Raw genomic sequence first — 72,089 nt, 5'->3', positions numbered from 1 at the left:
AATAGGGCCCTGAAGGCCTATAAATATTAATCAATGTGAATGTATTTTTATTTGTGGCTGGATTTGATATATTAATGTAGAGAATCTCAAAAGAAGTGAAGGTGTTACAGTATTTTTGAATAATCTCTAGTGTATTCTGGTAGATTATACATACTCCACCTCCTCTGCCTGATAATCTAGGGCTATGTACATATTTATAACCTGTGGGGGTGGCTTCATTTAGTGCTATATATTGATCAGGTCTAATCCAGGTTTCAGTGAGACAAAAAAAGCGTCTAGTTTCTAATCACATATAATTTCATTTATGATCACTGCTTTCGAGATTAGTGATCTAATGTTAAGTAGATCGAGCTTTAGGTCTGAGGAGCTGTTGTTTTCGTTTGATTGAGAGGATTTAACACTGATTAAATTATTAACACGAGCTGATTTAGATGTTCTATGTTTAGGTTTAATTCGGGGCACAGACACAGTCTCAATATTGTAAAACTTGGGTGACGTCTCAAAGCAGCTCGCAGACGGTCGGTTTAGCCTGTCTGTCTGTGGCCTGGTCCATATAGTACAATGAGCTCATGTAGAAAAGATGATGACAAATAATTACTTTACTTTAACCACCCAACACACACACACACACACACACACACACACACACACACACACACACACAGTATATTTTGCCTCACATTAATTTGTGCCCCAATCTCCCTCTACACTAATAATCTGATCATTATCTAATTTCAGCAGTGGCCATGTAAAAAGCATATTTGCAGTCAAACATGTTTAAATATGTAAATAGTCAATAAATATAAATAAATTAAATATAAAAAATATTAGCAACAAAATCTGATTGAGGTTGAGCAGTAGAAACACATTTTGAAGATAACCTTGACCATTTGGAGAGAATGAAAGTCTGTCAGAAGTAGTGATGGACCGATTAATCTGTTGATTTTTGACATTTTTAGATAATCGTATCAGCCTGTAAATGAACGCACAAGGCCGATATTTAAACAATTCCTACAGGCAACACTGTGGGCAGCTCTGTCAGTCTGGCTCAACGACTGTATACAGTCATTGGTCTGTTTGTTGTTGAGAGACAATGCCAATAATCTTATTTGGAAATGTTAACAAGCCTTTGACCAGCTAAACTGGCAACTAACGCTACTTACCAATTGCTAACGCTAACTTACAGGGCTCAAAAAAGTGTTATGATACTGTTGATATAACTATCAAGTAAGTTGATAGTTATAACCTACAATACCCAACGTTATTGATATATCTAGTGGCTTTTTAGACCCCTCTAGCAAAGGGACTAGCAATAAATATAGCAACTTTTTCTGGTGTTATTGGAGACTTTTGGAGACTCTAAGGTGAACACACAGGTTCTTCAGTTACTGTCCTCATCAGCGGGTGCTGCCGTGAGCCCAGTCCCACAACACTCACAGTGCTCAGTCTCACGGTCAGAGCAGACCCACACCGCTCCACGTCCACACCACAATGTACTGCACATGCCCAAACCCGTCGCTGACCCTGCCCCTTATTTTTGGAGCGGGATGTAAATATAAATGCGTCTTGTAAGACACGAAAAATATAGTTCAGCACTATTAAACAATGAACAGTGCATAACTCTGTAAAACAAACTCTCAAATAATCCAATTCAACAATACAAGAAAAAGCAATTATTTGATCAGGATAATTACTGAACAATTCAGTAAACAGTTTTTGAGGCAACAGGATATCAAATCTCAATATCACAATTTAACCATTAAAGCCAAGTTTCCTGATTAGAAATGAGAAGTAATAAGACTAATAAACAGTTATGAACCGATCTTACCTCATCTGACAGGATTTCTCTCTTAAACACTTTTTTCTCAGACTTCTCATTAATTATGCAAAAAAGACAACACAAACCACAACATCATCTTTTGGACTGGGCTGCCAGCTGCCTGTAGCAGTGTTCAGATTTACAGTCAGTGATTGGACAGAGGAGATATAAGGCTTTAAACCATCATTCAGAAAGGGGAATGGGCCGGCTTGTCTCTTTGCTGGACGGATAAATGAGGAGGGATGAATGTAGAGTAGCAGCTCCACCTCAATGACATTTCATATGCTAACATTTAACAACACAGGACAAAATGTTTCGTTTGTCATTTCAACTAGCTCATCTAGTTGAAAGGTATTGCTGGAAGCTTCAGTCTGTAATTTAGGGCTGTGGCCGGGTTCATCCACAGAGGTGTGGGAGATACTCTGGGTTGAGGAGGGTTCAGTGTTTAGTTGAACATCAGCAGTGTTTTCCAAAAACTCTGTCCTGTCTGTCAGAGTCTGCTTGGATAGACTGAAGAACTTCTTCACTTTCTTGTAAATTCGGGCCCTAGAGCGAGAGTGTTTAGCCATAGTGCTGCATCTCGTCTTCTTTTTTCTAGTCAATTTGGTTTTACAGGAGGAAACTCTATGGATTGCCTTTCGCACAGTCATTTTCACCTCGCTGACTATATCATCCACGGCATTGCCCATTAAATCAGCTGTGTCCATTGGGGATCTTGATGTAATCCAAAAAGACAAAGCAGAAAAAGAAAATTGTCAGTAGAGATATAGAGATTAAAATGGTTAGGATTAAGTCATCCTATATCAGCAAAGAATCGTGTCGATATTAGGACAGTGAGGCTTGTGAAAGCTGATGAAAAGAGTCCAGAATTACTACAAAACTGTGATGGTCAGTAACCCCAACTGGATGAGAGGAAATGAGAAGACTCTAAAGGTAAAGACAAGTCTCTCTTAGGCTTGTTAGGGTTACCTTTGAGCTGAGCATTCAGGTGAAGGTGGAGGGTTCATGGCAAAATTAGAGGTGCTGGGTAGACACTTTGACTCATCTTCAGCTGTGTCCTTAAGCATTTCTTCCTCTGACAGAACTGATTCTACTTCCACCAGGTGAATAAGAGTTGGCTGGTAACTTATTATCACTGATGTTGTGATGGATTTCACGATATTTGTGCCCAGTGACGCATACTCCACTCCTGTTCTCTGCTTAATAAATTCATAAATAAAGGAATGGTCAATATTCCAGGATTATACACTACATACGGTAGGGGTCATCAGTCTTATCCACAAAAGGCTGATGTGGCTGCAGGTTTTCATTCCAACCAAGCGAATCACACACAGTTCACTGCTTAAAGGCTGAGATCTGCAGACAAGTGGAATCAGGTGTCCTCATGCTTGACTGAGGAAAAAAACTTGCAGCCCTCTGCAGATGGGTGACACCTTATATACAGTTTCAGTTTAAAAACGTATCATCTGCTGTATATTTGATACTCACTGCTTCTGGCACATTGTTTGCCCTCCATTCCCTAAAAAACAAAATAAAGTTTTTAAAAGGAGTTTAATAAAGAGTTTAATATTGTTCTCCTCATCAGAACAGAAAATGAAACTGAAACCCAGAGGAGAAACATACTCATCACTCAGGCTGAAGACAATGTCCGTAACGTCTTCAAAGAATTGGACCTTCGGTTGAGGGGACTCTTGTCGGGACACCCCCGCTGTTTCCTCCCTGCTGTCTGTCATTCCTGGATGATTCTGAATGCCGTTCTACTTTTTGTCCTTTTCTACGGGTGAAATTCAAGAGACACTGCTTTCAGTTACCAGTGATCATACGTTGTGTCATAATCTAGACTACATTACAACCAGTGTCTGCATGTGAACACACATATTGAGCTATTTTGAAAAATAGTTATGCAGCTTGATTGAACGTCTGGTGGTCTAGAACACGTGTATGATGGATGAATGTGGGTCAGCACCTGCTTTCTCAGAAGTGACTGCACTGCATTTCTTTTCCTGTAGTTACTGTTGGGTCTTTTACTGTTGAAGATGTTGAGGCATTTTTTTAAAGCTTGTCATAATTTCTATTTAATTTAACACATGTATGATTAGTTACACATATTCCACTATATAACAAACAAATTGTTTAAATCATTGTTTCTAAAATAAACTCCTTTTAGACTACAGGTCTGTAAACATCCACACAGAGTTACATTGATCTATTAAATGAACATTGCATTTTCATGATTTTACGTATGTGAACATTATTTTAAATATTGAATATATAACACCCCATATAATAGCTAATACCATTTGATTACAGATGATTCAATAATAACTGCTACTGTCTGGTCCACTAAGTGTCACTTGGGCCTGCTTTTCACTCTGACCAATCAGAAGCTCGAGATCAGTGGTTCAAAACTGAGAATAAATTAAAGAAGTGTAACCGTGTTGTGTTTGAGCTTCAGACTGCATTTAGCTGAACTAATAATAAATAATAATATTATTAATAATAATACACACAATTTCACAATTAAAATGAATTAATAAAGAGTGGGAACGAGAGTAAGAGTCAGCCCCAACTAGAGGGAATGTCATTTTTAGGAACTGTCATCATATGTTAATAATATATCATTTAATCAAAGTGCAGCAGTTTATTATTATTATTATTATTATTATTATTATTATTATATTGAAGACTGTCAACTTCTGAGATTCTCTGAACTGAATTCACTTACTAATAAAGCAGAATGTAGCTCTCTACCCAGGTATTTTTCAGAAAATATGATCATGTGACTTTTGAAAGCTCACAACTTGTTGTGGTGTTCATGTATTAGGCTGTTTATGTTCATTATTTATTAGTATTAATTGAATTAATTATCAATCATCATTCTCTACTTAATTATTCATTCAGGATTAATATTAGCACTAATAAACAGAATAAAGAGAGAGGAGGAGGAGGATAATAGTGGGATGGTCCTACCTGCAAGACGGTCAATGTCCAAATGAACAGCTCTTTCAATGGTCACGGTCACATGGAATGTTAGAAACGCAGTAGCCCGGAGACGGACATTGTGATGTCATCGACTACACTGACTACAGTGAAATTCCAAACTACGTCATTAAGCAGCAAATTAAACCCAGAAACCCTAAAATGTTTAATAGTTTTATACAATTTTTATTAAGTAGCTGATATCAAATGATTTAGTGACAGTAAAAAATAAAAGTAGTGTACTGAATTTATCTTTCACTTCATCATGTCCCACAATTTACCTGACCCACAGTACCAGAAGTAAACAGTTCTGGGGAAATAATGTATACTTTCTAATCAGGTAAAATCATTGGTGGGTTAAATGTAATAATTGTACAGAAATGATTATGCTACAATACATTATCCTCATGAGAGAACATATGATAATATGTTGATTAATAAAGAGAGAACCTGGCTGTTGTCTTATGATGTTCACTGAGTTCCCATCTAGACAGGAAAAAGTGCTTCCTCAAAAAGCAGCGTAAATGTATAGATGGTAGCATCGTAGGAGGGCACCTGTCCCTCCTCATAGTCCACATAGACTCCAACCACCTCAGGCTGTAGACACTGTTGCTGCTTGGTTTGACAGTCTCTGCAAGCCCACAGGCTTTTGGGCCTATTTCAAATAATCCAGTAACCCGTTTCAGGAGTCATCAGCAGAAGGGGAGGAAGTGGTCTCAAAGTTTGTTAGGACAGAGATAGACAGTGGGGTGTGGGTATATAAAAGGTAAAAAGACCTAGAGAAGGTGGGGTTAAGGCCGTGGTCCTCCAAAAAATGAAAAAAGTTAAATTCCTAACTTACACATACATGATGAATCATGATGTATGCATGCGTCAGTATTACTATCATGTTATAATTCTTCATTACCTGAATTTCTGCATGAAATCAATGCCAGAGATATAAGACATTTAGACATTTAGCTACCAGTTTATTATGTATAGTTACCTTGTGCATGCATTAATTGCGTAGGTAGACCTACTATATTGGGCCACACGTAGTTTACAGTTGCTGATCTGTTGCTGCACAGTTCGTCACCCTCCATGTCCAACACGTGACCAGATGACCAGATATCTGAATGGTGGACCATTTTCACATCAACATGGTACAAATGTACTGGGTTATATGGTGGTACCTTTCCTTTGATAGATGCTGATATGTTGTTCAGTAGCAAATGGACTGTAGTCAGTAATTTCAAACCTATAATGTGAACCTGTTTAGCAGGTGTATCTAAAAATGGCAAATCAGTCCAGGTAGCATCTTTAATCAAGTATAGCCATCATTTGAGCTCTAAATAGGCTGATCATACCATATGGGCTCCCATCTGTCCTGCGTTGTCTCTGCTTGACCAACAACCATAAATTTGAAAAATCCTTCAGAATACAAAAAAATCATGCTCATTCATTTTTTTTTAATAATTTTAATCAAGAATATAATAGAATTTCTACAGTTTCACACAACTAGTCCTGATCGGACGTGTGTTGAGTATGGTAAGACAGAGACTCTAGACTCTAGATTTAGACTCTCCAGTCTAAGACTGTAGTAGCACTTCTTACCTCTAGGCACTCATTTCTGGAAAGGAAGAACTCCATTTAGCTTCAACTGTATTTTGCTGTGATTAGAGTTGCAATATTCTGGGTATATTCAAAGTTGGTTAACAATATTCAAAGTTAATTAACAGGTAATTATGGGAATTAATATGAATTAATGGGAATATTAAAGATAAAGATCAGAAACGTACATATAGTACAATGAGCTCATGTAGAAAAGATGATGACAAATAAACACTTTACTTTAACCACCCAACACACACACACACACAGTATATTTTACCCCACATTAATTTGTGCCCCAATCTCCCTCTACACTAATAATCTGATCATTATCTAATTTCAGCTGTGGCCATGTAAAAAGCATTACTAACTGTCCAATTTATAACACAATCAGTCAGCGAAATATTCTGACTTTAGTGATGCTTGGACAATTGCAGTCAAATATGTTTAAATATGTAAATAGTCAATAAATATAAATAAATTAAATATAAAAAAAATATCAGCAACAAAATCTGATTGAGGTTGAGCAGTAGAAACACATTTTGAAGATAACCTTGACCTTTTAGAGAGAATGAAAGTCTTTTTTGACATTTTTAGATAATCGCATCGGCCGATAAATGAGCGCACACGGCCGATATTTAAACAATTCCTACAGGCAACGCTGTGAGCAGCTCTGTCAGTCTGGCTCAACGACTGTATACAGTCATTGATCTGTTTGTTGTTGAGAGAAAATGCCAATAATCTTATTTGGAAATGTTAACAAGCCTTTGACCAGCTAAACTGGCAACTAACACTACTTACCGATTGCTAACGCTAACTTACAGGGCTCAAAAAAGTGTTATGATACTGTTGATATAACTATCAAGTAAGTTGATAGTTATAACCCACAATACCCAACATTATTTAGTATTTGTTGATATATCTAGTGACTTTTCAGACCCCTCTAGTAATGTGACTAGCAACAAATCTAGCAACTTTTTCTGGTGTTATTGGAGACTTTTGGAGACTCTAAGGTGAACACACAGGTTCTTCAGTTACTGTCCTCATCAGCGGGTGCTGCCGTGAGCCCAGTCCCACAACACTCACAGTACTCAGTCTCATGGTCAGAGCAGACCCACACCGCTCCACGTCCACACCACAATGTACTGCACATGCTCAAACCCGACGCTGACCCTGCCCCTTATTTTCAGAGGGGGATGTAAATATAAATGCGTCTTGTGAGACACGAAAAATAAAGTTCAGCACTATTGAACAATGAACAGTGCATCACTCTGTAAAACAAACTCTCAAATAATCCAATTCATCAATACAAGAAAAAGCAATTATTTCATCAGGATAATCATTGAACAATTCAGTAAACAGTTTTTGAGGCAAAAGGATATCAAATCTCAATATCACAATTTAACCATTAAAGCCAAGTTTCCTGATTAGAAATGAGAAGTAATAAGACTAATAAACAGTTATGAACAGATCTTACCTCATCTGACAGGATTTCTCTCTTAAATACTTTTTTTCTTAGACTTCATATTAATTATGCGTAAAAGACAACACAAACCACGACATCATCTTTTGGTCTGGGCTGCCAGCTGCCTGTAGCAGTGTTCAGATTTTCAGTCAGTGATTGGACAGCGGAAATATAAGGCTTTAAACCATCATTCAGAAAGGGGAATGGGCCGGCTTGTCTCTTTGCTGGTCGGATAAATGAGGAGGGATGAATGTAGAGTAGCAGCTCCACCTCACACAACATCTTTTCAATGACATTTCATATGCTAACATTTAACAACACAGGACAACATGTATTTCTGTCATTTATGTAAAAATATTTATGAAACGTGGGTCTAGACAAAGCATTAAAGTCAAGAAGTTACTTTGAGAAGTGACGGCCTATTTCAAAGACAAAAAATCAATCAACAGAAGCAAACTATTTGAAGAAACCATGACTCAGTTCACCTTCTCGCTGTCTCCACTGAATGCCTTCCTGCTAAAATGAGGTGACATCATGGTGTTGGGAACCAGTGAGTGTAGAGAGCTGTTCACTTCAATCTCTGCTGCTGTGCTGGCGTTTTAAAAGAGGAGATGCCTTCATTTGTTTATTTGGGTACATTTGAAAGACATTAAAATTAATGTTAATAAATCATTTAAATGTTTTGTATTATCTTTGTAAATTCACAAACTATATTTAATTATATTCAATATTTAAATAAAAGCTCTAATTATTTATATGGAAAACATAATGTCACATTAGTTAAATATTCCATGTTAGATGTTCCAGTGCTTTATCAGTGATGTTTTAATGTTTGTTTTGGAAATTTAACGTTTCCGTAACGTTAGTGGTTGTCTAACTGGGAACGTTGTGTGAGAAACGTTCTAATAATATTCAAACCATTATTGAGGCACATGTTTTTGGAACGTTCCGGGAACACTTTTTCTGTAACGCTATAAGCTAACTTTCCTAAAAGTTATAATCTTCTCTGTTAGCTGGCCACTATCAATTGTAAATGGAAGAGGTTGAGAGCCACCAGAATCTTCCTAAACCTGACTGCTCAGCCAAACTGAGCGATTGGGGAAGACAGGTCTTGGTCAAGGAGGTAAGCAGGAACCCCGGGGTCACTCTGACAGAGCTCCAGCGTATCCTTGGGGAGGTTAAGGAACCTTTCAGAAGATCAACCGTCCAGACTGCAGTGTACAAATCACGCCTTTATGGTAGAGTGGCCAGACAGAAGCCACTCCTTAGAAACTAAGCACCGCTCATTAAATAGCAAATGCTATCCCTACAGTGAAGCATGGTGGTAGTGGCAGCAATATGATGTGAGGATGTTTTTCAGCAGTGGGACTGGGGAGACTTGTCCTGATAGAGAGAAAGATGAATGCAGTACACCAGGATCCTTGAAGAAAACCTGCTCCAGAGCACTCTGGACCTCAGACTGGGGCAAAGGTTTACTTTCCAACATGACAAAGACCCAAAGCACACAGCCATGAGAACAAAGGAGTGGCTTCCAAGAATGTCTGTGAACGTCCTTGAGTGGTCCAACCAGAGCCCAGACCTGAATCCAATTGAACATTTGTGGAAGAAGCTGAAAATGGCTGTGTACCGACGCTTCCCATCAACCTGACGGAGCTTACATCGATATACCAAGAGGAATGGACAAAAATGTCCAGGAAACCTGTGCCAAGCTCGTAGCTTCTTTCCCTATATGGCTTGAAGCTGTACTTGCTGTAAGTATTAGGCTATGTGTGTGTACAGATCTATAACCCCTAAATAATGTCAGAAAAATAAAATTGCATTTTTTCTAAAAACCCTGTGAAACGTCACCATCTGAAAGCAGGAAACAGGGAAGTGACTTCACTGTTGAACCTTCTGAAGGTATCGTGGGCTTAATTCAGCAAAACACTGACAAAAGTAGGTGCCTATCTGATGACTCCTGTGAAGAGCTTGCAACGCAGTAGCTGGTTACCATATGGATGAAGGGGGTGGTCCTGGTTAGGTGTGGGTGTTGAATTGATTGAATTGTAGCAAATGAAATAAGCACATACACACAGGACTATGCTGCAGAGCTCTTTTATTAAGATACAGTGCCCTAAAAAGTCTCGGCTCTGGTTTCCTCTGTTTTATTGCATATTTGTCACAAGAATCTCAATTTAAATGTATTTGTTTAGACTTTTCTCTTTTTAAAAAAAAAAAAAAAAAAACTTTAAAATGATTATTTAAAAGCTGTACTTTGGGTTTACTCAGATTGTCTTATACTCATTGAATATTTCTGCTACATAACTGTGCCATAAACATGTCATGGATGAGGTCATAGCTTGTTATTGACTATCATTCCTTGTCACTCAAGTCAGGGATGTCTGTTAGAGCTTTTTATAAACAACTGCAGATTTAAATATAATCAGGTATTGCAATTATACACAAGAGACAGATGTGTTGGATCTTTGCCCGACTTTCCTTTTGTAGCGTGTGTTGATTCTGCGGGAGCCTGCATGGGATCCCTCAGTAGACTGTTCCTTAATCATGACCTTCAGTTAAAAAGACCTTCACAAAACAAATGCCATCATCTTGATTACGATGATGTTTACTTAGCATCCTCAGCTAAGGAGAAATTGTTTTAGATGGTGAGGAAAACCGGTGACGTCCTGCTATTCAGATGTGCCTTCTGAAAGCCATCATTCACACCCACAAAACATCTGGAGTCTGCAGCTTCTGAATCAGAGTTCTGTTTCTGGTTGCACATCTCTGAAAAGGTACAGAGGGGCAGAGGAATGCACATAATCTGAAGTGGCTGATTCAGACTTCTGTACAGTCCCTCAACACCTTTAAAAAAAAGATGTGCAAACAGAACCAGAACTCAGTTGCAGAAGCTGCAGACTCCAGATGTTCTGTGGGTATGAATGATGGCTTTCAGAAGACACATCTGAATAGCAGGACGTCACCAGTGTTCCTTAACATCTGAAACAATTTCTCCTCAGCTGAGGATGACAGTTTGGGTCTCTTTCTAGGCGAGAGCAAAGTGGCTACACCTCCCAAAAATCTGCATACACTTGTTTAAACTGATGATCTTGCTTTTAAATGACTCCAGGAGACATTCCTGACTTATCCTTCTCATGTATGAACTGAGTTTCATGGACTTTCCCATTGTGGAGCGTCCGATTAGTGCTGAAAGTGTCTGGATGGAACATTTGACTCTCAGATATGAGATGCTGCACTTGGTCTGAGACAGAGTCTGGCCCTGGAAAGAGTCTTCTTATCTGGCTTATGATGAAATTCACAGAGCAAAATGAAACTGAGTTCTGGTTGCACATCTCTGAAAAGGTGCAGAGGGGCAGAGGAATGCACAAAATCTGAAGTGGCTGATTCAGACTTCTGTACAGTCCCTCAACACCTTTGTAAAGATGTGCAAACAGAACCTGCAGTTTCAGAAGCTAGCAGAGGTTGTTTTCTGTGTATAAATGATGGCTAAAAGACATTTTTGAAGGTGCAGCACCATTGAATGAACAGTCTAAATGGATGTATATAGGACTTTACTCTTGTGTTGGTTTCAGAAACCCCTCCCAAATAAGAACTGCAGATTTAAATATAATCAGGTATTACAATTATACACAGGAGACAGATGTTTTGGATCTTTGCCCGACTTTCCTTTTGTAGCGTATGTTGATTTTGTGGGAGCCTGCATGGGATCCCTCAGTAGACTGTTCCTTACCCATGACCTTCGGTTAAAAACACCTTCACAAAACAAATGCCAACATCTTGATCAGAATGATGTTTACTGAGCATCCTCAGCTGAGGAGAAATTGTTTTAGATGGTGAGGAAAACCGGTGACGTCCTGCTATTCAGATGTGCCTTCTGAAAGCCATCATTCACACCCATAAAACATCTGGAGTCTGCAGCTTCTGAATCAGAGTTCTGGTTCTGGTTGGACATCTCTGAAAAGGTGCAGAGGGCCAGAGGAATGCACATAATCTGAAGTGGCTGATTCAGACTTCTATACAGTCCCTCAACACCTTTAAAAAAAAGATGTGCAAACAGAACCAGAACTCAGTTGCAGAAGCTGCAGACTCCAGATGTTCTGTGGGTATGAATGATGGCTTTCAGAAGACACATCTGAATAGCAGGACGTCACCAGTGTTCCTTAACATCTGAAACAATTTCTCCTCAGCTGAGGATGAAAGTTTGGGTCTCTTTCTAGGCGAGAGCAAAGTGGCTACACCTCCCAAAAATCTGCATACACTTGTTTAAACTGATGATCTTGCTTTTAAATGACTCCAGGAGACATTCCTGACTTATCCTTCTCATGTATGAACTGAGTTTCATGGACTTTCGTGTCCGATTAGTGCTGAAAGAGCCTGGATGGAACATTTGACTCTCAGATATGAGATGCTGCACTTGGTCTAAGAAAGAGTCTGGCCCTGGAAAGAGTCTTCTTATCTGGCTTATGATGAAATTCACAAAATGAAACTGAGTTCTGGTTGCACATTTCTGACTGCAGTTTCAGAAGCTAGCAGAGGTTGTTTTGTGTGTATAAATGATGGCTAAAAGACATTTTTGAAGGTGCAGCACCATTGAATGAACAGTCTAAATGGATGTATATCTGACTTTACTCTTGTGTTGGTTTCAGAAACCCCTCCCAAATAAGAATTACATTTGTGAACCAAATTATTATTATTTTTTAAGATTAAATATGCGTGTGTTTAACCATGTTATCATTACCGATAACATGGCATGTCATGACACATAATACAATGTTTAAAAATGTGACGTTTTGTGTCACTGGCTAATTTAAAGTTATGATATCTATCATTATAATATTTGTCATGATATATTACTATTAGTAATGTCAGTATAAAAAATGTTGTGTTACAAGACTTAATCTGTCTTGACAACTTATGAAATCATATAATATTTCTATAGACATGCTTATAGTATGGTTATGTCAGTGCTATGTAGCAGAGTTCAGGTAAATTGTTAGAATGTTTAGTTAAATAATTTGAATTAATGAAAGGTGACAAATATGCAAAAGTTGAGGAAAACAGCAAATACTTGTTCCGAGTCTCGAAAGCAGTGCTTACGACGGCTGACTGCCATGTCTAAAAGGGTTGGGCAAGGCTTTGCGGAGTGCTGAGAACATCCTTGCCAGGCGTTTACGAGCTTTCTTAAATGGCGTCTTCAAAGCAGATTTTTTCTGTGAAGCTGCAAAAGACAAGATGAATCAGAAACTCAGCAACTCTATGAATTGTATGAATGATATTATGAACAATAAGCTGATGAAACACTGGCATGGGTGTGTCAAGCACTGTGATTTTCTGTGTGTTTTGTTTCAGGTACTCACCTTCCTGAGGATTTCCAGAGCAGTTAGGCTGATGGTCATCAAAGGCCACTTCAGATGGACCAACTTTGTTTGATTTCTTGATGAGCAAACATTAAATTAAGAAAATGAAGAAAAACAGACAATAGCATTATTACTTTAGTCTTATTACTAACATGATTAATTCAGAACAGAGTTAATCAGACAATGTGTGTCCATACCTTAAACCTAAATCTGATGTGAGGAGCCTTCATGCCCACAATAGATGGAAAGCCAAAGCTCCTCTTCTTTTGAATCACATCACTAAGGTCATCACCCAAATGTTCAGATTTGGTCATGTTGGACATTTTCTCTTCACCAGAGACAATATTGTCCTCTGAAGTCTCCATTGCTACAGCACTAGCAACTGTGATGAAGCGTGTGCGCGGTGCACCAGAAGGCTTAATTTCGAAACCACAGATCTCGTTCACGTTTGAAGCTACATTCGTTAACCCAGGTGAATGGCGCTCAATGGTCTCAACAGGTATGAGATGCTGCACTAGTGGAGCATCTTGTGGTTGTGGAGGTTTGGCAGGTCTTTCGTTTGTCATTTCAACTAGCTCATCTAGTTGAAAGGTATTGCTGGAAGCTTCAGTCTGTGATTTAGGGCTGTGGCCGGGTTCATCCACAGAGGTGTGGGAGATACTCTGGCTTGAGGAGGGTTCAGTGTTTAGTTGAACATCAGCAATGTTTTCCAAAAACTCTGTCCTGTCTGTCAGAGTCTGCTTGGATAGACTGAAGAACTTCTTCACTTTCTTGTAAATTCGGGCCCTAGAGAGAGAGTGTTTAGCCATAGGGCTGCATCTCGTCTTCTTTTTTCTAGTCAATTTGGTTTTACAGGAGGAAACTCTATGGATTGCCTTTCGCACAGTCATTTTCACCTCGCTGACTATATCATCCACGGCATTGTCCATTAAATCAGCTGTGTCCATCGGGGATCTTGATGTAATCCAAAAAGACAAAGCAGAAAAAGAAAATCGTCAGTAGAGATATAGAGATTAAAATGGTTAGGATTAAGTCATCCTATATCAGCAAAGAATCGTGTCGATATTAGGACAGTGAGGCTTGTGAAAGCTGATGAAGAGTCCAGAATTACTACAAAACTGTGATGGTCAGTAACCCCAACTGGATGAGAGGAAATGAGAAGACTCTAAAGGTAAAGACAAGTCTCTCTTAGGCTTGTAAGGGTTACCTTTGAGCTGAGCATTCAGGTGAAGGTGGAGGGTTCATGGCAACATTAGAGGTGCTGGGTAGACACTTCGACTCATCTTCAGCTGTGTCCTTAAGCATTTCTTCCTCTGACAGAACTGATTCTACTTCCACCAGGTGAATAAGAGTTGGCTGGTAACTTATTATCACTGATGTTGTGATGGATTTCACGATATTTGTGCCCAGTGATGCAAACTCCACTCCTGTTCCCTGCTTAATAAATTCATAAATAAAGGAATGGTCAATATTCCAGGATTATACACTACATACGGTAGGGGTCATCAGTCTTATCCACAAAAGGCTGATGTGGCTGCAGGTTTTCATTCCAACCAAGCGAACCACACACAGTTCACTGCTTAAAGGCTGAGATCTGCAGACAAGTGGAATCAGGTGTCCTCCTGCTTGACTGAGGAAAAAAACTTGCAGCCCTCTGCAGATGGGTGACACCTTATATACAGAGGTTTCAGTTTAAAAACGTATCATCTGCTGTATATTTGATACTCACTGCTTCTGGCACATTGTTTGCCCTCCATTCCCTAGAAAACAAAATAAAGTTTTTAAAAGGAGATTAATAAAGAGTTTAATATTGTTCTCCTCATCAGAACAGAAAATGAAACTGAAACCTAGAGAGGAAACATACTCATCACTCAGGCTGAAGACAATGTCCGTAACGTCTTCAAAGAATTGGACCTTCGGTTGAGGGGACTCTTGTCGAGACACCCCCGCTGTTTCCTCCATGCTGTCTGTCATTCCTGGCTGATTCTGAATGCCGTTCTACTTTTTGTCCTTTTCTATGGGTGAAATTCAAGAGACACTGCTTTCAGTTACCAGTGATCATATGTTGTGTCATAGTCTAGACTACATTACAACCAGTGTCTGCATGTGAACACACATATTTAGCTATTTTGAAAAATAGTTATGGAGCTTGTTTGAACGTCAGGTGGTCTAGAACACGTGTATGATGGATGAATATGGATCAGCACCTGCTTTCTCAGAAGTGACTGCACTGATTTCTTTTTCTAGTTACTGTTGGGTCTTTTACTGTTGAAGATGTTGAAGCATTTTTTTATAGCTTGTCATAATTTCTATTTAATTTAACACATGTATGATTAGTTACACATATTCCACTATATAACAATCAAATTGTTTAAATCATTGTTTCTAACATGGACTCCTTTTAGACCACAGGTCTGTAAACATCCACACAGAGTTACATTGATCTATTAAATGAAAATTATATTGTCATGATTTTACGTATGTGAACATTATTTTACATATTTTAAGAATTGTGAAAAACACCTCATATAATAGCTAATACCATTGGTATTACAGATTACAGATGATTCAATAATAACTGCTTTAATCATTTTTGCAGTTTGTCTGGTCCACTAAGTGTCCCTGGGGCTGCTTTTCACTCTGAAGCTCGAGATCAGTGGTTTAAAACTGAGAATAAATTAAAGAAGTGTAACCGTGTTGTGTTTGAGCTTTAGACTGAAACCCTGATACAGGCAGTTGGCAGCTTTAAGTCCGCATTTAGCTGAACTAATAATAAATAATAATATTATTAATAATAATACACACAATTTCACAATTAAAATGAATTAAAAAAGAGTGGGAACAAGAGTAAGAGTCAGCCCCAACTAGAGTGAATGTTATTTTAAGGAACTGTCATCATATGTTAATAATATATCATTTAATCAAAGTGCAGCAGTTTATTATTATTATGATTATTATTATGATTATTATTATTATTATTATTATTATTATTATTATTATATTGAAGACTGTCAACTTCTGAGATTCTCTGAACTGAATTCACTCACTAATAAAGCAGCATGTAGCTCTCTACCCAGGTATTTTTCAGAAAATATGATCATGTGACTTTTGAAAGCTCACTACTTGTTGTGGTGTTCATGTATTAGGCTGTTTATGTTCATTATTTATTAGTATTAATTGAATTAATTATCAATCATCATTCTCTACTTAATTATTCATTCAGGATTAATATTAGCACTAATAAACAGAATAAAGAGAGAGGAGGAGGAGGATAATAGTGGGATGGTCCTACCTGCAAGACGGTCAATGTCCAAATGAACAGCTCTTTCAATGGTCACGGTCACATGGAATGTTAGAAACGCAGTAGCCCGGAGACGGACATTGTGATGTCATTGACTACACTGACTACAGTGAAATTCCAAACTACATCATTAAGCAGCAAATTAAACCCAGAAACCCTAAAATGTTTAATAGTTTTATACAATTTTTATTAAGTAGCTGATATCAAATGATTTAGTGACAGAAAAAAATAAAAGTAGTGTACTGAATTTATCTTTCACTTCATCATGTCCCACAATTTACCTGACCCACAGTACCAGAAGTAAACAGTTCTGGGGAAATAATGTATACTTTCTAATCAGGTAAAATCATTGGTGGGTTAAATGTAATAATTGTACAGAAATTATTATGCAACAATACATTATCCTCATGAGAGAACATATGATAATATGTTGATTAATAAAGAGAGAACCTGGCTGTTGTCTTATGATGTTCACTCTTCGCTTTGTTCATTCTACTCTTCAAAGGTTTGTGACGTTTGGATTTTCAGCACCCATCTAGACAGGAAAGAGTGGTTCCTCAAAAACCAGCGTAAATGTATAGATGGTAGCATCGTAGGAGGGCACCTGTCCCTCCTCATAGTCCACATAGACTCCAACCACCTCAGGCTGTAGACACTGTTGCTGCTTGGTTTGACAGTCTCTGCAAGCCCACAGGCTTTTGGGCCTATTTCAAATAATCCAGTAACCAGTTTCAGGAGTCATCAGCAGAAGGGGAGGAAGTGGTCTCAAAGTTTGTTAGGACAGAGATAGACCGTGGGGTGTGGGTATATAAAAGGGAAAAAGACCTAGAGAAGGTGGGGTTAAGGCCGTGGTCCTCCAAAAAATGAAAAAAGTTAAATTCCTAACTTCCACTTACGTGATGAATCATGATGTATGCATGCGTCAGTATTACTATCATGTTATAATTCTTCATTACCTGAATGTAGGCTAAATTTCTGCATGAAATCAATGACAGAGATATAAGACATTTAGACATTTAGCTACCAGTTTATTATATATAGTTACCTTGTGCATGCATTAATTGCGTAGGTAGACCTACTATATTGGGCCACAAGTACTTTACAGTTGCTGATCTGTTGCTGCACAGTTCATCACCCTCCATGTCCAACACGTGACCAGATGACCAGATATCTGAATGGTAGACCATTTTGACATCAACATGGTACAAATGTACTGGGTTAAATGGTGGTACTTTTCCTTTGATGGCTGCTGATACTTTGTGTGGTAGCAAATGGACTGCAGTCAGTAATTTCAAACCTATAATGTGAACCTGTTTAGTAGGTGTATCTAAAAATGACAAATAAGTCCAGGTAGCATCTTTAATCAAGTATAGCAATCATTTGAGCTTTAAATAGGCTGATCATACCATAAGGGCTCCCATCTGTCCTGCATTGTTTCTGCTTGACCAACAACCATAAATTTGAAACATCTTTCAGAATAAAAAAAAATCATGTTTATTCTTTTTTTTTTTTTTTATAATTTTAATCAAGAATATAATATAATTTCTATAGTTTCACACAACTAGTCCTGATCGGACGTGTGTTGAGTATGGTAAGACAGAGACTCTAGACTCTAGATTTAGACTCTCCAGTCTAAGACTGTAGTAGCACTTCTTACCTCTAAGCACTGTAATTTCTGGAAAGGAAGAACTCCATTTAACTTCAACTGTATTGTGCTGTGTTTAGAGTTGCAATATTCTGGGTATATTCAAAGTTGGTTAACAATATTCAAAGTTAATTAACAGGTAATTATGGGAATTAATATGAATTAATGGGAATATTAAAGATAAAGATCAGAAACGTACATATAGTACAATGAGCTCATGTAGAAAAGATGATGACAAATAAATACTTTACTTTAACCACCCAACACACACACACACACACACACACACAGTATATTTTACCCCACATTAATTTGTGCCCCAATCTCCCTCTACACTAATAATCTGATAATTATCTAATTTCAGCAGTGGCCATGTAAAAAGCATTACTAACTGTCCAATTTATAACTCAATCAGTCAGCAAAATATTCTGACTTTAGTAATGCTTGGACAATTGCAGTCAAATATGTTTAAATATGTAAATAGTCAATAAATATAAATAAATTAAATATAAAAAATATCAGCAACAAAATCTGATTGAGGTTGAGCAGTAGAAACACATTTTGAAGATAACCATGACCATTTGGAGAGAATGAAAGTCGATTTTTGATATTTTTAGATAATCGCATCGGCCGATAAATGAGCGCACACGGCCGATATTTAAACAATTCCTACAGGCAACGCTGTGAGCAGCTCTGTCAGTCTGGCTCAACGACTGTATACAGTCATTGATCTGTTTGTTGTTGAGAGAAAATGCCAATAATCTTATTTGGAAATGTTAACAAGCCTTTGACCAGCTAAACTGGCAACTAACACTACTTACCGATTGCTAACGCTAACTTACAGGGCTCAAAAAAGTGTTATGATACTGTTGATATAACTATCAAGTAAGTTGATAGTTATAACCCACAATACCCAACATTATTTAGTATTTGTTGATATATCTAGTGACTTTTCAGACCCCTCTAGCAAAGTGACTAGCAACAAATCTAGCAACTTTTTCTGGTGTTATTGGAGACTCTAAGGTGAACACACAGGTTCTTCAGTTACTGTCCTCATCAGCGGGTGCTGCCATGAGCCCAGTCCCACAACACTCACAGTGCTCAGTCTCATAGTCAGAGCAGACCCACACCGCTCCACGTCCACACCACACATGCCCAAACCCATCGCTGACCCTGCCCCTTATTTTCAGAGCAGGATGTAAATATAAATGCATCTTGTGAGACACGAAAAATATAGTTCAGCACTATTGAACAATGAACAGTGCATCACTCTGTAAAACAAACTCTCAAATAATCCAATTCAACAATACAAGCAATATTGTATAAGCAATTATTTGATCAGGATAATTATTGAACAATTCAGTAAACAGTTTTTGAGGCAACAGGATATCAAATCTCAATATCACAATTTAACCATTAAAGCCAAGTTTCCTGAGTAGAAATGAAAAGCAATAAGACTAACAAACAGTTATGAACCGACCTTGCCTCATCTGACAGGATTTCTCTCTTAAACACTTTTTTCTCAGACTTCTCATTAATTATGCAAAAAAGACAACACAAACCACAGCATCATCTTTTGGTCTGGGCTGCCAGCTGCCTGTAGCAGTGTTCAGATTTACAGTCAGTGATTGGACAGAGGAGATATAAGGCTTTAAACCATCATTCAGAAAGGGGAATGGGCCGGCTTGTCTCTTTGCTGGTCGGATAAATGAGGAGGGATGAATGTAGAGTAGCAGCTCCACCTCACACAACAGTCTTTTCAATGACATTTCATATGCTAACATTTAACAACACAGGACAAAATGTATTTCTGTCATTTATGTAAAAATTATTTATGTAATGTGGGTCTAGACAAAGCATTAAAGTCAAGAAGTTACTTTGAGAAGTGACGGCCTATTTCAAAGACAAAAAAGAGAATCAACAGAAGCATCCTATAAGCTTTTGTGTTCTGTTGCTACCTTGACGCTCATTTCTTAGATCTTAGAAGGAGCTCAACTATTTGAAGAAACCATGATTTAGTTCACCTTCTCGCTGTCTCTACTGAATGCCTTCCTGCTAAAATGAGGTGACATCATGGTGTTGGGAACCATTGAGTGTTTTAATTTTTGTTTTGGTAATTTAACGTTTCCGTAACATTAGTGGTTGTCTAATTGGGAACATTGCGTAAGAAATATTCAAATCATTATTGTGGCACATATTTTTGAAACGTTCCTGGATCCCTATTTCTGTAACGTTATACGCTAACCTCCCTCAAACCTTTTAAAAACCTTTTTTATAACCTTCTCTGTTAGCTGGCCACTATCATTTGTAAATGGAAGAAGTTCAGAACCACCAGAATCTTCCTAGACCTGACTGCTCAGCCAAACTGAGCGATTGGGGAAGACAGGTCTTGGTCAAGGAGGTAAGCAGGAACCCCAGGGTCACTCTGACAGAGCTCCAGCGTATCCTTGTGGAAGATCAAGAATATCAACCGTCCAGACTACAGTCTACAAATCACGCCTTTATGTTATGGTTTCAGTAGTGGGACTGGGGGACCTGATAGAGAGAAAGATGAATGCAGTACACCAGGATCCTTGATGAAAACCTGCACCTGAGCACTCTGGACCTCAGACTGGGGCAAAGGTTTACTCTCCAACATGACAACGACCCAAAGCACACAGCCATGAGAACAAAGGAGTGGCTTCCAAGAATGTCTGTGAATGTCCTTGAGTGGCCCAACCAGAGCCCAGACCTGAATCCAATTGAACATTTGTGGAAGAAGCTGAAAATGGCTGTGTACCGACGCTTCCCATCAACCTGACGGACATATCCATATCAACCTGACATGGATATACCAAGAGGAATTGACAAAAATGTCCAGAAAAACTGTGCCAAGCTTGTTTCCCTATATGGCTTGAAGCTGTACTTGCTTGTAGGTATTAGGCTATGGGTGTGTACAGATCTATAACCCCTAAATAATGTCAGTTTAATAAAATTGCATATTTTCTAAAAACCCTGTGAAACGTCACCATCTGAAAGCAGAAAAGAGGCGTGTGACTTCACTGTTGAGCCTTCTGAAGGTATCGTGGGCTTAATTCAGCAAAACACTGACAAAAGTAGAAAGTAGTATTTGTTTAGACTTTTTTTTTTTTTGGGGGGGGGTCTTTAAAATAATTATATAAAAGCTGTACTTTGAGTTTACTCAATTGTCTTATACTCATTGAATTCTGTTAAAAAGACCTTCACAAAACAAATGCCAACATCTTGATCACGATGATGTTTACTGAGCATCCTCAGCTGAGGAGAAATTTTTCAGATGGTGAGGAACACCGGTGACGTCCTGCTATTCAGATGTGCCTTCTGAAAGCCATCATTCACACCCACAAAACATCTGGAGTCTGCAGCTTCTGAATCAAAGTTCTGGTTCTGGTTGCACATCTCTGAAAAGGTGCAGAGGGGCAGAGGAATGCACATAATCTGAAGTGGCTGATTCAGACTTCTGTACAGCTCCTAAACACCTTTAAAAAGATGTGCAAACAGAACCAGAACTCAGTTGCAGAAGCTGCAGACTCCAGATGTTCTGTGGGTATGAATGATGGCTTTCAGAAGACACATCTGAATAGCAGGACATCACCAGTGTTCAGTACTATCTGAAACTATTTCTTCTCAGCTGAGGATGAACGTTTGGGTCTCTTTCTAGGCGAGAGCAAAGTGGCTACACCTCCCAAAAATCTGCATACAGTTGTTTGAACTGATGATCTTGCTTTTAAATGACTCCAGGAGACATTCCTGACTTATCCTTCTCATGTATGAACTGAGTTTCATGGACTTTCCCATTGTGGAGCATTTGATTAGTGCTGAAAGAGCCTGAATGGAAAACTTGACTCTCAGATATGAGATGTTGCACTCGGTCTAAGACAGAGTCTGGTCGTGGAAAGAGTCTTCTCATCTGGGTCATGATGAAATTCACAGAGCAATGTGAAACTGAGTTCTGGTTGCACATCTCTGAAAAGGTGCAGAGGGGCAAATGAATGCACATAATCTGAGGTGGCTGATTCAGACTTCTGTACAGACGCTCAACACCTTTGTAAAGATGTGCAAACAGAACCTGCAGTTTCAGAAGCTAACAGCAGTTTTAAGACTCCATAGTTTGAATGATGGCTTCCGAAGACACATCTGAAAAGTAGAACGTCACTATAGTCCGTGAACCAAACTGCAATTGAGGAGCCAGTTTGGAGCTGTAAAGTGGCTACAGCTCCCCAGAATTTGCGTACAGTAGTTTGAACTGATGATCTTAGAAGTTGTTTAGAAATGACTCCAGGATAAATTCCTTGACTTGAGCCTGAACTGAGTTTTATGGACTCTCCCACTGTCGAATATGCTGATCAATCCGATTAGTGCTGAAGGATTCTGGAAGGGATTTTGGAACAGATTGTTCCTTACCCATGATGACTCTAGAAGAGTTTGAAAAACTCTTAAAAACATGTGATAGTCTAGTTATATTTTTAAGTACATTTGACTGTCACATATGCAATGTTGCACTTAGTCTAAAACATAGTCTGGCCATGAAAAAACTCTCTCAAAACAAATGCCATTATCTGATGAAATTGACCCAGCAAAGTTCTGGTTGCACATCTCTGAAAAGGTGCAGAGGGGCAAATGAACGCACATAATCTGAAGTGGCTGATTCAGACTTCTGTACAGTCCCTCAACACCTTTGCAACGATGTGCAAACAGAACCTGCAGTTTCAGAAGCTAGCAGAGGTTGTTTTTTATGTGTATAAATGATGGCTAAAATATATTTTTGAAGGTGCAGCACCATTGAATGAACAGTCTAAATGGATGTATATAGGACTTTACTCTTGTGTTGGTTTCAGAACCCCCACCCAAATAAGAATTATATTTGTGCACTAAATTATTATTATTTTTAAAGTTTAAATATGCGTGTGTTTGACCATGTTTCCATTACCAATAACATGACATGTCATGACATATAATACAGTGTTTAAAAATGTGACGTTTTGTGTCACATACTAATTTAAAGTTATGATATTTATCATTATAATATTTGTCATGATATATTACTAATAGTAATGTCAGTATAATATTGTTGTGCTACAGGACTTAATCTGTCTTGACAACTTATGAAATCATACAATATTTCTCTAGACATGCTTATGGTATGGTTATGTCAGTGCTATGTAGAAGAGTTCAGGTAAATTGTTAGAATGTTTAGTTAAATAATTTGAATTAATGAAAGGTGACAAATATGCAAAAGTAGAGGAAAACAGCAAATACTTGTTCCGAGTCTCCAAAGCAGTGCTTACGACGGCTGACTGCCATGTTTAAAAGAGTTGGGCAAGGCTTTGCGGAGTGCTGAGAACATCCTTGCCAGGCGTTTACGAGCTTTCTTAAATAGCGTCTTCAAAGCAGATTTTTTCTGTAAAGCTGCAAAAGTCTTCCTCTGAATTCTCCATTGCTACAGCACTAGCAACTGTGATGAAGCGTGTGTGCGGTGCGCCAGAAGGCTTAATGTCCAAACCACAGATCTCGTTCACGTTTGAAGCTACATTTGTTAACCCAGGTGAATGGCGCTCGGTCTCAACAGGTATGAGATGCTACATTAGTGGAGCATCTTGTGGTTGTGGAGGTTTGGCAGGTCTTTTGTTTGTCATTTCAACTAGCTCATGTAGTTGAAAGGTATTGCTGGAAGCTTCAGTCTGTGATTTAGGGCTGTGGCCGGGTTCATCCACAGAGCTGTGGGAGATACTCTGGGTTGAGGAGGGTTCAGTGTTTAATTGAGCATCAGTAGTGTTTTCCAAAAGCTCTGTTCTGTCTGTCAGAGTCTGCTTGGATAGACTGAAGAACTTTTTCACTTTCTTGTAAATTCGGGCCCTAGAGCGAGAGTGTTTAGCCATAGGGCTGCATCTCGTCTTCTTTTTTCTAGTCAGTTTGGTTTTACAGGAGGAAACTCTATGGATTGCCTTTCGCACAGTCATTTTCACCTCGCTGACTATATCATCCACGGCATTGCCCATTAAATCAGCTGTGTCCATCGGGGATCTTGATGTAATCCAAAAAGACAAAGCAGAAAAAGAAAATCGTCAGTAGAGATATAGAGATTAAAATGGTTAAGATTAAGTCATCCTATATCAGCAAAGAATCGTGTAGATATTAGGACAGTGGGGCTTGTGAAAGCTAATGAAAAGAGTCCAGAATTACTACAAAACTGTGATGGTCAGTAACCCCAACTGGATGAGAGGAATTGAGAAGACTCTAAAAGTAAAGACAAGTCTCTCTTAGGCTTGTTAGGGTTACCTTTGAGCTGAGCATTCTGGTGAAGGTGGAGGGTTCATGGCAACATTAGAGGTGCTGGGTAGACACTTTGACTCATCTTCAGCTGTGTCCTTAAGCATTTCTTTCTCTGACAGAACTGATTCTACTTCCACCAGGTGAATAAGAGTTGGCTGGTAACTTATTATCACTGATGTTGTGATGGATTTCACGATATTTGTTCCCAGTGATGCAAACTCCACTCCTGTTCCCTGCTTAATAAATTCATAAATAAAGGAATGGTCAATATTCCAGGATTATACACTACATACGGTAGGGGTAATCAGTCTTATCCACAAAAGGCTGATGTGGCTGCATGTTTTCATTCCAACCAAGCGAATCACACACTTTTCACTGCTTAAAGGCTGAGATCTACAGACAAGTGGAATCAGGTGTCCTCCTACTTGACTGAGGAAAATAAGACATTTAGACATTTAGCTACCAGTTTATTATGTATAGTTACCTTGTGCATGCATTAATTGCGTAGGTAGACCTACTATATTCGGCCACACGTAGTTTACAGTTGCTGATTTGTTGCTGCACAGTTCGTCACCCTCCATGTCCAACACGTGACCAGATGACCAGATATCTGAATGGTGGAACATTTTCACATCAACATGGTACAAATGTACTGGGTTATATGGTGGTACCTTTCCGTTGATAGATGCTGATACATTGTGCAGTAGCAAATGGACTGCAGTCAGTAATTTCAAACCTATAAAGTGAACCTGTTTAGCAGGTGTATCTAAAAATGACAAATCAGTCCAGGTAGCATCTTTAATCAAGTATAGCCATCATTTGAGCTCTAAATAGGATTATCATGCCACAAGGGCTCCCATCTGTCCTGCATTGTCTCTGCTTGACCAACAACCATAAATTTGAAACATCCTTCAGAATAATAAAAAAATCATGTTCATTCTTTTTTTTATATAATTTTAATCAAGAATATAATATAATTTCTACAGTTTCACACAACTAGTCCTGATGGGACTTGTGTTGAGTATGGTAAGACGGAGACTCTAGACTCTAGATTTAGACTCTCCAGTCTAAGACTGTAGTAGCACTTCTTACCTCTAAGCACTGTAATTAGGATGAACTCCATTTAGCTTTAACTGTATTGTGCTGTGATTAGAGTTGCAATATTCTGGGTATATTCAAAGTTGGTTAACAATATTTAAAGTTAATTAACAGGTAATTAAGGGAATTAATATGAATTAATGGGGATATTAAAGATAAAGATCAGAAACGTACATATAGTATAATGAGCTCATGTAGAAAAGATAATGACAAATAATTACTTTACTTTAACCACCCAACACACACACACACACACACACACACACACACACACACACACACACACACACAGTATATTTTACCCCACATTAATTTGTGCCCCAATCTCCCTCTACACTAATAATCTGATCATTATCTAATTTCAGCTGTGGCCATGTAAAAAGCATTACTAACTGTCCAATTTATAACTCAATCAGTCAGCAAAATATTCTGACTTTAGTAATGCTTGGACAATTGCAGTCAAATATGTTTAAATATGTAAATAGTTAATAAATATAAATAAATTAAATATAAAAAATATCAGCAACAAAATCTGATTGAGGTTGAGAAGTAGAAACACATTTTGAAGATAACCTTGACCATTTGGAGAGAATGAAAGTCGATTTTTGACATTTTTAGATAATCGTATCGGCCGATAAATGAGCGCACAAGGCTTATATTTAAACAATTCCTACAGGCAACGCTGTGAGCAGCTCTGTCAGTCTGGCTCAACGACTGTATACAGTCAGTGATCTGTTTGTTGTTGAGAGAAAATGCCAATAATCTTATTTGGAAATGTTAACAAGCCTTTGACCAGCTAAACTGGCAACTAACGCCACTTACCGATTGTTAACGCTAACTTACAGGGCTCAAAAAAGTGTTATAATACTGTTGATATAACTATCAAGTAAGTTGATAGTTATAACCCACAATACCCAACGTTATTTAGTATTTGTTGATATATCTAGTGACTTTTCAGACCCCTCTAGCAAAGTGACTAGCAACAAATCTAGCAACTTTTTCTGGTGTTATTGGAGACTCTAAGGTGAACACACAGGTTCTTCAGTTACTGTCCTCATCAGCGGGTGCTGCCGTGAGCCCAGTCCCACAACACTCACAGTGCTCAGTCTCATAGTCAGAGCAGACCCACACCGCTCCACGTCCACACCACAATGTACTGCACATGCCCAAACCCTGCCCCTTATTTTCAGAGCGGGATGTAAATATAAATGCATCTTGTGAGACACGAAAAATATAGTTCAGCACTATTGAACAATGAACAGTGCATCACTCTGTAAAACAAACTCTCAAATAATCCAATTCAACAATACAAGAAAAAGCAATTATTTGATCAGGATAATTATTGAACAATTTAGTAAACAGTTTTTGAGGCAACAGGATATCAAATCTCAATATCACAATTTAACCATTAAAGCCAAGTTTCCTGAGTAGAAATGAAAAGCAATAAGACTAATAAACATTTCTGAACCGATCTTACCTCATCTGACAGGATTTCTCTCTTAAATACTTTTTTTCTCAGACTTCTCATTAATTATGCGAAAAAGACAACACAAACCACAACATCATCTTTTGGTCTGGGCTGCCAGCTGCCTGTAGCAGTGTTCAGATTTACAGTCAGTGATTGGACAGCGGAAATATAAGGCTTTAAACCATCATTCAGAAAGGGGAATGGGCCGGCTTGTCTCTTTGCTGGTCGGATAAATGAGGAGGGATGAATGTAGAGTAGCAGCTCCACCTCACACAACAGTCTTTTCAATGACATTTCATATGCTAACATTTAACACAGCACAAAATGTATTTCTGTCATTTATGTAAAAATATTTATGTAACGTGGGTCTAGACAAAGCATTAAAGTCAAGAAGTTACTTTGAGAAGTGACGGCCTATTTCAAAGACAAAAAAGAGAATCAACAGAAGCAAACTATTTGAAGAAACCATGACTCAGCTCACCTTCTCGCAGTCCCCACTGAATGCCTTCCTGCTAAAATGAGGTGACATCATGGTGTTGGGAACCAGTGAGTGTAGAAAGCTGTTCACTTCAGTCTCTGACCAGAATCACACTTTCTCTGCTACTGTGCTGGAAAAAGGAGCGTTTTAAAAGAGGAGATGCCTTCATTTGTTTATTTGGGTACATTTGAAAGACATTAAAATTAATGTTAATAAATCATTTAAATGTTTTGTATTATCTTTGTAAATTCACAAACTATATTTAATTCTATTCAATGTTTAAATAAAAGCTCTAATTATTTAAATGGAAAACATAATGTCACATTAGTTAAATATTATGTTCCAGTGCTTTATCAGTGATGTTTTAATGTTTGTTTTGGAAATTTAACGTTTCCGTAACGTTAGTGGTTGTCTAACTGGGAACGTTGTGTGAGAAACGTTCCAATAATATTCAAAACATTATTGAGGCACATGTTTTTGGAACATTCTGGGAACACTTTTTCTGTAACGCTACAGGCTAACTTTTCTCAAACCTTTTAAAAAAGTTATAATCTTCTCTGTTAGCTGGCCACTATCAATTGTAAATGGAAGAGGTTGAAAGCCACCAGAATCTTCCTAGACCTGACTGCTCAGCCAAACTGAGCGATTGGGGAAAAAGGATAAAAAGGATAAAGGTGCACGTATTCGTCACTGTACAGTGTGGACTGTACAGCGAAATGTGTCCTCCGCATTTAACCCATCTGGTAGTGAACACACACTCACACACACGTGTTAGGGGCAGTGAGTACACACACACACCCAGAGCGGTGGGCAGCCAACTCCAGCGCCCGGGGAGCAGAGAGGGTAAAGGGCCTTGCTCAAGGGCCCAACAGTGGCAGCTTGCCGAGCCCGGGAATCGAACCCACAACCCTGTTATCGACAGCCCGGAGCTCTAACCGCTGAGCCACCGCTGCCCCGCTGACCAGGTCTTGGTCAAGGAGGTAAGCAGGAACCCCAGGGTCACTCTGACAGAGCTCCAGCGTATCCTTGTGGAAGATCAAGAATATCAACCGTCCAGACTACAGTCTACAAATCACGCCTTTATGTTATGGTTTCAGTAATGGGACTGGGGGACCTGATAGAGAGAAAGATGAATGCAGTACACCAGGATCCTTGATGAAAACCTGCACCTGAGCACTCTGGACCTCAGACTGGGGCAAAGGTTTACTCTCCAACATGACAACGACCCAAAGCACACAGCCATGAGAACAAAGGAGTGGCTTCCAAGAATGTCTGTGAATGTCCTTGAGTGGCCCAACCAGAGCCCAGACCTGAATCCAATTGAACATTTGTGGAAGAAGCTGAAAATGGCTGTGTACCGACGCTTCCCATCAATCTGACGGAGCTTACATGGATATACCAAGAGGAATTGACAAAAATGTCCAGAAAAACTGTGCCAAGCTCGTTTCCCTATATGGCTTGAAGCTGTACTTGCTTGTAGGTATTAGGCTATGGGTGTGTACAGATCTATAACCCCTAAATAATGTCAGTAAAATAAAATTGCATATTTTCTAAAAACCCTGTGAAACGTCACCATTTGAAAGCAGGAAAGAGGCCTGTGACTTCACTGTTGAGCCTTCTGAAGGTATCGTGGGCTTAATTCAGCAAAACACTGACAAAAGTAGGTGCCTATCTGATGACTCCTGTGAAGAGCTTGCAACGCAGTAGGTGGTTACCATATGGATGAAGGGGGTGGTCCTGGTTAGGTGTGGGTGTTGAATTGATTGAATTGTAGCAAATGAAATAAGCACATACACACAGGACTATGCTGCAGAGCTCTTTTATTAAGATACAGTGCCCTAAAAAGTCTCGGCTCTGGTTTCCTCTGTTTTATTGCATATTTATCACAAGAATCTCAATTTAAATGTATTTGTTTAGACTTTTCTCTTTTTTTTTTTGAAAAATCATTAAAATGATTATTTAAAAGCTGTACTTTGGGTTTACTCAGATTGTCTTATACTCATTGAATATTTCTGCTACATAACTGTGCCATAAACATGTCATGGATGAGGTCATAGCTTGTAATTCAGTATCATTCCTTGTCACTCAAGTCAGGGATGTCTGTTAGAGCTTTTTATAAACAACTGCAGATTTAAATATAAATAGGTATTACAATTATACACAAGAGACAGATGTTTTGGATCTTTGCCCGACTTTCCTTTTGTAGCGTGTGTTGATTCTGCAGGAGCCTGCATGGGATCCCTCAGTAGACTGTTCCTTAACCATGACCTTCAGTTAAAAAGACCTTCACAAAACAAATGCCATCATCTTGATCACGATGATGTTTACTGAGCATCCTCAGCTGAGGAGAAATTGTTTTAGATGGTGAGGAAAACCGGTGACGTCCTGCTATTCAGATGTGCCTTCTGAAAGCCATCATTCACACCCACAAAACATCTGGAGTCTGCAGCTTCTGAATCAGAGTTCTGGTTCTGGGTGCACATCTCTGAAAAGGTACAGAGGGGCAGAGGAATGCACATAATCTGAAGTGGCTGATTCAGACTTCTGTACAGTCCCTCAACACCTTTAAAAAAAAGATGTGCAAACAGAACCAGAACTCAGTTGCAGAAGCTGCAGACTCCAGATGTTCTGTGGGTATGAATGATGGCTTTCAGAAGACACATCTGAATAGCAGGACGTCACCAGTGTTCCTTAACATCTGAAACAATTTCTCCTCAGCTGAGGATGACAGTTTGGGTCTCTTTCTAGGCGAGAGCAAAGTGGCTACACCTCCCAAAAATCTGCATACACTTGTTTAAACTGATGATCTTGCTTTTAAATGACTCCAGGAGACATTCTTGACTTATCCTTCTCATGTATGAACTGAGTTTCATGGACTTTCCCATTGTGGAGCATCCGATTAGTGCTGAAAGAGTCTGGATGGAACATTTGACTCTCAGATATGAGATGCTGCACTTGGTCTAAGACAGAGTCTGGCCCTGGAAAGAGTCTTCTTATCTGGCTTATGATGAAATTCACAGAGCAAAATGAAACTGAGTTCTGGTTGCACATTTCTGAAAAGGTGCAGAGGGGCAAATGAACGCACATAATCTGAGGTGGCTGATTCAGACTTCTGTACAGTCCCTCAACACCTTTGTAAAGATGTGCAAACAGAACCAGAACTCAGTTGCAGAAGCTGCAGACTCAAGATGTTCTGTGGGTATGAATGATGGCTTTCAGAAGGCACATCTGAATATAAGGAACTCACCAGTGTTCCTTACCATCTGAAACGATTTCTCCTCAGCTGAGGATGAAAGTTTGGGTCTCTTTCAAGGCGAGAGCAAAGTGGCTACACCTCCCAAAAATCTGCTGACTTTGCTGCACTTGGTCTAAGACAGAGTCTGGCCCTGGAAAGATTCTTCTCATCTGGCTTATGATGAAATTCACAGAGCAAAGTGAAACTGAGTTCTGGTTGCACATCTCTGAAAAGGTGCAGAGGGGCAAATGAACGCACATGATCTGAAGTGGCTGATTCAGACTTCTGTACAGTCCCTCAACACCTTTGCAAAGATGTGCAAACAGAACCTGCAGTTTCAGAAGCTAGCAGAGGTTGTTTTGTGTGTATAAATGATGGCTAAAACACATTTTTGAAGGTGCAGCACCATTGAATGAACAGTCTAAATGGATGTATATAGGACTTTACTCTTGTGTTGGTTTCAGAAACCCCTCCCAAATAAGAATTACATTTGTGAACCAAATTATTATTATTTTTAAAGATTAAATATGCATGTATTTAACCATGTTATCATTACCAATAACATGACAGGTCATGACACATAATACAGTGTTTAAAACTGTGACGTTTTTGTGTCACGTGCTAATTTAAAGTTATGATATCTATCATTATAATATTTGTCATGATATATTACTATTAGTAATGTCAGTATAATATTGTTGTGTTACAAGACTTAATCTGTCTTGACAACTTATGAAATCATACAATATTTCTCTAGACATGCTTATGGTATGGTTATGTCAGTGCTATGTAGCAGAGTTCAGGTAAATTGTTAGAATGTTTAGTTAAATAATTTGAATTAATGAAAGGTGACAAATATGCAAAAGTAGAGGAAAACAGCAAATACTTTTGAGTCTCCAAAGCAGTGCTTACGACGGCTGACTGCCATGTTTAAAAGGGTTGGGCAAGGCTTTGCGGAGTGCTGAGAACATCCTTGCCAGGCGTTTACGAGCTTTCTTAAATGGCGTCTTCAAAGCAGATTTTTTCTGTGAAGCTGCAAAAGACAAGATGAATCAGAAACTCAGCAACACTATGAATTGTATAAATGATATTATGAACAATAAGCTGATGAAACACTGGCATGAGTGTGTCAAGCACTGTGATTTTCTGTGTGTTTTGTTTCAGGTACTCACCTTCCTGAGGATTTCCAGAGCAGTTAGGCTGATGGTCATCAAAGGCCACTTCAGATGGACCAACTTTGTTTGATTTCTTGATGAGCAAACAATAAATTAAGAAAATGAAGAAAAACAGACACACCACAATAGCATTATTACTTTAGTCTTATTACTAACATGATTAATTCAGAACAGAGCTATTTATACAATGTGTGTGCTTCCATACCTTAAATCTAAATCTGATGTGAGGAGCCTTCATGCCCACAATAGATGGAAAGCCAAAGCTCCTCTTCTTTTGAATCACATCATTGAGGTCATCATCCAAATGTTCAGATTTGGTCATGTTGGACATTTTCTCTTCACCAGAGACAATATTGTCCTCTGAAGTCTCCATTGCTACAGCACTAGCAACTGTGATGAAGCGTGTGTGCGGTGCACCAGAAGGCTTAATGTCCAAACCACAGATCTCGTTCACGTTTGAAGCTACATTCGTTAACCCAGGTGAATGGCGCTCGATGGTCTCAACAGGTATGAGATGCTGCACTCGTGGAGCATCTTGTGGTTGTGGAGGTTTGGCAGGTCTTTCGTTTGTCATTTCAACTAGCTCATCTAGTTGAAAGGTATTGCTGGAAGCTTCAGTCTGTGATTTAGGGCTGTGGCCGGGTTCATCCACAGAGGTGTGGGAGATACTCTGGGTTGAGGAGGGTTCAGTGTTTAGTTGAACATCAGCAGCGTTTTCCAAAAACTCTGTCCTGTCTGTCAGAGTCTGCTTGGATAGACTGAAGAACTTCTTCACTTTCTTGTAAATTCGGGCCCTAGAGCGAGAGTGTTTAGCCATAGGGCTGCATCTCGTCTTCTTTTTTCTAGTCAATTTGGTTTTACAGGAGGAAACTCTATGGATTGCCTTTCGCACAGTCATTTTCACCTCGCTGACTATATCATCCACGGCATTGCCCATTAAATCAGCTGTGTTCATCTGGGATCTTGATGTAATCCAAAAAGACAAAGCAGAAAAAGAAAATCGTCAGTAGAGATATAGAGATTAAAATGGTTAAGATTAAGTCATCCTATATCAGCAAAGAATCAGATATTAGGACAGTGAGGCTTGTGAAAGCTGATGAAAAGAGTCCAGAATTACTACAAAACTGTGATGGTCAGTAACCCCGACTGGATGAGAGGAATTGAGAAGACTCTAACGGTAAAGTCAAGTCTCTCTTAGGCTTGTTAGGGTTACCTTTGAGCTGAGCTCAGCTGAGGTGGAGGGTTCATGGCAACATTAGAGGTGCTGGGTAGACACTTTGACTCATCTTCAGCTGTGTCCTTAAGCATTTCTTCCTCTGACAGAACTGATTCTACTTCCACCAGGTGAATAAGAGTCGGCTGGTAACTTATTATCACTGATGTTGTGATGGATTTCACGATATTTGTGCCCAGTGATGCAAACTCCACTCCTGTTCCCTGCTTAATAAATTCATAAATAAAGGAATGGTCAATATTCCAGGATTATACACTACATACGGTAGGAGTCATCAGTCTTATCCACAAAAGGCTGATGTGGCTGCAGGTTTTCATTCCAACCAAGCGAATCACACACAGTTCACTGCTTAAAGGCTGAGATCTGCAGACAAGTGGAATCAGGTGTCCTCCTGCTTGACTGAGGAAAAAAACTTGCAGCCCTCTGCAGATGGGTGACACCTTATATACAGAGGTTTCAGTTGAAAAACGTATCATCTGCTGTATATTTGATACTCACTGCTTCTGGCACATTGTTTTCCCTCCATTCCCTAGAAAACAAAATAAAGTTTTTAAAAGGAGATTAATAAAAAGTTTAATATTGTTCTCCTCATCAGAACAGAAAATGAAACTGAAACCCAGAGAAGAAACATACTCATCACTCAGGCTGAAGACAATGTCCGTAACATCTTCAAAGAATTGGACCTTCGGTTGAGGGGACTCTTGTTGGGACACCCCCGCTGTTTCCTCCCTGCTGTCTGTCATTCCTGGCTGATTCTGAATGCCGTTCTACTTTTTGTCCTTTTCTATGGGTGAAATTCAAGAGACACTGCTTTCAGTTACCAGTGATCATACGTGATCATGTGAACACACATATTTTGCTATTTTGAAAAATAGTTATGCAGCTTGTTTGAACGTCAGGTTGTCTTGAACATTATGTATGGTGTATTATGGAAGAATATGGATGAGCTCCTTTCTCAGAAGTGACTGAGTGAGTGAGTTCTTCCCCTGCTGAGTCTTTTACTGTCGAAGATGTTGAGGTGTCTTGAAAAAGAATTATGCACTCTTTCTATTAAATGGAAATTACATTTGCATATTTGTATGTATTTTTGGACATTATTTTAAATCGTATTAAGAATTGTGAAATACTAGAATTCCCACTTTATTATAAATAATCCAATAATAACTGTTTTAATCCTTTTCTACTTTTTACTGTGAATTTGGGACATTTAATTCAGGATTATTCTTTAGTAATTTAACAGCATGAAATTTAAATGTTAAATTATAGTTATTTTATTTTTTAAGCTGTTTATAAATCATCATTTTCAGCATTTGCTTCACTAGTTTAACTGCTTTCTCTATAATCCTTTAGTGTGTGTGTGTGTGTGTGTGTGTGTGTGTGTGTGTGTGTGTGTGTGTGTGTGTATCGTTATTGAGACGCAGCGCCAGCTTCACATTGTTTTAGAGACAAGAGTTAAAAAAAAAAGAAAGCTCCATCAGATTCTTACCAGACCAGGGGTCACCAGTCTGCCCCAAAAATGTCACTAGGACTTTTTTAATTAGTAAAGAAGTGTAACCGGGTTGTGTTTGAGCTTTAGACTGAAACCCTTTACCCCGATAAAGACAGTGGACAGCATTGAGTCAATACTTAGCTGAAGTAATAATAATAATAATAATAATAATAATAATAATACACACAATTTCACAATAGTAATGAATGAATACAAAATGTAAATAATAGAGAGTCGGCTATTAGACTATTATGAAAAGCAATAGAGTCGGTTACACCTACAGTGTGGTAGTTGTTTTTATGAACTGTCGTTTGAACCATTTAACAATTTCAGTGCAGCAGTTTATTATTATTATTATTATAAATAAAATAGTAGTTCTCTACCCAGGTATTTTTCAGTAAATGTGATCATGTGACTTCTGAAAGTTCACTATTCATCGTGGTGTTCATGTAGTAGGCTGTTTATGTGAGTCATTCATTAGTTCTAATTGGATTATTTAATTATAATCTACATGATTATTCATTCAGGATTAATATTAGCACTAATAAACAGAATAAAGAGAGAGGAGGAGGAGGATAATAGTGGGATGGTCCTACCTGCAAGACGGTCAATGTCCAAATGAACAGCTCTTTCAATGGTCACGGTCACATGGAATGTTAGAAACGCAGTAGCCCGGAGACGGACATTGTGATGTCATCGACTACACTGACTACAGTGAAATTCCAAACTACGTCATTAAGCAGCAAATTAAACCCAGAAACCCCATTTATTTTATTCAGTGGGTTCCTGTTCAACCACAACCCCAGACATAAATACAATTATTCATAAAATAAAAATTTTATATATGTTTTTTTTATTTATACATGTTTAAACTGTTTGTTTTTTATGAAATATATGTATTTTGCTTGGCACTGCCGTTGCTCTTAATATTATGCGTAGACCATTCAACAGAAAAAAAACACAGTAGATGTTTGAAATATGTAACGTCTAGAGTAAGATTAATGACTAGGAAAGACTGTTTAAAGACCTGGAAAATCCCAATCAGATGATGAGTATTGACGGTGGTGGGAACTCCAAAAACCATATACCAAGTCAGTCTGAGAAACACCCCTTGAATCTAGGAATGAGCGATATCAATAACTTTAACACATAAGTCATTCCAGAGCTATACTTACTTGATTCATAAACCTATACTGATTCCTAACCTTTAAATGTCTTGCACACACAAAAAGGGGTAATCTGATCTCCATCGTGAAAGTAAATGTGGTCATTATAAGCATGTTTCAAAGCATTTGCAGTAGCATTTAAAAAACTGCCAAAACTGAGACCAGTACCAGAGATTCTGTAGAGTATAAATCTATTTGAGGATTAATAATCAAATAGAATTGTCTGGAATAGAAATACTGATGCTTCAATGATGGTCTGCCTGTCTATTTTTATTTTTTTTTTAAGTTTTTTGTAACTTTACACTTATAACTAATCTTATTTCATCATTGTATTTTATAGCAGAAAAGCCTGTAATAATATGTATGTCTATAATTAAGAACTTCAGACAAAATATTAAAATATCATGAAATCATTACTGTATATATATAAACATGTAAACAGTAAATGCAACTAATATGAATGTTGAATTATTTTTATACAAAGGTGAAAATATTATATATTATAGGAGGTGAAAATATTGATGCATTGCAATGTATGAATAATTATGTATTACACAGTACCTACTACTAGCTCTTATTAGCTTTTCTTTCATAATCATCATGAGAGAAAATTTGATAATGTGTCGATTAATAAAGAGAGAACCTGGCCTTTGATGTTCCCTCTCTTTGATTTGTTCATTCTACTCAGATGTTTGTGAAGTTTGGATTTTCAGCACTGTGTTCCCATCTAGACACACAAACACAGGAAATAGTGCTTCTTCAAAAAGCTGTGTAAATGTATAGATGTGGAACCTCCTGGTAGCATCATAAAATGACACCTGCCCCTCATTATAGTCCACATAGACTCCAACCACCTGAGGCTGTAGACACTGTAGCAGCTTGGTTTGAGGTTTTGTGCAAGCCCACAGGCTCTTGGGCCCATTATAAATAATCCAGTAGCCTGTTTCAGGAGTCATCTGGAATTTGCCTTTTCTTGGAGAAGATGCAGAAGCTACTCCTAGCTTCCAGCTTCCATTTGTTGGTACCGATACTTCCCAGTAATGCCTCCCACTGTAAAAGCTGTTGAGTCCTAGAACGCAAGACAGTTCATCAAACCGTTGGTGGTTGTCCTGCTGGTGCTGGGGCCTGTTCTGCTCATGCACTTCCCGTTTGTCTTCGGACACACACAACCAGGGGTGGCAGGAACTTGGATCTAGATGAACGTCAGCTGGTGCAACACATGAGCAGATGTGGCTGATTCTCACTGAATCAATAGACACGAGGGTTTATGTGTGTGTGTGTATGTGTGTACGTCTGTTTGCTTGTTTTTCATTACCTGATGCACTCTGGATCCACTGCCAAACTTTATGAAAGAGATGATAAGTCATCATTTAAATGTCTTTATGATAATCTTCATGATGTATGCATGCATCAGTATTATTCTAATGTTATAATTCTTTCCTACCTGAACGTGGGATGTATTTCTGGCTGCCTAAAGTCAATATCAACAGAGACAGAGGGCAGTTAGACATTTAGTTACCAGTTCATTATGTATAGTTACTGTGTGTGTGCATTCATTGGACATTTTAGCAGGTAGATCTACGATATTGGGGTACATGTAGTTTACAGTTGTTGTTTGTAGCGTTATTTGTTGCTGCATCAGCCTCCCTCTACCTCGCCAGCTACTGGAAAGGAACCAAAGTTAAACAAATGTACTGGGTTCAATGGAAATTCCTTTCCTTTGATGGATGCTGATACATTTTGCAGTAGCAAATGGACTGCAGTCAGTAATTTCAGACCTATAAAGTGGAACTGTATAGCAGGTGTACCCAAAAATGGCAAATCAGTCTAGGTACAGTCTAGGTAAGGAGGCATACTTAACAAAAACAAGTATAGCCATCATTTGAACTCTAAATAGGCTGTTGATATTACAACAAGAGATCTTACCTGTCCTCCATTCTCTCTGCTTGACTGACAACCATGTATTTGAAATGTCCTCCTGAATAAGAAAGATCACGTTCATCCTTCCTTTTTATAATTTTACTCAAGAATACAAGTTCTACAGTTTCACACAATTAGTCCTAACCAGATGCGTGTTGAGCATAGCTTACACCCATAATCAAGTTAAATAGTGTTACTTCAGAGACATATAGACTGTAGTAGTGCTTCTTACCTCAGAGCGCTGTGAGAGAAGAGACCACACCACAAATTCCAAGAAAGGAAGAACTCTGTCTAGCTCTGAATGCTTTCTGCTGTGATCACTAAGGATATGCTGTAAGTCCTCATCTTTTACACCCAAACTCTGCATGAGCCACATACATCCACACATAAAAGCCTGGCAGTTGAGCACAGTTCAGGTAGTATTATTATTTTACCACATTGTTAGAATTTCTGTCTCACCTCAGAGACAGTCTGTAGTTCTCTAGCCCACTCCATGATCCTGTCACTTTGAGCTGTCAGACACATCTCCTTTGAGCTGTCAGACACATCCTTCACCCTGTGTGCAGACACCTCTTGAACAGGAGCTCTTTTTGTCACTCTGCTCACCAGGTTGAGGCTGTTCACTTCTTTGGCCCAAGACTGAATGAGACTCTTGCTCTGATCCATATTGTTGGGCTTATTGGATTTACCCAGGACATCCTTCTCTCTTTCTGTTCTACTTCTTTGCCTGACCTGCAGGCAAAAAACAGTGAGAGATCATTTGAAAATGCACCAACAAAATACACTCACCAAGCACTTTATTAAGACTACACTAATACTCTGTAGTATTGGTCTTCTGCTGTTGTAGCTCATCTGCCTCTATGTTTAATGTATTGTGTTCATCACAACTGTACACAATACATTGTTGCATGATTCACTGCTGTTCCTAATACAGTGCTCGGTGAGTGTATTTATTTAAATTAAAGGAAGATGTTTAATTAAATATTCTTTACCTTGCTAACATCCTGAAGCTCCTTGGCCATATCTTTGAGAAACCGAACACATTCATCCAGGGCTTGCACTCGCTTCAAGGAAGGCTGTAGTAAACAGAAACTTCCTGTTTTCCAGCAAAATTCTTGCTTTTAAAACAACATTATGTAGGAATGATTACTATTTACAGCTATGCACTCTTAATCTAATGTAAACTGGACTTGGTGTGCATTTTTAATTTATCCTATTTGGGATTAGTATGACCTAACAAGTATAAAAAAATAAACTTTAGTTATTTAATTTTTGCAAAAAACAATGTCCTCATATGAGGCCAAAGGGTCAAAGTTTTAAAAAATGAAGTATCATGGTGCAGAGAGGCAGAAATGTAATGTCCCCATATGAGGACGGTCTCAAGAGGTTAAAAATAAAGTTGCTATGAAGGGTTACAATTTTGGTTCCATAAAGAGCCATTTTTGAAAAAGAGATACATGTGTAAAGAACTTTTTTTTTAAATAAGTAAATACTAAACTTTCAGCTTTACACCTTAACATTTTTTATTGCATGTCTAAAGATTCCTTTGTAGGGCCTTTATTTTTAAGTGCGGTGTACAGATAAATTACAACCTCCAACTATAGGGGGGCCCAGTGTCAAATAAAACCAATTTGCTTTAAGGAACAAAAATTCTCATCATGCAATCTCAGGCATCATGCATAAAGACTGATTTGGTCTGACCTTTGTTTAGTTTTATAGATAGCAGCCATGCTGTTAGTAAAATGTTTTTTAATTAATTACAATTAAAACCTTTCTGTGGTGCTCTGTCCAACCATTTTCCAAACCATCTACAAGAGGTTTTCAATCATTAACAAGGATCAGTTAAATCGGCAAAGAACGATTTAAAAAAGAAGTATTTTAACAACCTAAAAAAAAAAGAATTTACTTACAGTTAAAATTAAGCAAATTAGAACTGGCAGTAAAAGTCCAGAGACCAAATTACCTTCTTGTTGTTGAGTGTTGGCTTACTCCATGGTACAGAGTGTGTAGCTGACTGTGTAGCCTCTTTCTCCACTAGAAGTGTCAAAGAGGTACTCGAGGACACGTTTTCCCAGTTGTCAGAAGACATTGTCTGCGAAAACGTCCACAAACAAGGTAAAAAAAAAACAACGGCCGGCGTTAAATCAACACTGTTAGTTGTTAGTTGAATACTGGGAGTGTAAAATATGCACATTTAAGATGTTTATTTCACACTAACAGTGTTAATTTAACAAATTTGTGTTGTCACTTTCTAGTGATTCAGAACCAAATACAGAAAACAAATCTATTAAATCACAAGGCCACACATGTCACTATACAAGTATGGATCTAAAACATGGCTCTCAAACAAGAGACAGCCATTAATCCCACAAAGTGTATTTTATAAATCATACATATGATTGGACAAATCCTAACTACTGATCAGAAAAGACAGATTTATATTACTTCTTAAATCAGTAAACACAACACTATTAAGATTAATCCCAAACAATCAAAAAGATAAAAATATGTCTGTTTGCTTTCTTAGAAAATAACACCATACCATTGTTCTTCCTCTGCTGAAAACACTGCTGGAACACTGTGGCAGTGAACTTTGATAAGGAAGTGTATATGTGCCTTAATATCACTGGCATGTAACAAAGGTCATTACACAAACAGAACAATAAAACTTTTTTTTAGGTCAGTGCTGAACAGAGGTGGCAGAAGTACAGACGTTTCATGCAAAAGTATAAATACTGTGTTTAAGAAATACTCTGGTAAATATTGAGGTACAGGTTATTGTTTTTACTCAAGTAAATGTACACATATACACTGCTCAAAAAAATAAAGGGAACACTCAAATAACACATCCTAGGTCTGAATGAATGAAATATTCTCATTGAAAACTTTGTTCTGTTCAAAGTTGAATGTGCTGACAACAAAAATCACACAAAAATCATCAATAGAAATCAAATTTATTAACCAATGGAGGCCTGGATTTGGAGTCACACACAAAATTAAAGTGGAAAAACACACTACAGGCTGATCCAACTTTGATGTATTGTCCTTAAAACAAGTTAAAATTTGGCTCAGTATTGTGTGTGGCTTGCACGTGCCTACAACGCCTGGGCATGCTCCTGATGAGGTGGCAGATGGTCTCTTGAGGGATCTCCTCCCAGACCTGGACTAAAGCCTCCGCCAACTCCTGGACAGTCTGTGGTGCAACGTGACGTTGGTGGATGGAGCGAGACATGATGTCCCAGATGTGCTCAATCGGATTCAGGTCTGGGGAACGGGCGGGCCAGTCCATAGCTTCAATGCCTTCATCTTGCAGGAACTGCTGACACACTCCAGCCACATGAGGTCTAGCATTGTCCTGCATTAGGAGGAACCCAGGGCCCACCGCACCAGCATATGGTCTCACTTTTTTTATTCACTGATAGATGAACACAAACATGACAGTGAGCAATATTAATGGTTTATGCTAGAACTGTGTCTCTTTAAGCATCTACAAAATCCTACAAGCAAAAACAATACTATCCATGAAAACACTGGAACTGCCATTTTTATAGTCAGGTCACGGATCCACATGTTGGTATTTTTGTAATGGGGGGGAAATGGTGTTACTGACACTCTACATAATGTACAATAGCAAAATAGTTTAGCTTACTTGGGTCAGCTACAGTCATCACTACCACCTAAGTGGATTCCAATATTATTTATATATAAATAATAATAATAACATTTAGTAGTTGCCTTCTTGGCCTGGTTTGAGATGAGTGGGATTCATGCATGCATCTTACACAGTGTTAACAAATGAATTACTGCTTCAGTAATTCAGTAATTCAGCAAGTCAGCTACATTACACTCCACTACAACTACATTAGATTAAAGGATGAAACAGTCACATAATTATGATGAGACTCTGTGCACTTCCTGATCCGGATTTAGCATGTAGTAACTTTTTTTTTTAAAACTGTAACTAGTCCATACAGCGCAGAATGGTACAGCACGGTTTTAGTTACCATCCTGCAGTGGAAAGTTTGTGGTTTCCTTTTGACTTTCTGACCTCTGGTTTTCTGAAGCAGACTGTTACACCTCCAGTTCTGAATTTGTATAGTTCTAAGAATCCGTCTAAGAAGCCTAAGAGTTCTAAGAAGCCATCCCACTCATTTCAGTTAAAAAACAGCTTAGCTCAGCAGCAGCACATTCAGATATGAGTTTGTACAGTTTTGAGTTCTTAGAAGCATTCACACCAATTTTAATTAGACGACAGCTCGGCTCAGCAGTTTTCTGGCAGCAGGATGCAGGTTGAATAATGTGAATATGGCAAACACATAGACAAAACTATCAAAACAATGTGGTTATGGCTTTACTATTGTTCACCACATAAAGTTCCACACTCTTACACTCAATCTTTCTCTCTCTTCTCTCCCTAGTGTGTCTCTGACTTCACCACAGAGGTAAATATGCTAGGCATGCTAGGTTAAAGGACGAGGGCCAGCCCCTGTATTTTTGGGTAATGTAGCCCATCTTTTGAAGAGTGTTTCAAATCTTTTCGGAAAGTAATTTGAGTCTTCTTAAAATGAATTTAATCTTTTTAACTGATTAAAATCTTTTAAAAGCTGGTTAGCGTCTATTAGAAAATCAAATTTTTAAATTCTTTGTAAAACTGACTGACTCTTTTAAAAACATATTCAATGATTTAAAAGTAAGTGATGAGCCTGGTAATACATGGCATTTTCCGCTCTGATATCCTTAATATGTGATTAAGACTAATAGCTTGTTTAGGTAATTTCATTAAGTTCATTACATTTTTTAGTTTTTAACAAAAACAATAAAAAAAGTATATATAAGTTTAAGAAGCCCATGAAAAACTTTGGGAACCTAAGCATTGCAAATCATTTTTGACAAAACCTTAGTCTTTTATTCGCGAGACAGGCAAAGGAAATTCAGTAGAACTGTGTAGACCAAAATCTGGAGATCTGGAGGACCAAAAACAAGCTCAATAAAAAGCTCTTGTGCTGGCAAACTAAATGAAATGCCAATAAAAAATATAATTTTAAAACAAGTCATAAGAAGAATGTCATACACGCCAGATGTCCCAATAATATCTCAAGAGTCCTTCTGCAAAGAAGAGTGAGAGAAATTCTCTTCAACTACAAGAATCAAAAAAGTTGTAGCTGCTACAAAAAGCATTATCAGACTGTGACTTCTGCCAAAGGGGGCGTTCTAAAGTTCTCTCTCTGAGGTTTCCTAAGTTTTGCATAGGCTGTTTTGTTTTGTTATGTAAAACTGAGTATGGATATGAGGTACATATTGTTTCTATGGATACACTTGCATAAAATATTGCTAATTTGTTTGAATGTTTTCTTTTTCTAACATATGATTTCTGCCCTGTCAAGATTGTAATATAATAATAATAATAATAATAATAATAATAATAATTTTTAATATTAATAATTAATACTTATTTTAATATATCTTATGAAACATGCAGGACTATTTAAGAGTGATTCAATTTTCATTTAATTTCAGATTTATCACAAGAAATGCATGTAAAACGTTAGCTAGCTAGCAACCTTCCGTCAGAGAAACCTACACCCCACCAAACTGACCACTAGAGGACAGTGTTTAAACAAAGTTCCATGGCTCAGGATCAAACGGCTTCATAATCCCTAAAAAGTGCACTCCATGAGTCAGGAAATCATTACCCCACACCTAAATAATGCATTAATGAGCCTGTAGCTGAATAGAAATGGCATATGAATGGTCCCAAAGTTCACATTTGCAGTTCTTTTGTGTGTGGTTTATGTGCTTTCTGGTCTTTTTTCACTTGTGTCCCATTTTTCAAATGTAATAGTGCTAATCATAACTGTAGCAGAAGGAGTACAGATAATAGTAGTACTAGTAATAATAGTAACAGCAGCATTCAGGGGTAGTACTAGTAATAGTATAGGTAGCAGTAGTGTAGTAACAGTAGCAGCAACATCAGCAAAGGTGTCAAATGTGTTCACATTCATTACTCAGGTAGAAGTGTAGATATTAGGGTTTTAAAATACTTAGTATCAACGTAAGCTTTTTACTTTACAAATAAAAGTGTAAAAGTTCAGGTTTCAAAACTACTTAAATTATAAAAGTAAAAGTAATGTAACAAGAACAAATGCCAAAAGCTTAAGCCGTGCCACAGGGGCCCAAAAACATTTTTCTAAAAGCCATAATGACTTTAACATTATATTAAAATGTTACTGTTGTAAGCTGCACTAGGCTACCTGCTTTAGCTGCATATATGCCCAAATAAATGCATTTTAGGATTATTATAGGTGATGTTTCAGTGTTTTGAGTTTAATTTACAAATGGAGCTTAGTGAGTTAGAAGTTAAAGGTTAAAGACCTAACTGCTAAACAATGGATGGTGAATGGTACCTTAAGAGTAGAGTATGTGGTCATACTGTAGGCCTGTCACAGAAGATTTGCTCCTATATCAGTATTGATGGTGCTTTTCTTAATGTTTTACTGACTAATTTAAGTTAACTAATTTAATTCTCAATGATAAATGCAAAGGACCATGCCATTTTTAGTGCTGGTTTCCTGTACATGAATTAAGTCTAATCTTGGACTTTCAGTGTCAGTAGAGAATTCCCATTATGATTTTACTAGCCTAAACTAACTTAATATATGTCAAGGAAACTGACCTATTTCCACTATATTTAGGTTGTTTTTTTACTTTTTCACATTTATGTTTTCAGTCCTTCTCTTCAAATGCTAATTTTAAAAAGTAATGTCAGTCTTAATACAAATAATCTAAAGAACGTCTTAAAGTTGAGTGGCTTTCAACGAGGAAAACATTAAAGCCCAACTTTCCTTGATTAGCCTGGTCATATATCTATAAAACAACATAAGAAAGTATTGGTGTGGGTGAAGTGTTATGCTGCTATTATCAGTTGTGCTCTTAGACGTCACTAATGAACTCTACAAGGTAAAACTAGTACATGCAATAAAGCTTTTGCAATGACGTCTACAAATTTAATACATTTAAATGATGTCCAAGATGCCATTTAATTCAGAGAAATTAAAATCTTGTGTATCCCCATTGATGTTTATCCCTACCATATTATTGAATACATACCTGTTGAGGTTTTTATGGTACGCTTGCTAATGAAGATTATGTGGCTTTGGGTGAGAAATTATATTGCCAGTTCCTATTTAGTTACACAAGAGCATTAAAGGGAATTGTTGTAGCAGTCAAATGAATGAGGAAGTTAGTTTGCAAAAACGTACACGGCCTAGTCACAGTTTTTAAAAATAACTGATTAAAAAGAATTCTAAACCCATCCTAAACCAATATATAATGGAAATTAAAGAACATGTTTTTCCAAATGCCAAGGCTAAAAGTAATTTAAGTTAAGGTAGAAAGTAAGGTCATTTTGGAACATTGTAATGGTTCAGTTATTATTGAAATATCCGCAGCCAGCCAGTGCATTTAAATGATGTCAAAAAATAATCATCGCAAAAAGTATGATATGATTTTGATATGACAGCGGTGATATGCTTTGTGAGTGTCTACGAATATGATCTGTTCAGCTGGGATCAGGGTCAAGTATTCTATTCAAAGTTCATCAGTGAGATCAGAACACCTGTTTAAATGCGTAGAAGATAATAACATTGTGTTACTGTTTTTGTTGTGCTGAAGTACAAAGATTTGTTCCTGACCAGACAGCGTTAAAACCAGGTTTGTTGTCTTTCGGAGAACTTTAAAAGGTATAAAGTGTTGAACCAATCACAGCAGTTATTACATAGAAAACAACTCACTAAATTACCCTCTATCTCCCTTCACCACTATTGTAACAAGATTATAACAAGAAACACCCCTGTGTTCAAACACTCCTGTTTACATAACTATTAATTAAAAATACTGTATAATCACAGTCAACCTGAAAATGTGACTTTATCTTAGTTACAGTATTCATAATAAACTGTATAAACATAATAAATTGTTCATTTAGTGTTCATTTACAAATAGTAAAGATAATTAGATGATGTAGATATTTTTAGACTCTTATGCAGTAATTTATTTCCCCTTTGCCAAAAAAAAAAAACCAAACTATTACTATTACTGTAAGATTTTCCAATGACGCTTTAGAGGCTCTCTGATTACTGCTTACGTGCATATAAATAACATGGGAGGTCCAGAGTCCATCCCTTTTTCCAAGGACACACACACATTAATGCACACTTGCACACAAAGTCAATAAAGTGCACTTCAGTGTCCAAAGTGATAGACTGCTGCCAGGCTGTCCACATCCCAGAGCAGGCTTTATGAACACAGATATAGAAACACACCCCAAGTGTGAGGATACTACTAGAGAACCACCATTCCCCTTCCCTATCCATAATAATTTACTGAATTACTGTGCTTTACATTTCTGCATCAGTGCCTCCCAGGCATTTCATATATACACTGGAAAAACATGATGACGTGTAATATGTGGAATTACTCATCTTATTTTTTATTGTTAAGGAGAGTGAGGGACAGTCTAAGGTAAAATGATACATATATATATTAGACATAGTGTACAAGTAGAAAATGCTCATACTCTCATTTTTCCATTGCATCATCTTTTAATTTTCACAGCCACAAGTCACATTTCTCCACATTCACACTGAATCAAAAGACTTCACACCTATATTATTCACACCTATGTTAGTGCTTTGTTGGTGGCTATGATACAGCATGTGAAGCACACAACTCATAGTGAGAGGTAAGCAGGTCAAAGCACAGCCTTCACACGGTGGATTTATTTAAACACAGTGACTCTCCACAAGCCTCTTAAAGTGAAAGGTAAGGTTCAAGTCAAGTCATTTTTTGAACTTTACATAAACAATGTACAATGCCATGTAAAAAATATAAAATATTTCAAATTTGTCATAGGGATATTATGCTGTTTGCATAATTTGTGGTTAAATAAATGTGCTAATAAATGTGTTTGACAAAGTCTCTTTTTACTAGTCATGGGTTTCCTTACATCACCAAGCACATTGCAAAGTCACTTAGCCACCGGACTCGTGTTCTGTGGCATGACGAATCATGCGTCTCTATCTGGTTGTCTGATGGACAAGTCTTGGTTTGGGTTAATTCCAGGTGAACAATACCTGTCTGACTGCTGTGCCAACTGTAGAGTTTGGTGTAGGAGGGATTCTGTTTGTTGTTTTTCAGGGGTTGTCCTAGGGCCCATTTTTCCAGTGAAAGGAAATTTTAATCCTTCAGCATACCTAGACATTTTGGACAATTTGTATGCTTTGTGGAAACGGTTTGGGGAAGGCCCTTTTCTGTTTTAGCATACCATTGGTGAGCCTCAGTGCAAAGCAAGATCCATAAAGGCATGATTTGGTGAGTTAGAACCAATATGTCTGTGCCTCCCTCTCCTATTATTATTATTATTATTATTATTTATAATAAACATTATTAAAACATTAAAAATGTGAGTGGAACTATTGCCAGATAGTTTAGCTTGCTCTTTGTTCTTTGCTCTGACTCATTAAAAAATATTTTACACTCTCCCTGCAATCGTTATCTTTTGCCTTTCTATTGTTTCATCTTTTCTCTTATCTGGATTACCTTTCAGTCATTACTTTTGATAAACTTATGGCATTTGAGATAAGGATGTGCCTCTTTCATTTACATGGTGGGGATTGGTGGGTGTGTTTATGTTATCATTTGCTTGCCCCCACCACCATATATTACCTCATGGATCGACAGTATTTCTGCACTTTGGTCTCGTCTGTTCAACTTGTCCGTTGGATCTGGGAAGCAGGACAGGACGTGATCTACGGCCGAAGTTACTTTTGGCACGCAATTTGGAGTTACAGCGTTGAGACTCTTTCAATAGTCTCTGCACATTTTTAAAATCCCATTCTTATTTTTTTTTGTGAGATTTGTGCGACAATGTGTACGGGAAAGTGCTCCAAGTTTATTGGCATTACACTCTATCCCCTGGCGCTTCTGTCCATTCTTTGCAACATTTTGCTATTCTTTCCTGGCTGGAGTGTGGAGTTTGCAGAGGAAGACACAGAACAGAATCCACGTCTCACAAATGAAGTCAAATACATGGGAGGGGTCCTTGGAGGTGGCATCATGGTGAGTCATGATCAAATCTTCTTATTTTTAGTAATACTTTGTTTTGATGATAGATGCTTTGCAGACTTCTGCCTTAATCCTAAATGTACATTCACTTATGATAAATATCTATTGACATTACAATAAAGTTCCCCTAAACCTGTAACTAACACTGATCTAAGCCCTAACTTTAAACCAGAACGTAATCTAAAATTTAACCCCTTAAAAAGCCTACGGCCCACTGGCAGACCAAAAGTGTTCTTACAAACTTTTATTACCAAAGAATAGCCCCACCACTTTGTACAGAAGTCCAAAGTTGTAGTTAGTGAATAATACACCTTTGTGTAATAAGCCTTGCCGTTAAGGGGCTAACCTTTATACTTACCCTTATACTTATACTAAATAATTATACTAGAGTTTTGCTATAATTGGAACATCTGTACATGGTCAGAGAAGTCATGTGCACAAAATAATTTTCTAATCCAGGCCTAATTTGATGTAAATCCTACATCATGGCATAGCAGTAAAATTACCTGTTTTTCTGCTCTACAGGTACTGATTCCAGCTATTCACATCCACCTGACGGGGAAACAGGGGTGCTGTGCAAACCGCTGCGGAGTGAGTTTTGTGTTAAATACTTCTCAGAAACATTGGGCCATATTTCACATGGATATTGCTGTTTTTCAAACATGCTTATACGTGTCAAAGCCCAGCACAAACTAATTTCAACCTTTTTGAATGTTTTAATTAATCAACTTGTGTAATCATATTAAAGATTCACTATATAGCCAAATGTTTGTGGACACCCCTTTTAATAAATGCATTCAGACACTTTAAGTTGCACCCATTGTTGACACAGATGTGCGAATGCACACACACACACACACACAGCTTGTCTAGTTTCTGTAGAGAAGTAAAACAATAGGACTCCTAGTAACAGAGAAACATGAACCTATTGGCACCATGCAACATTGAGCTGTGGAGCAGTGAAAGAACTGTGTTCTCTGTAATGATGGTGCTCCATCCAATATTTTTGGGATGAGCTGGGGAATCGCGGATGAGGTGGGGTCGTGATCATCCAACATCCTGACCTTGCTAATGCTCTTGTCACTAAATGCAATCAGATCCTCACAGCAATGCTCCAAAATCTAGTAGAAAGCCTAGACAGTAAAGACAGTTACACCAACAAAAGCAGGATAAACTCATTTTTTACATGGAAGACTCAGTATCAAAGTGGGCAGGTGTCCCAATACTTTTGTCCATACAATGTATATGTTATTCTTTTATGATAAAATGTATATATTTTTATTTGATTCAATCACAGTGTGATTAAAGTGCTGGCTTTCAGCTTTAATTCGGTGAGTTTAACAAAACTACTGTGTTATTTGTTATCCGAAAATTACAGCCATTTTTAGTCACTTAATTTTCACAGGCTCAAAAAGTAATTAGACAAACTGACAAAATTATGAATATAAGAATTATTTTTAATACTTTGCAAATTTTTCCTTCATCTTTCTGTTTTTGAGTGCTATCAGTGGTCTGCATCTTGAAGTAAACCCTCTGTATTTACTTTAGCTGTCTCTTGATTGTAGATTTTGACAATGATATCTAGCCTTTAGGCTTGTTAAGCTTTTTATCTCTTTGGACAATAGCATATTGAGAGTTCCCATGGTGAATTCAACACTGGGATCAACTCCAGATCCTTTATCTCCTTAATTTGTCACCACATAATGAGTTAACAGGCCACACCTTGCTATGAAACTGCTTATCAGTTTATTGTCCAATTACTTTTGAACATGTGAAAATGAAGGGACAGTGTAAAAAAGGTCTATAATTCCCAAATTGTTCATTCAATATTTTTGGTAAACTCCTTAATTCAAATTAAATTAAATCTTCATAAAAGCTGCACCTCTTCACTGCAATCACTTTAGATTCAATGAGGTGGAGGTATAAAATGACATGACATGGTCATTGTTTAAATACTGGGTGTATGACAGGCTTTTCTAGGGTGCATTACAGTGTCCACGTGAGCCTCCCATTAACAGCCTGTTTTGTACTTTGCCCTTTAGATGTTCTTGTCTATTGGCTTTGCTGTGATTGGTGTGGCTGGAGCTTTATACAGCCTGGGAGTGGCCGCAGCAGGGATGGCTAATGGACCTGTGTGCAGCTCTGCTGCAGGTGTCTGGGGAAGACCATTCGCTAACAGGTATGAGAGATAATACTGTTCTATTCCTGAAGCTGAGCTGATTCAGCTTAGCTTTAGTTTTTAAGAGAAACACCCACTGAATGTTTCTTCAGGGAACCAAAAGTGGTTCTTCTCTGATTGTGGTGTAAAAACTCTTTTTTTTTCTTTTTGGACAGTACAGAGAGCTACCTGCAAAACCGCGATCTTTGGAGCATTTGCACTCAGCCCAAAAATGTGGTCGAGTTTAATGTAGGTCTCTTCAGCACTTTGCTGGTGGCTTCCTGTGTGGAACTGGTACTCTGTGGCTTCCAGGCGGTCAACGGCCTATTTGGCTGCCTCTGCGGTACCTGCAATAACAAATCGGTGAGAGATGATGTTGCTTGTCTTGACTCCCAAACATGGGTTCAAAAGACGTCTAATTACTGCTGTGTTTAACAGACATTTTTAATCACTAGCTTGATCTGGCCAGCGCAACTCAGAAACTTATGAAAGTGTCTCCTTAGAGACAGTGGTTATAGACAGTGATTATGGACAGTGATTATGGTTCAGAATCACATCCAGCGTGTCTTACACAGTATTTCTGAAAAACACAAGTAGTCATTTTATGTGAGATGGAAAGTTCACTGTGTTGGAGAATTCTTAATAAATCTAACCCTTCTACAACGTGTGTGTCTGCAGGTCTAATACGTTTTCAGAGGACGGAGAGCCTGATCAAAAGAAAGTTCATCTACAGTCTGTTCCACCTGTAACCCCAGGGCCTTGCCAAACACCAGCAGTCGGCAACATTATTGCCAATATTGAAGAATTGCCGGGAATCTTTGCTCTGTTTACAGTCATATGATTTATAAAACACTTTGTGCAGTACAGCAAATTATTTTATTTAATAAACACAGTCTGATACAATGATCATATCATGGTCTTGGTGTGATTGAGATTGTTTGTGAGATAAACAATAGTTTTGTACTACTATACTGCACAAAGTTTGAATATTTTATATAAAAAAATGAAGAAATAGGTTTGTTGTCAATTATTTTGACTAAGAAGGGACTGTGGATTTGACACATTTACAGGTTCCATCTTGTAAGTAAAACATTTGCCATATACCTTGCTCTCGGCTGCATTCACTCTGAGTGTAATGTGTGTGCTGAACACTCTGTACAAGAATATGGCTTCACACTATAGATAAAAGGTGCAGATGTCACACCCACAGCTTTCACATTTAGTGTTCATTAGGTACATTCCAACTGTTTTGAATTTGAATGACCCCATTTTATTTTCTAGTCACGTTAGTAGGGTGCCACTTGCATGACAGGCGTGTTTCTGTGCGTGAGAATTTATGTGGATTGGAACAGAGTGGGTGGTGGCTTTTTTTTTAAGCAGAAAAGGAAGCTTTCTGAAAAGTAACAGTCAAAGGAAAAACACAGAGGGTGTACTCTGTGCTACTGAGATGGTTTCCTGGCTAGACAAAGGCATACAGTTTCTTGTCGCTGACACATAAACAGAAATGGCCGAGCGATGTGAATAACTGAAAGCCCTGTGGAGTTAAGACCAGCAGAACCATATCTTCACAACATTCTCCAGGTAAGTGTGACGATGTATCAGTTTGGTCAGGGCTGTGAGATGTCTCTACTATACTGAACCTCTTTATGTTTAAATCTGGTTGAAATGTGGTATATTCAATGCATTGTTGTGTAGTGAAATTGTACAGGAGTGGAACTGTAAAAACCTCTAAAAGCATGGTTAATCCCTTAACACAGCCTTAACACTAAGGCGTATTACTCAGTAACGACTTCTGTACAAACTGGTGGGGCTATTTGTTAATAGATGTTTGCGATAACACTTCTCGTTTTCCGTGTCATAGACTGTTTAAGGGTTAAGTAATATACTGTAATAAACAGGAAAATAAAAATATACAGGATTTGAAAATTTGGACTAAATCAGATACAGAGAGAAACTTTTACACCCAGTCCGCCAGTAGCCTTAAACTGATGTATCTCAATACAGCAGAAAAAAAAATTAAAATTGCTTTATGATTTTAAGTTTCCAGACATTTACATTTGACATAGTCTGTTTGTAAACTGTATTACAGATAGCATGAAAATGAAAAATGTGTAATATATACAGAGCGTATTAAATACAATATAATACATGCAGACACAACATCATTCTAAAATGTTGCAAAGGGTGTCTACAAAATATTTAGTTCAACCTGTGCGCTTAAAACATAGAGTAAAGATTAATTTACTTTCAGGCGCTAAAGGAAATGCTTAAGGAAGTTGCGACATGTGAAATGTGTTCTCTTTTTCTATTGTGGCCTCAGCACACAGATGATGGTCAACATAAGGAAGCCTTTAAAATGACCTTATCACATTGTATTTCTATACTATACCACAGTCAGTAGAACAGTGCGGAGGAGAGTAGTAGTTTTCATAGATAGGAAACAGTAAATGTGGTTTAGCTGGGTCGGTGGGCGACAAGAGATACAAAGGTGAACTAAAAGAAAGAGTGGGTTAAAAATGGGGGGTTGAAAACTCAGACAAATCAGCAGAATAAGCCAGAGTTTATGAAACCATCCATTTCATTTGAAGTTTTGGTTGAGCTAAAAGAAATTCATTTGTTTATGTAATCAGTCATTTAAATTAAAGTTAAAATTGGGATGTAGTTTTTATTGCATGCTATAATGATCCAGCATTGATTTTCTGATTTCATGATGACTCGAGTGATGACTCTTCATCATTTATGACCTGAACCTGAGCCTACTAAAGTAAGAGTTTCAGAGTTTCATTCCGCACCAGATGTTTTCAGTTCCGGTCCTGGGGTCCAGTTTTCAGCACGGTTTGGTGATTTCCCTGCTTAAACATACTTGGTTTAACTCATTTTTTATTTGTCAGGGTTAGGAGGTGTGTGCTTAAGTAGACTCTAGGTCACAAATTGAAAAACTTATAATATAAAAATATTAAAATGTATGGCAACTTATCTCACTGACATAATTATCATACCAATATTTGGTGTCATTGACAGTGTTTTACAAGATAAACAATTGAATAAAACATTTTTTTAAATACAATACTGCACAATGTTTGTATGTTTTATGGAAAATATATAAAATTCTTTTCTGTATTGACCATCAAAAGAACTGTGGATTTGGTCAATTGGTCAGGTTGCATTTTGTAAAAAACCTTTGCCATATATTTTGGCCCTTGGCTGCATTCATTCTGAGTATTCTGTGCATGTGCTGTGCACCTTGCAATCGAACATTAGTTCTTTATGGTCTTGTGCATGTGAATGTAGCTTCATACTGCAAGTGAAAAGTGCAGTTGTCACACCTGCAATAAATTCAAGAACTCTGTCACTGTCACTGTAAAAGTTAGAAGGCAGATCTTAATGTAGCCTGTGCAAAAGTTTGGGCACCTTGCGGTTGCTTTTGGTTGCAGTCTTTCAGTTGGTTTTCTCTCTTCTTTATAAAAGACCTCAAGCTTTGAGATATTCTTGAATCACCATGCATGCACAGGTCAATTCTTACATTTTCAATGATATTTAGGTCAGGGAACTGTAAAGCCATATCAAAAGCTTCAGTTTGTATCTCTTTAGGTAGTGCATGGTGGCTTTAAGGTATGTTTGGGATCATTACCCAGCTGTAAAAGTCAGGATGATTAGCTGTTTAGCTTTAACCTTTTCAGAGAAGGTTGTGGAATCCACCTTCCCTCCACCTATGCAATACTGCCTAGACAGATCCACCCCCAAGGCTTTGCAGTTGGCACCGTGTTTTGCAGCTCATTTCAATCATCTTTCTTGCTGACAGTGGCTGAGAATTCTATTTTGACTTTATCAGTACAGAGCACTTATTTCAAAAACTCATCTGACTCCTCTAGATGCTCTGTGAACATACTTCAAACGCTTTGTAGCAAGGTCGTACTGTAGGTACGGTTTCCTTCCCATGAAGATCATGTCTAATTAAGCAATTCTGCACAGTGGACCAGTGCACCACCCACCTGACTCAGATACATTCTCTGTGGTCTCCCACTTGACCTGCACAATGCCCTTGAACTTCTGCACAGTTGCAATACGGTTTTAGACAGGAGGAGAAGCCTGATGATTGCTGAGTGTTATTATAAGCTTCAAAAAGTTATGGAATTTATAAAACTGGGAATTTGATTCTGATGGCAGTTCCTATGCAACACAATGAAAAGACAATGAAGTAACTTTTTAGGATTTGTTGGCAATACTGTGTTTGATTAGCAACAAAGGATATGTTTACTACCTCTCAATTAAAAACAAGACAATTTGTAATTTGCAGGATGACCACTTCACCTTTTTAATACTACAAATATATCATATTAAATTAGGTAATAATGAGACATTTTAGTACTTTAGTTCTTTTAGTCATATTTACCTAAATCTATTGTGGGTTGTTATTAGAGAACCTCTTCTATTACTCTGAATGGCAGTACACAGCAAATTTGCCAGTATTAAATCAGCACTGTGAGTGCTAAATGTTACACATTGACTGTTGATTAAACACTGGAAAACAACATGCAATAATTAAAATGAGCAATCATTATTACAATTTTTATATATATATATATATATATATATATATATATATATATATATATATATATATATATGCTTATCTATTTATTATATGTAGATTTTAGATGGCAGATAAAATTACTAGATGTCAGATCTGTTTGATTTGTCTGCTTTGTACTAGCATAATTCTTTTGTTATATTTGCACATTGGAGCCTGGAGAAACGCATTCTCGTTTAGCTATACACTCCTGCTGTAAAGTTTTAATGACAATAAAGTTCACTTTAAATATTACCTACCCCAAACAAATGTTAAGACCAGAGCACACCAAGATATTTAAATATTATCAGTTGTCTTTAGAACGTTTATACAAACAACTGACAAGCCCAATGAACCCAAGTGAATGAAGGAGAACATTCATTAGTCTCCTAACAGTCAAACACAGATTCAGCGCACCAGCCAAATATCACTGTGTGTTGTTGTGGTGGTTTGGTCTGTGAGCTCTGGTTTCTAGACCTTTCTAATGAGAACAACAAGCAAGCTTCTCTAACCATCATACTACTTTCTTGTCATTATGTTGCATCATACAAGCAAACCATATGTTGCACCACTTTAAAATGTGGGTCTGTGGATCCAACATGGTGAGGGTTTTTTCCACGAAACTCCATTCACTTTCAGAAAGATGTGCAAGATGCAGGAAATCAAAACAATTTTTGCAATGATTACTCTTGCATGTGGCATGAATATTTAAAATTATGCATTGGCTTGCGATGCTAACATCCTGTGTTAACATGCATGTTTCTGTTTTCCGTTTTAGTCTACTGAAAACTCAGCCTAAGGACCTGCCAAAAAGAGGAACCATGCAGAATGTAACATTGGAGAGCAAAACTGAAATGTGTTACAATGAAACCAAAGGACAGAAGAATATAATTTTTGTTGCGGTGTACGCTCTTGTTTTTGTAGCCGGGCTCATCCTCAACCTTATGGCGATTGTAGTGTTCTTCTGCCAAACCAAGTCACGCTCACACACCACTGTGTACATGACCAACCTTGCAGTGGCAGACCTTTTCCTGGTTTGCACTCTGCCATTCAGGATCTACTATCACTATCACAAAATCCTATCACAGAAGATTTGTGAAATTGCTGGGCTTATATTGTTGGCTAACATGTATGGAAGCATCTTCTTGCTCACCTGTGTCTGCCTTGATCGCTGCGTGGCCGTCTGCTTCCCTTTGTCGTCCAGAGTGCGAGAAGGCCGCAAAAAAGCACCCCTAGTGTGCGTGGGAATTTGGATTCTAACCATAGGGGCCAGCCTGCCCGTTTACCTGACTGGAGGAAAAAAGGGTCAGCAAAAACATTGTTTCGAAAGCTTTCCATACTATGCCATACAGACCACTGCCCTCACCACCTCCTTAGTTATAGGGTTTGGGATTCCACTGATCATCATGGTTGTCTGCTCCTGGGGGCTTGTACGGGCCATCAACAAAAGCACTGCAGTGCAGACAGACAACTTAGTGAACAGCAGCAAGATCCAGAAGATGGTAAGCACTAACCTGGCCATCTTCCTCATCTGCTTCCTGCCATATCATGTAATGCTGGGGGTGCTGCACGCCTACGGAAACAAAATAGAAGATTTATCATGTTCAGTAATATCGGCTTACCATTACAGCCTGATGATAGCTTGCCTGAATGCTTCTCTGGACCCTCTGACTTACTACTTCACCACAGAGACGTTCCGCAAAAAGGTCGACATGGAAGTGGTGTGGAAGTTGTGGCCCTTGAACAGTCATAGCTCTGATGGAAACAACCGTTCCAGAGCGCCTCTCAACACCTGATGTCTTAAACATGCCTTCTGTGGGTATACAGATGGTCATCACAAACATGAAAAATTTGGTTTCATTTGTGGTCCTGTTTTCATAATATGAAAAAGTTCCAGCAACTCTCATGTTCACTCTTCTCTTCCATGTCAATTTCTTAAATGCAAGCAGTGATACGCTATATGTCTGATTGTTTGTGGACACCTCTTTCTAACGAATGAATTCAGGTACTTTAAGTTGCACAGATGTGCAAATACACACACTTGTCTAGTTCCTTTAGAGAAGTACTGCCAATAGAATATGTCTCAAAAGCAGATAAACATGAACCTATTAGCACCATGCCTCATGCAAAGCTTGAGGGGTATAAAGCCCCTCCCCCCAGAATAATCAGGGGAGTTGGGGATGAAGTGGGGTGGAAGTCATACAACATCCCGACCTTGTTTACGGTCTTGTCACTGAATGCAATCCTAAATCTAGTGGAAATCCCTCCCTGGGAAGTAGAGACGGTTACTCCAACAAAAGCAGGATAATACCCTTGATTTCGGAAGAAATAATGAATGACCAGGTGGCCCAATACCTTTGTCCATATAGTGATATAACCAGTGAAGTTTTACAGTGTCCTAAAGCAGATATTACAAATGGCATTCACAAAACCCATGCAACCAAAATGTTGACAAACATGACAAACATGACAAAGCCATTTGTATTGTTTGTTATATTTGCATTAATGTACAAGACATAACAAACAAGTCATTAGATCAGTTTAACAATTCAGCGCAACTTCCGTTCCGACTCAGTGGGGGATGATTCATAAGGTAAATTCAGTAAGGACTATCAAGCAATGATTAGTAACCACATTAGCATGCTATGCACAACCTATTTTGCATCAGATACGATACATCAAACCACAGCCGGTAATGCGATAGAGAAACAGCAAGTGCAGCGCTAAGAAGGAGGTTTAAATGATGTTACAAACAGGCCCTAAATGCCCCTCAGACGACACACTTTTTTACTCTATTCCAACTCTATCCCTTGTGGTCTTAGCTATGTGGCTAAAACAAAATGACAACTTAAAACAACAATCTACGATCATAAATGTACCATTAGCAATAAAGGGGTGGAGACTGTGAGCAGCGTCTCTTGCAGAGAAAGGCTTGGTATATTAAGTTAAATACAGTGATTCCAAAATACATGAATTAAGATTTCTCCTTGACTTGTTTTCTTTAGTGAGTTTTGTTTTTTCTACCTTTTCTTTTATAATTGGTTGTGACTGGTTTGCATGAATTGGACAACCGCTTAGATGGTTGAAAATTCCATAAAACATATTTCTTTGGTTATTTACTTTTTAATTTTTTTTCTATTTTTCAAGTAATTTTATATGGTTTTTATACGTTTCATATGTTATGTTGGAAGATGAATTGAGGAAATACACCTGTGACTTGGTGATGACAGCGATAATGGGGTGGTATACACCCATTTAGTCTATATAGCAGTGTTGGCTTCGGACCTATCTCTTGCTAAGGAAGGCCTAGCGCTGAAACGTTCGTGTTGTATCTGTAGGTCAAATAAATACATATTCGAGTGCTGTCCAATTGCTCTCCTCTCTATTTTAACTTCCAACAGGAAGGGACAGAGAAAAATATGGACTGTCTTGGCAGCCCTGAGGACCAATCTGAGAACTAGGAATTGGACTAGGTATTATTCTGGATTTACTCTTGTGAATGGATTTACTCTTATCCTGTGTTAGATGAATTATTTAAGCCATATGAATTAGTAACAGTCTTTGTCTTATGATCTCCTCAAAAGTAGCAGTAACACAGTAGAAACACATTTCATTTTGAAGTGTCTTCGTTGTGAACATATCGATCAACCTGTAAACTGTACTTTTTTCCATATATTGCTGTATTATCTGAATGGTGCTTTGTTTCGCTTTGCCAGCTTATGTAAGAATGGGGAAAACACCCCCCATTCTTCTGTATTATATTTGAGTGTATGCACTGACATATCAAATTCAAAATATAATACAAACTGCTTTTAGTATCATAATCTTATTACTAATGCCAATATGACATATGTAAAATAAAAAAAATCTTTATAATAAACACACTAATTGTCTGTCTGTACTGGCATTTATTGACACTGCTCTCACAATCCTCTTGAATAGGTTACAGGTTTAGGATATATCTGTATCCGATTTTCAGATTGCAGAGTGTCCACGCTGCAAGTAACAGTTTCGGTATGTGTGGTCAGTCGCATTTTACAGACATTCTGGCCGTCATAGTTAGGAGGCAGGACAGTTCACATCAGATTTGAAAGCACAAACAAACGTAGCTTGGATCTGACTGGAAAAAGGTATACCTCATTTTACTGTTCACATTGCTTAAATAGGCCATCTGCCTAAACAAAAATGTAATATAAGTGCTGGGTTTTTGGCACAATGGTAAATGACCTTAATTTGACACTCTGTGGTTTTGGATGGCAATCAAAACATTTCATAATACACTGTAGAGGTTCATAACAAACTGAAGGGTGTTGAATCATCGTAAAGAGTTATGTTTGATCTGCACTCAGTGCAATCAAGATATATTAAAAATGAAAAGATAAATATGCACTTATACTTTTGTGTAGCATTTTAAAGAAGCTGTCATGTTGTCAATTCTGCTGAGACTGTACAAAAACAAATGACAGCTTTGCAACATGCACCATGCAATATGTTATCAAAAACATCTTACCCTTTGCCTCGATTATGAACACCAGTAACTCCTTTCCTGTCATACCATGCCACGCTGCCCTGCTTCCTACCCTTTAACCACATCCGGAGGTCTCCAACCATCAACTGCCTACACAATATATCCCTTTTATAGATCAGGTTGTATACATGCAAACGTGTTTGGTGAGCTGGAAAGTGAAGAATACATTTAGATTAGAATTAGAAGAATTACATTTAGTTAAGTATAATAGTAATTTGCCATTGCAAACAACAATTCCTACCAAGGTACTAGACAGTGGAGACAGGCCTAATTCACCCAAATCAGGAAGTTCTCTGAAAACTAAAACACATTCTTCGAGAAATCTGTAAGCTGTTCCTCATGATGAGCAGTGAATGTGACCCAAAATGTACTTCTTGTTTAAAAATGGTTTACATTAGTAAAGATTTATACAAGGATAAATGCCTGAGACATTTAAACTTAAGAAAACTACAGAAGGCGGTCTTTCCAACATAGAAATATTACACATGCTTCAAGAAAATGGGTTCTACACTGGCTGAAAATTATTGGAAAGACACACAAATGTTCCTAGTACATTGCCATCTTTAGATGAAAGATTGTGACATTAAGGTGTATTTAAGTGTATTATACTGATACCGATAATGATATAACTGTACAAGTAGCCCTAATTCACAGTGACCTCAAAAACGATAAAAGTAACAGAAAAATTTTTTAGCTGTCTTTCACATAGCATATTTCTTAAATATAGGTCACCCAAGATTGCATCTTATCCGCTCACTAATGCCTATATCGTAAGGATGATATCTCTTAAGCTTGCAGTAAGGCGTGTGAATGTGTGCTTTCAGCACAGCAAAGTGTGTGAAGTTTGCAGAATGAGCTGACAAGTTTGCAAAGCAGGAGAAGCACATTGTTAGTGTCCTAACATGTGGCTTATAGAAGTAAACAGTTGCTTTATAAATGAATTGTTTTTATGATCTTTGTTTTCCTAAATGAAATGTAATTTTCAACAAAAAGCAGTTTTCCCATTTAGTTAGCATGATAGCCAACTCCGTTTTGATCTGCTGCAATAGCCATAGAGAAACATCTGCAATTTAATTGGCCTTAATAAAGGCCTGTCACACCACTTGAAGAATACACTGCTATATGCTGCCAGTATGTATACTAAAAATATAAGTATGAAATATAGCTATAAAGTATAGATACAACATATTATATTAGTTACTTCTTTTTTGTATTATATTTAGATTTCTGCTTTAGTACATGTACTTGCTTTCAAAATGTGATTGAGTATTAAAAACATACTGTGAGTTATAACAGATGTAGGATACTCAGATATAGCAAAACTTTTTATGTCTGCAGTCACATGACAGAAAGTATATGATAAAATAACATTACCCATACACACAGTACATTTTATACCTGAGTACATATAAAATCGAGCACTTTTATACTAAAGAAGTAGAAATGTTGAAAAACTAGCTATCTATCCTTTGTTTCGAACCTTATTTTGACTTATTATTTTGAGTTACATTTAAAAATAATGTAAAAAATATACATTTGATCTCCTAACTCTGGCTTTATTGATTTGATGGATTTCATTCTGGTTCCTTTGTTCATATTTACTAATTAAATCCTAATTTGTCCATTTTACTCTCCTCTAAATGTTTTTATTATTATTTGTTCATTTGATAATGTTGTTGTTTTATGTTAATTAAATGTTTTCAACGTCTTAAAACCTCAATGCATTACTGGATGAAAATAAAGTTTATTTGCTTGCTTTATGAAACGTTTGACTGGTGTGATATAACCGTTATTTGATAATGATATATTATCCTAAAAACATTTATTTAACATGATAATTTAACCAACCCCCTGTTCAAATACAGAAGAATAAAAAGCCATGTGGGCTTTCATTAAATCTACAGTTCCTCAGTAAGCTTTTACCAGGAGTTCTTCACTTAAGCACAGAGGTTTTGCACTTTGGCTACTTTGCTTTACCACATTTGTGGACGCTTAAATGTTAGGCAGCCCAGCTCTTAAGCGACCTAGTAAGGCCAAGCTTTTTCAGGCTTCTGCAGAAAGCGTGTTTCCAGGAAACAGCCTTCAGAATCCTCTGCACGGACGGCTGTCTTCGCGAAAAAGGTGAGAAAAGAAAGCTAAGTCGGGTTTAAATGGTTTAGATGACCATTAAAGCTCTGGCACCTTGCCTATTATCCTGCTGACTGCGGGTCATTACGGTGGAGAAAGAGGCGTTAGCTCGCTTCACTGGAGTGTGTCCGACCCCGAGCTAAAGGAGGGCTATAAAAACGCGGAGGGCAGGGGGTCGACTGGAACACTAGGAGGGGCTGGCTAAACGTGAAGATAATCATGGAGAAAATTCCCTCGGTGTCTCAACGCTTGAAGAAATGATGTTTCTTTGCTATTGTTTGGCTTTACCCTCCTCCAACCGTCTCCTACACTGTCAGCCTTTTGTTTCTGGCGCAATTTCTGAGGTAGCTAATCGTTTAGCCAGTAATCCAGGGCTGGAGCTGTGGAGGTCTGTTGTTCAGTCAGACGGTGTTAGTAGTAGCATTCCTCCAAACAGAAGTCATCTTTGCATTCTCTTGGGATCACACAAACCCTCTGTACCTCCAAAATGGCAACTTTACAGTGAAATGTAAAGTCAGTGTAAAAAAGTTTTATTCAAACTAATTTTGGAGCATTTCTGTAGGTTCATTAAGAAATATGGACACAATATAAAGAACAACCGTCAAATGTAATTAATTATGGCATGAAAAAAAAAAAAAAAGAATATAGGTACAAGGTTTTTGCCTGGCATCGACATTGAATCAACAAGTTTGTAGCCATGTCTCTCTCTCTCTCTCTCTCTCTCTCTCTCTCTCTCTCCCTATTCAGTCGTGTCCTATTATGAACGTATTGGTCTTATACACACCTTCTGCGATGTCCTCCACGTCTTAAGCTGTGTTGTTAAACAGTCCAGTAACTGGGAATGAGAAGACAACACGAAGCACACACAAAAACACTGGGTTTAGTTCCTGAACTGAGGTGTTTTCTACCTGTGTGTCGACTTAGACACAACTTCTGTGACTCATGTGTGTCATATAATTGCAATACACCTTGTGTGTAACTGAAGTGTAATGACCGCGTACAGTGTGTATATGTATATGTATATGTGTGTGTGAGTGTGTGTGTGTGTGGTAATATGATTTAGTTATGACCTTTAACTCGCGCGCACCGCTGTAAAAAGGCGCCCCCAGACGGTGGAGCTGTGGACTGCAGTTTTTCCCTCGGTCTCTCCGGATTCCCCCTGAGACTGTGGGAAAGTGTGCTGCCGAAAGCCCCAGTACATTATCATGGTAATTGCGAAGGGAGGTGGTTTGAAGGGGAGGTTTCGGTGGCTGCACGTTTTAAAAACGAGGTCACAAGCATCTTATTTCACCCGCCTGCCAGCCTGCGAAACTGCAACCACGAACTTTGTGAAAAGTGGAGAAGGAAAGCGTAAAAAGTGAAACTGTACCCTCTGCGTTGTAGAAAAAAACGTTTGCTCTCGGTTCAGAGCGTTGGCACCAAACCATGACTGCCTCAAATCTCAGCAATGGACCAGAGAAGAACTTCAACGCCAAAGAGGAACGAAAGGTAACATAAGCCTTCTCTCCAATCGATGGACCTACTGCATTGTAAAAAAATAGCTGTGTCCTCTAGAAAGAGCTGATTATCACAGTTGTGGCAGGCTGATGAACATTTATTAATGCACTCTTTACATATTTTCTTCACGATAATCTTCCGTCCAAACTATTGCTATGTCTTGTTAGCTTCGAAAACCACTGATTGAGAAGAGACGCAGGGAGCGCATCAATTCAAGCCTGGAGCAACTCAAGGGGATTATGGTGGATGCCTACAACTTGGATGTGAGTGGACTGGAAACAAACACAACAGCACACATGCATGAGCTCCTGTTATTCCTGGGGTTGGATGTGCACTGAAATAATGAATCATTGTTAAAAACTCTCTTCCCATACTGTATTGCCTCAATTAGCAATCCAAGCTGGAGAAGGCAGACGTTCTTGAGATAACCGTGCAACACATGGAGGGCCTTCAGAGGGGCCATGGATCAGGTGGGCTTTGGAGCTGTTCTGCTAGCAATGGCAGAAGTTGTAATAATAGAAATTTAGAAGTTTTGCAATTCCTTGTAGTGAACAAAATAGCTACAGTCTTAAATTCGCACTTTCATACATAATAATGAAGGTACCAGCAATGCTATTGATGGACCTTCTCTGATTTCCGACAGAATCTATCACTTAGAGCTGGGTAATATGATGGTATTCATCTTTATCGTGATAAATTACATCAGAATATGTCATAATTCATAATTTTGTAAACATATTGTGGATGTTGTTTGAAGTTAAATAGCACTCATCGGTTACAGGTGTCATAACAAAGAGTGTGTCATTAGTTCCGGCTAATTGGATGTCTATTCCAACTTATCAAATGTATAAAAATAAAAATTGGTACCTATTATTTTATATTCATGTTATTAGACTTATTCCATGTTGTCCACCTTTTAATTAGTCCATTTAATGGTTCTTTTGGGAATCAACAGTGGTTCTTTTACTGCGTCTCTCCAAAGAACCATTTACTTCTAAAAAGATTAGGGTTGTTTTGAAAGCCTTTTACTTCATTTTTATCTTATACTTTGTATTTGTCCTTTGTTTTTTTTACAGCTGGAAGTCAAGGACCCAGCATGGCCTTTGAGTCACGTCAGCGTTACAGCAGTGGCTACATCCAGTGCATGCATGAGGTGCATAATTTACTCCTCAACTGCCCTGGCATGGACAAAACCCTGGGGGCCCGTCTATTGAACCACCTGCTGAAGTCTCTGCCCCAAATCAGTGGTGAGAGTGGTGCCAGTGTTGGCTCTGCAGCCCCCAGCAGTGCAGTACCCACCTCCCCTACCCAGTCCCCTCTTTCTCTCTCCTTTCAGGCCCGCCCTCTCCACCCTCACCCCCCTTCCTCCCCTGTGACCCCTCCCTCACCCAGTAGCCCTCTCTGCTCTCCCAGCGTGCTCCTGCCGAGAGAGGGGGGTGGCGTCAGGCCACGGGAGCAACCCTCCCCACCCAGGTCGCCCCCCCCCTCGCCTCAACCTCCAGTGCAAGCGGCCCTTCCCCCATTCTTCCCAGGGGGTGACCCCTCTATGTGGAGGCCGTGGTGAGAGAGCGCAACCCTCCCCCGTCTTTCCCCCGCCCGCCCCCTGCTTCCACTGTTCCCAAATAGTGTCCATTACATCCTCATCTCCTGGGATGTTTGAGTGCTGGGACTTTTCATTCAGAGAGCGCAAGGGGTCACCAAATAATAGTAGCCCCCTGGGGGGTTTGTGGCATCGTCTGAAGCACTCTTCTGTGCCTGATTTATTATGGTGTGTGCTTGTTTGGAGATTTGAAAAACAATAGAGAACCATCATCAAGGTTGCTTACATAGAAATGTGCATCTGAAAGAGAATTGTTCTTTCTCGCTTAATCATGCTGTTGTTACTTTTTTGAGGTAAGCTGGAGAGAAATGTACTTTGCCTTAGTTTCTACTTTTTTTGAAACCTTGTTTGTTTGCATGCTTCCTTCTTTCTTCTTATTTTAAGGATTAGTGTGGCCTTATGCATTTGACATTATGTATATAATGCACGTAGTGTAGGCTTTTCTGTTACAAGATAATGAACATGTGTACCTCCTTCAGCGTAAAACTAAACAGTACACACTGATCCACAGTGGCTCAGAGTAGAAGATGGAGGATTTTTGATATTTTTAAAGAAGTACTTCGTCCTTGTATATTACAAGAAAAGCATGGAACTGGTACCTCATATTGAAGCAGTTGAAACTGATGTTCTTTATTTCCTTGAGATCTATAGTAAGTTCTTCCTTGTTCTGTTAAGTTAGTGGAGAATGGTGAAAGTTTTACTCAGTGAATGAAGGTCTTTTATGAGACTGATTTTCTTTTTCAGTGTGGTGATAAATTACTAAACTGGATGTTTTCATGGTAGTTTAACTTTCCCTCTTCTAGCTTTATGTATAAAAACTTCTTTTCTTGTCATAACTGTGTCAAGATTCATTCTTTATCACTGTCCCTCCATTCAGTCTGTTGTAGAAGCTACAGGTGGTCGCAAGCAGGCCTATCCTCTCTGATACCAAAACCCGGTGCAACAAACTGGTGCTTCCACCTAGTGGTCAAGAATAGAAATGCGCAAAGGATGTTTAAAGCTCAGTCCTGGCGAGGTGTGGTTTTGGATTACTTGGAAATGAATAGATATCGGTTACTCCTTCTGTGTTGTCTACTTTCATGACACAAAAGATCTAGACATCAAAGCCGCCTCTTTAATCAAGAGTACATGCTGCATGTTGGAATAATGATGCACGTGTTGGAATCTGTTTGGAATTTGTATGTTAAAGATGTCATCTGATCCACAGCCAGATTAAATGTATGAGAAACATTAAAAGTAAATAGTTTAAAAAGTGTAAAGAATAGGTTTCTGGATAATAACATTTAATTAGAACATATGTTTTTAATAGGCTTTTTAAACAAAGTAACATTTGAGTATAGACAGAGTATAGACCTCAAATAACAAGCAACATATATGATCTGAATAACAACTACAAACTAAAGTGTATTAGGCTGCATATTTATACTGCACTTGAATAAATGAAAAAATATCTAGGATCAGTGACAAGCTCATTGTATAACACACAAACAAAAACAAAAGAGTAGATCTGTTCAGAAGCTTATCGGAGCGGGGGAAAGCCCAGTGCCGACTATTGCTCTTTTCGCCTGTAGATGTCACTTTGTGAATACATAGAAACAGTGCTGTGAGATGAAAGAGTCTTGATGCATTTTCAAATTCTCATGTGATTTTAAGGCTTTTGTGTGTGTGTGTGTGTGTGTGTGTGTGTGTGTGTGTGTGTGCGCGCGTGCTGGCAAAGAATGATGGTGAGAGTGGGTATGTAGCTAACATTGTTCAAATTACAACACATCTTACATTAACTCACTGGCAGCAGATTTGTCCTGTAAGATGATTAGAAAATAAGAAATTAAAAATGTACATTACAAATTTGATGGTACACTACAGGAAACAAGAATGTTTGATGATGAATGATATGGTGATCTGTGCTTAATACGATTAGGGACATGAACTAAAAAGGGTTATAAAAAAAAAAAGGTTTAAAAAAACAGTACAGTATAGAGCAGCAATTGTCCCTGTCTCCCTGCTTTGCCTATTGTAGTGTTCTTCCTGCTCTCACCTTAGGCAGGACTTGGCAGGGTTAATTGGATCAGGTGTGGTAAAGTACCAGCACCATGATTAGGGTAGTGTTGGCATGTTGTAGTTTATTGCTACTTAATAACAACACATAATTGCTGCTTAATATGACCAGAGATATGAACAAACAGGGTAAAGGTCTATTTTGATGCCAGGTTGACTTTAATTAAAAAAGAAAGATTCATATACTGATTCAAGGTCAATAATAATAAAAAAGAATAAACTGTTAATTAAGAAATTACAAAAAGTACAAAATCCATCTACAATATCATCACTTTACTCTCTGTTTAGTCAATGTAAAAAGAAACACCACAGCTACAGAATCATTAAAACATAAAAATATGGTAAATCAACTATATAATATGATGTAGATCTGTAGCTCTTTCTCTATTCATTGAATGCAATACAAAAGTGATTATAATTTTAATCAACAATGTTCCTAAATTGTATCTTCTTGCTGTGTACATGATGGGTTCTAATGCATATAGATAAATTTGGTACTTCTAACAGTAAACTGGAGCTGTACTGTCGTTTGCATTGTAAAACATTCCTTTTCCAGATGCTACACAGGCCTGAAGTATGTCTGAGCGTGCTTGAAAATATGCCAGCATAAGCACATATGAAACGTGATTGTCTAGACCAAAGCCTAGCAGGAGGCAGCTGTGTAATATGATATATAGGCCTAGTAGACACCTTGAAAACGAGAGATCCAAGCACACTCACACAGTCATTACTAATTCAGACTCAGAAACACATTTCAATTTCAAAGACATACATGCCGTTTGTGTTATACTTTGTGCCTTATATGGTGTCAGCTTTTACATTTTTAGAGTTTTTATATCATGTTAAAGCAGTAAGGCCTCCAGGCTTCCCAGGGAAAAATAAACAATAATGTGACTGTGAAGATCTCACATCACTAAGCCATGATTATGTTAGATTTCTGCTAATCTTCTCATGTTCCTGCTGCTTAAAAGCTCTAGTTAGCTACAGAGCTACAAATAATTATCCACACCCTAGTCAGCTTGTATGGGTGACTGTACTGTCAACGAATATCTTTAATAGAAGTTATTCATTTGTTTGAACCCTAGGGCCAATTGAACTATCAAGTAGAATCCAGTGCATCTGCTTGATTAGAATGAAAAGCTTCAGCCTCAGTGGCTTTTTACATCTGATATCGGTGTAGACTTAGTTGGTTGACTAAGAAACCAGTTGTGGTGTTGTGTGGTGGAGGTTATGGCTTTTCAGGGGCTGGGGGTGGCTGGGGGTTCTGCCAGGTTATGTTTGACTGAAGCACTTCAGAATGTGTCAGTTATGTGTCAATGGGCTCATCTGGAATGCTGCCATTAAGCCATGTGTCCCTAAGTTCACGCTGTGTGGCTAGCTGTAGCCTGAGGCAGTCCAGTTTGTTTTCAAGGGAGCGGACATTGGAGAGGAGGAGACTGTTATGCAGTTTAGGACATTTGTAACAGTCGGACATTTTTGTTGCTGTTGCTCCGTTGTTTTGTTTTTCACCCATGTAAATATTGTCATCACACTGTTTCCCACTCTTCTCCATATTTTGATTTTGGTATTGAACTCTAAAACCTTTTTTTCATCAAAAGGTCATCTCAGTCACGACCATCAACAAAAAATTAAACTTCAGTTACTGATCACAATTACTAACACACTACTGTACAGTATAGATACTAAACTTGAAGCCATATGCATGTATAAAAACAGAAAATCGTTCATTTTTAAACATTTACATTGAGATTTAATCACCGTGTGTGGAAAGTGTGCCAGTTTTGGAAGTATCTAAACCTCAAAAACACCTAAAAACCTCTTAGATATTTTAATCTCATTTCATGCTGCTCTGAAGAGTCAACTGGAACTGGTGATCCTGTGGAGTCCCCCTCGAGTTTTGTTATTCAAAATTAGCAGGCAAGGGAAGCTCAGCAATGAATGGACCATTTGTTCTACTGGAATATTGTATGTGACAGAAACAGATGGAGGGTGGGATAACAGCCGAGTAGTGGACTAAAAACACAGACAAGCATGGAGCTGCCCACATTCTTGAAGAGGGCTAAATAGATAAAGAATACAAAAGGAACACAGGAATTACATTTTATTGATGTTCACATAAGTATGTACTTTTGTAATGATCTATTTTGGTCGTTGGTGGTTGTATTTTATATTATTGCACATGCAGCTACAGTTGCAGGAAAGTGAGCAAGTGAAGGCTTTGGAAGAGGACTGATTATTAATAAAATGTGGTCTGATTGTTATCTATGCAACATTTACAGACAAGCACGATTGAGTGAATTAAGTAAACATCTACATTAAGTATTAAGTAAACATCTACACTGCAGGCTAGAAAAAGTAAGTTAAATTCTATGTTATTAAGAGCCAATTGGCAAAAGCTGTTTTTAATGACCTTATATTTTACTGAAAAATTTGTTTTTCTCAAAAATAATTCATTGGTAAAGCCTGCAAAAGCATTGCAAAAGACCTGAGTGTATATCAATCCACTGCTAGCCACATTGTCTATGAAATGAAGTAAATTCAGGATGCTGTTGCTACTCTATCTAGAAGTAGTCATCCTGTTGAGATCACTCCAAGAGCACAACAGGCAATCCTAAAATAGATTATAAAGAAGCCAAGACCTACAAAGTTCATGTAGTTCATGTTTTGAAATGAAGCACTCAAGACGTGATTATAGTGTACACAGTGTCTAGTCTTTGTTTGATAGATGATGTGGTGTTGCTTTGGATTGTAAACCCTTCTGTTCCTTCTCTATACTACACTTAACATTGGTTGCATCTGTCCAAATATCTTGCTCTAGTACTGTGTACTGCACAGGCCTTTTTTTTCATGTGTCTGGTATTCCTGTTCTTAAGTGTTACCAGTGGTTTGTAAACTCTTTGTGTTTGAATTCACAAAGGTTTCTGGATTGCAGATGTTGACAGTGGGACGCCTACCTCCTCAAGGGTGTTCTTGACTTGACTAGGTGTTATGAAGGGTCTTTTCTTTACCATTAAAAGAATTCTGCATTAATTTCCTTTAGCTTATTAGTTACCTTTGGTCTTGCTTAGCTTATCTATGCTTTCTCTTTGATAGGTTTGTTTTGTGCTTTCATACGATGATGTGATGGCCTCCTCCACTTGCACTGATGCCTTTTTGGGACACATATTAATAGTTCCCATTGACGTCTACAAAATGCAAATTTAACTTCTGTAATTAATTCCAGATGATTTTCCTTTTAATTTGTCATGAACTTCCATACATCTTTAATGCTTCATTTCAAATCCAACACGGTGGTGTACAGAGGTAATTAAACTTTTGACACTGTCCAAATACTTATGGACCTAAGAATATACCTCTTGTTTAGTGTTATTTTGTGCCCTAGCTTTTTTCTTAGAATTAGATTAGCTCCTCCACCATTTCCAGGTCTGGCTTTTGATTGCATTTCTTGGTCTTGCTATAGATTCTTGAATACACTGCCAAACTTAAATAAACTTCTTCATCTTCATTTTTACACTACAGTTTATTTCAAGCATGTTTCTCTGCTATTGTGTCTCTGAGAGGCCTTAAACTAATTGCAGCTCAGTACTTTAGAATGTGTGCTTTACACAATGTTTCAAGTAATCTCAAGTAGCAGCTGTGAGATCACAATCTCTCAATGATTAGTCAAGATTCCTTCCTTCCGTCCAAAAAATGAACAATAACATTTACTTTGGCATGGGATGTACCACTGTTGTTTTTGGGTATGTCTAAAAATAAACAGGACCGAACACATTTGAGTAATTTACTACAGCAATATGAAAATTTAAGATATTAAAATAGTCTGTTAATTTACTTAAAAATAATTTCAGCATTACAGGCACAGAATATATCTCAGCAGGTCAACATATTAACATAAACAGAAAAAAGGGGTATTTCAAAGGCCTGTTTGTCTTCAAGAGACAAGAAAGATTTAACAGACTTTAACAGGAGTGGTGGTGCACTATTCTACTGTGCGGCGACACCTGAACAAATATGACCTTAATGGAAGAGCCATCAAAAGAAAATCTTTCCTACATCCTTACTATGAAATTTAGTCTTGTGGACTAATGCAGTTTTACTATGGATTACTACAAGAGGCGCAAGCTAAAGGTTTTGCCATGGCCTTCACAGCCCTCTCACCTAAACATAATTGGAAATGAATGGATAGACCTCCATTGTGGCGCAACAGATAACACCACTACCTGCCACTGAGCTACCACACCATGTGGGAGGCTGGGGTTCAATTCCTGGTCTTGGTGACTATGCTGCGCTACATCAATAAGGGTCCATGGGCAAGACTCCTAACACTACACTGACCCACCTCTGAGTATATATATATATGAGCAACCTTGTAAGTCACTCTGGATAAAAGCGTCAGCTAAATGCCATAAATATAAATGTAAATGTAAAAAAGCAGTGCATACAAGACGGCCCAAGAATCAAAGAACAAGGACAAATAGGTGGAAATGTAAAAAAAAATAAAAAAGGGGGTAATCTTGCTGTCCCGTTGTCTGTACTACTGCGGCCCGAGACCACTTCTTCATTTTTAGTTCTGCACATAATAAAGTGCTCTGAAAGAAACCTTCAGCAGAGCATGAAGACTATCTTACAAAATAATCCCCAAGACCTGAGCAAACAGTCACTGTGACAAAGTTAAACCTGAAAACCTGATGTTCAAGTTTTGACAACAGCAGTGAGGACAAACTCCTGAAGTGTCAACCGGGACAAACCTCAAAAGGACCCCAGCCTCTTTGGGGCCACACCAGTAAAGAACAGAAAATATGTTGATAAATATAAGATATTACATATTAAAGACCAAGTGTACCTACAAAAAAGATTGAGATGATTAATTCAACTTACAAAATGAAATACTAAGAGCGTTTGGGGGGGGGGGGGTTTCCTTCCGACCACCGCCTACTTCTTATCCTAGGTTTGTTTACCAACCGGCTAATTGAAGACATCGCTGGTCCGTGGTGAACGGGCAGCGTGCACACGCGTGCGCGCTCACAGACCCATGATGTTCCAGACGGGGGTGCAGTGGGGGATGGGGGCAGAACACACACTCTCAAGCAGATTTCAACTTCTTCATAAACACACCAACAACAGGACGGGACAAGGAGCGCGTACCGGAGCACACCGAGGCGAATGAGCGGCCATTTGACGAGGAGTAGCTGATTTTTCTCGGCAGTCTTCTTTCACCTTTAAAGAGAGCTCGCTGGCGCTCTTTCACAGCGGCTGGACTCATAAAGGACGACTATGAGGGAGTGCAGTTTAGCAGGGCTGAGGGGCTTTATCCGCTAACAGCAACAGAAGGCATTTGGGACCTTTCTTCACCCAGACGTCGCTAAAACAGCAGTTTGACTGAAAACAGTGAGTAGACAGTCATCTCAGAAGTAAATCCAACTTCACTGGGAACTGGTTCAGGGCGGTTTGTAATAGTTTCAGATTGGAACTGGTCCACCTGAGAGTTTCAGCAACTCTTCTGCCACACGTCAGTTTTTTATCGGTTCGGGTTTTGCTATTTTGTTATCCAGAGAGACTAAATGAGACTTCACATGGACTTTTAGGTAGCAAAACTGGTGGGTTTTGAAAAAAACTAAAATGCAGTCACAGTAAACTGCTGACATCCAGCAGACTGTGGTCAGTGCACAGAAGTTTGCAGTCACATTATTATGCCTTTTCATTTCAGCTCCAGTTCAGTTTC

At 38.2% G+C, this 72,089-nt stretch overlaps 4 protein-coding genes and 1 long non-coding RNA gene across 5 annotated transcripts in view; 4 read left to right on the top strand and 1 right to left on the bottom strand.

Moving 5' to 3' along the window:
- Window positions 1-36,912: 36,912 nt before the first annotated feature.
- LOC140561611 (uncharacterized) lies at window positions 36,913-38,210 on the bottom strand. The gene is made up of 6 exons (XR_011980080.1): window positions 38,170-38,210; window positions 37,943-38,071; window positions 37,717-37,768; window positions 37,235-37,261; window positions 37,106-37,132; window positions 36,913-36,997 (listed from the first exon to the last, which is right to left on the bottom strand). It is a non-coding gene; the product is annotated as an uncharacterized lncRNA (long non-coding RNA).
- A 9,248-nt stretch (window positions 38,211-47,458) lies between these two features.
- tm4sf21b (transmembrane 4 L six family member 21b) lies at window positions 47,459-50,909 on the top strand. Its single transcript, XM_072687750.1, has 5 exons — window positions 47,459-47,826; window positions 48,358-48,423; window positions 49,875-50,011; window positions 50,167-50,353; window positions 50,669-50,909. Exons 1-5 carry the CDS (start codon window positions 47,635-47,637, stop codon window positions 50,672-50,674), a joined length of 588 nt encoding a protein of 195 aa, XP_072543851.1. The 5' UTR covers window positions 47,459-47,634; the 3' UTR covers window positions 50,675-50,909.
- Window positions 50,910-51,192: 283 nt separating this feature from the next.
- On the top strand, window positions 51,193-58,440 carry LOC140562254 (lysophosphatidic acid receptor 6). Its single transcript, XM_072687749.1, has 2 exons — window positions 51,193-51,571; window positions 55,339-58,440. The coding sequence occupies exon 2, from the start codon at window positions 55,382-55,384 to the stop codon at window positions 56,354-56,356; it is 975 nt and encodes a 324-aa protein (XP_072543850.1). The 5' UTR covers window positions 51,193-51,571; window positions 55,339-55,381; the 3' UTR covers window positions 56,357-58,440.
- A 4,046-nt stretch (window positions 58,441-62,486) lies between these two features.
- her8a (hairy-related 8a) lies at window positions 62,487-65,133 on the top strand. The gene is made up of 4 exons (XM_072686838.1): window positions 62,487-62,703; window positions 62,880-62,975; window positions 63,104-63,182; window positions 63,789-65,133. Exons 1-4 carry the CDS (start codon window positions 62,641-62,643, stop codon window positions 64,274-64,276), a joined length of 726 nt encoding a protein of 241 aa, XP_072542939.1. The 5' UTR covers window positions 62,487-62,640; the 3' UTR covers window positions 64,277-65,133.
- A 6,237-nt stretch (window positions 65,134-71,370) lies between these two features.
- gal3st4 (galactose-3-O-sulfotransferase 4) overlaps window positions 71,371-72,089 on the top strand; it is an 18,415-nt gene continuing 17,696 nt past the window's right edge. Inside the window, exon 1 of the mRNA XM_072687748.1 lies at window positions 71,371-71,755. The gene's annotated coding sequence lies outside the window, so the exon portion shown is untranslated. The remainder of the gene's footprint in view (window positions 71,756-72,089) is intronic.

Source organism: Salminus brasiliensis, chromosome 9, assembly GCF_030463535.1.
Source record: "Salminus brasiliensis chromosome 9, fSalBra1.hap2, whole genome shotgun sequence".
Lineage (NCBI taxonomy): Eukaryota > Metazoa > Chordata > Actinopteri > Characiformes > Bryconidae > Salminus > Salminus brasiliensis.
The sequence above is the reverse complement of the archived record's forward strand: the minus strand, read 5'-3'. Positions and strand labels throughout refer to the sequence as shown.

Bases quoted from the DNA above. Each gene is read 5' to 3' on its own strand.
- LOC140562254 (XM_072687749.1), top strand. From the start codon at position 55,382: ATGCAGAATGTAACATTGGAGAGCAAAACTGAAATGTGTTACAATGAA.
- tm4sf21b (XM_072687750.1), top strand. From the start codon at position 47,635: ATGTGTACGGGAAAGTGCTCCAAGTTTATTGGCATTACACTCTATCCC. The intron at 47,827-48,357 runs GTGAGTCATGAT...TCTGCTCTACAG, and splicing joins TCCTTGGAGGTGGCATCATG to GTACTGATTCCAGCTATTCA. The intron at 50,012-50,166 runs GTATGAGAGATA...CTTTTTGGACAG, and splicing joins GGAAGACCATTCGCTAACAG to TACAGAGAGCTACCTGCAAA.
- her8a (XM_072686838.1), top strand. From the start codon at position 62,641: ATGACTGCCTCAAATCTCAGCAATGGACCAGAGAAGAACTTCAACGCC. The intron at 62,704-62,879 runs GTAACATAAGCC...ATGTCTTGTTAG, and splicing joins ACGCCAAAGAGGAACGAAAG to CTTCGAAAACCACTGATTGA. The intron at 63,183-63,788 runs GTGGGCTTTGGA...TTTTTTTTACAG, and splicing joins TCAGAGGGGCCATGGATCAG to CTGGAAGTCAAGGACCCAGC.